The following is a 69,683-nucleotide window of genomic DNA, read 5'->3' as shown; positions in this document are numbered from 1 at the left end:
GGGAGACCCGGAAGAAGCTCCTGGCTCCTGGCTTCAGAATGGCCCAGCTCCGGCTGTTGTGACCATTTGAGGAGTGAACCAGCAAATGAAAGACTTCTCTCTGACTCTCTCTCTCTGCCTCTCTATAATTCTGCCTTTCAAATAAATCTTTTGAAAAAATGTTTAAAAAATTTACTGACAAAAACAAGCATGATGGCCAGCGCCACGGCTCACTAGGCTAATCCTCCGCCTGTGGCATCGGCACCCCGGGTTCTAGTCCCGGTCGGGGCGTCGGATTCTGTCCCAGTTGCTCCTCTTCCAGGCCAGCTCTCTGCTGTGGCCCAGGAGGGCAGTGGAGGATGGCCCAAGTGCTTGGGCCCTGCACCCACATGGGAGACCAGGAGGAAGTGCCTGGCTCCTGGCTTTGGATCGGCGCAGTGTGCCGGCCGCAACGCGTCGGCTGTAGCGGCAGCTTGGGGGGGGGGGGTGAACCAACGGAAAAGGAAGACCTTTCTCTCTGTCTCTCTCTCTCACTGTCTCACTCTGCCTGTCAAAAACAAAACAAAACAAAACAAAAAACCATGAGCCATTTTTGTCCCAAGAATGTTAGTTCTCAGGTAGTTAGTGGCTTTTACTGGCTGATATATTGGACCTTCTTTTTAAGATTATTTTATGCATTTATTTGAAAGGCAGAGTGACAAGAGAAGGGGTGAAACAGAGAAAGAAAGAGATCCTCCCCTTGCAGCCTCACTCCCCAGATGCCCACACAACCAGCATAGGTCAGGCCAAAGCCAGGAGCCAAGAACTCCATCGGGGGCTCCAGCTGGGTGGCAGGGACCTAAGTATTTGCGCCACCGCCTGCTGCCTCCCTGGATGTTTCGGCAGGGAGCTAGATCAGCTGGGACTCGAACTGGTGCTCTGACGGGGATGTGCGCTTGATCACTGAGCCACAAGACCCGCCCAGTACGCTGGATCCAGAGACTCACTTCCTGTTCCAGCTGGAGCTTTCCAAACCTTCACCCTAAGTCGTGATTCGTGGTGGACATTTTACAGACTGGGCAAACCCAGTGCAGAAGACACCTGAGACACGGGTGTCTCTCATCACACGCCTGCCCCATCACCCACCACTCCTGGTCACCTCCCAGGCCGGCCGCTTCCCATTGCAAAAGACCTCGACCTGCAGCGGCTCTCCAGCTGGTGAGAGCAGCGGCCTCGCCCACAGGGCTCGTGCGGACACACATTGCCAGCCCCTACGCCCGGAGTTCTGATTTCACATTTCTTTTTTTTTTTTTTTTTTTCAATTTTTTGACAGGCAGAGTGGACAGTGAGAGAGAGAGACAGAGAGAAAGGTCTTCCTTTGCCGTTGGTTCACCCTCCAATGGCCGCCGCGGCTGGCACGCTACGGCCGGTGCACCGCGCTGATCCCAAGGCAGGAGCCAGGTGGTCTCCCATGGGGTGCAAGGCCCAAGCACTTGGGCCATCCTCCACTGCACTCCCGGGCCACAGCAGAGAGCTGGCCTGGAAGAGGGGCAACCGGAACAGAATCCGGCACCCCGACATTTCTGACAAATCCCCAGGTGCAGCCGGGGCTGCTGTTCCCCGGACCACACTTTGAGAATCGCGGGGCTACAAGCTAGAAACCTGAAGGTACAGTGCCACCTAGTGGATGCTTCCTGGTAGTACCCTAGGCCAACTATCACTTTGATTCTAAGCGTACCCAAAAACTACGATTGTCTTTTGTGTGCTTGGGAAGCCATGACCGTATTCCAAGTTCCTTTAAAGAAATGAGATGTCACAGTATTTACAATAACACGGCAGTGATTTTGAATCAACTTAAACCAGAAACAGATTCTTTTCCACCAGAGGAAAACCACGTTAAATATCTAAAAAGAAGAAAAGCGCGGCTGGCTTTGTTCTCTGGCCACTCTCCCATCGCCAGATGCACACGCCCCTCCCGAGATACCACACGCACAGCCCGCCCTCGCACCGCCCTGGGGGCGCCACGCCGACCGGGAGCCGTGGGCAGCTTCTGCAGGAGAGGAACCCACAGGAGCCTGCCGTGACCGCTGCACACCCCGGCCGTGAGCGCGGCTCAGGCTTCTGTCCGTGGCAACCGTGTCATAGTGAGCACACGCCTGGGGCTGGTGTGGTGGTGCCAGATCCTGTCCCGGCTGCTCCACTCCGATCCAGCTCCCTGCTAAAGAAGAACAGCCAACGATGGCCCACATGTCCGGGACCCTGCTCCCCATGTGGGATACCCAGATGAAGTTCCTGGTTCGGCCTGGCCCAGCCCAGCCCAGGTCGTGTGGTCATCCAGGGAGTGAACCAGTGGATGGAAGGGATCTCTCTCTCGCTCTCTGTAACTCCGACTTTCAAAAACAAAATTTTAAATATTTAAAAAAATGAGTGACCACACATGGAAAAAGCAAAAGGCTCTTTTTTAAAAAAAAATATTTACTTTAAAATCTTTAAAAATTTTAGACAGACAGAGGGAGAGGTCTTCCATCCACTGGCTCATTCCCCAAATGGCCATAATGGCCAGAACTGGACCAATCCTAAGCCAGGAGCCAGGAACTTCTGAGTCTCCCATGTGGGTGCAGGGGCCCAAGGACTTGGGCCATCTTCCACTACTTTCCCAGGCCATAGCAGAGAGCTGGATTGGAAGTGGAGCAGCCGGGACTTGAACCGGCGCCCATATGGGCTGCTGACACTGCAGGAGGCGGCTTTACCCACTGCGCCACAGCACCAGCCCCCAAAATGCTTTCTTAAAGTTGAGATCTTCTGGGGCTGGCGCGGTGATGTAACGGGTTAAGCCGCCTCCTGCAGTGCCGGCATCCCACTCATATGGGCACCAGTTCAAGTCCCAGCTGCATCATTTCCCTGCTAATGCGCCTGGGAAAGCAGTGGAAGATGGCCCAAGTGCTCAGGTCCCTGCACCACGTGGGAGACCCATAAGAAGCTCCCAGCTCCTGGCTTCGGGCCTGGCCTGGCCCAGCCCTGGCCATTGCAGTCATTGAGGAATGAACCAGCAGGTGGAATATCTGTGTGTGTGTCTGTCTGTCTGTCCTTCCTCTCTCTGGCTTTCAAATAAATAAATATTAAAGAAAAAAAAAAAAAAAAAAAAACAGGCCGGTGCCGCGGCTCACTAGGCTAATCCTCCGCCTTGCGGCACCAGCACACCGGGTTCTAGTCCCGGTTGGGGCGCCAGATTCTGTCCCGGCTGCCCCTCTTCCAGGCCAGCTCTCTGCTGTGGCCCGGGAGTGCAGTGGAGGATGGCCCAGGTGCTTGGGCCCTGCACCCCATGGGAGACCAGGAGAAGCACCTGGCTCCTGGCTTCGGATTGGCGCAGTGTGCCGGCCGCAACGCGCCGGCCGCGGCGGCCATTGGAGGGTGAACCAACGGCAAAGGAAGACCTTTCTCTCTGTCTCTCTCTCTCACTGTCCACTCTGCCTGTCAAAAAAAAAAAAAAAGAAAGAAAAGAAAAGAAAAAGAAAGAAAATGAAAAAAAAAAAAGTTGAGCTCTTCTGCACCTCTTTGATTCTCGTCTCTCGGGTCATTTTTCCATTCACCCAGATGTGTCACCTGTGTCCAAGGCCTGGAAAAGCCCCGGTGTGTGACTCCACGTGGCACACAGAGCTCGGGGCCTCCCAGCGGGCAGGCTGCTGGGCTTCGGCGGCGTGGAGGTCAGGCTCCCGCTACAAAGGATGGCGCGGGAGCGGGAGGAAGTGACAGGGACCAGAGCGGTGTTTGGTGCCAGCGGTTTGTATTTGATCTCCAGATGCGAAGCAGCTGACAGATAATTAGTCTCACTCAGATCCGCACGGCTCCTGCGCCTCCCACACGTGCTGCAGCCATGCGAGTGTAAAAATGTGTCTGCCCGACTTGGCCTTTGATTGAGAATTCTCTGGAATGAACATACCCGGAAGGCCTGAGGACCCCGGAGCCCTGCCCGGGGGGCATCTGGGGAGAGGGTCTTGTCCCTCCCTGAGGCCCCGGGAGCAGCGAACACAGCGGCTTTCTCCATCCCAACAGCCGATCCCGCCCTAACCAAGCGGGAGAAACCGCTCAGCTTCGGGTCTCAGCGTCCGAGGCCGCCGAACCCCAGAGACGAGGGCCCCTGCAGGTGCGTTCTGTGGCCATTGTGGTCCCTTCGCCGCGAGCTACTGGCGGGAATGAGAACGGACCACAGAGCAGGACAGGAGCCCTGGCAGCCCAAGATGCCACAGGGCGAGGCGGACACAGGGGCTGCCTGCCCACTGCCTGGTCCCTCCTGCCTCCTCACTGGCACGGATGCTACAACACGGGCACCAGGACCCCGGCCGCAGCATCCACACAGACATGTATGCGTCCTGGCTCTCGGCCTCCACCTGGTGCCGCCCTGGCCATTGAAGCCCTGGGGGCAGCGAACCCGCAACGGGAAGATCTCTCTCTGTCACTCTGCCTTTCAAATCAATCAATATTGAGGGGATGGGGAGAGGAGGGAGGAGGAGGATTACCCTGTCACCTTCCTGTGGCTGCACGGTGCAGAAAATGGCTTTCCCGCCCCTCGGCCACATGGCTCGCTTGGGCCCATGGGAGGTTTCCTGGTTACTCGGGCAGGGTTTCGATGCGTGCGGCCCAGAACAAGATGCGTAGAGCAGCGTCTGAGGCCAAGTACCTGCAGCTGAGCAAACCGCAGCCAACCCACTGGCTGCGCCGACACAAGCAGGGGCCGGTGAAGCTCATGGCTTTGCGCGAACCCGTTCACGGCCAGGACAGCTTCCCGGGACCATTGCACCGCCAGGGGAGTCTCAGCCGTGGCCCTGCCACCATCGGTGCCAGCCCGTGGACGTCATGCCCAGTGCTGGGGCACAGAGCAGAGGCCAGAGGCCAGCACGCTGAGGCTGTCCACCCAGAGAGAAGGGCGACCTCGCCACACCACTGGGCAGTCACCCACCCCCATGGGCTCCTTCCTGTTCAAGTTCATGTTAGCCAGGTGCCTGTTCCTCACCCCTGTTGGCTTTCCTAAGAACGGCAGAAACTTCCCCAAAGCCTGCATCTGCCCATCTATCCCACCACCACCACCACCACGGCAGCCCCCAAAGGAGCGGGCTGTGTGTGTGTGCGTGTGTGTGCGTGTGTGTGCGTGTGTGCATACATGTGTGTGACATGTATGTGTGCATGTGTGTGCATGTCACAAATCCTGCTGCTACGCATCCATCAAGCCACCTGCTGCAACTTGGCCTGCAGGCAGCTTTTTAGAGCTGCCTGAGGGGGAAGCACTTTAACCAGCATCAAAGCTTTGCTCTTCTACCGGAAACTAACATTCACAATGGCCCCGCATCCGGACAGCTCTGCTGCAGCCCTGCTGGCCTCCGGACAGCTTCTCAGACACACGAGGCCCCGCCCCACCTGCGGGCCCCTGCCCAGGGCTGTGCCCCACCACTGCACCGCTGACGCCCTGAGCTCCCCGCTTCCGCTCAGGTCCTGCCTGCTCAGTGAGGTGGCCAGGGGCCATTTTACCTGAAATTGTATTTCCATGAAGCTGGAGGTGTGGCGTGGTGGGTGAAGCCGCCGCCTGTGATGCCAGTATCCCATACAGGTGCCAGCTGGTGTCCCGGCTGCTCCACTTCTGATCCAGCTCCCTGCTACTGACCTGGGAAAAGCAAAGGAAGCCGGCCCAAGTGTCTGAGCCTCTGCCACCTACAGGGGAGACCCGGATGAAGCTCCAGGCTCCTGCTTCCACCTGGCCCAGCCCTGGCTGTTGTAGCCATCTGGGGAATTGAACCAGCAGATGGGAGATTCTCTCTCTCTCTCTCTCTCTCTCTCTCTCTCTCTCTCTCTCTCAATAACTCTGACTTTCTAAATTAATTAATTTTAAAACTAAAATAAAGTTATATTTCAACTTTGTACACGTGTTGAAATACTGCCGTATACCCCATAAAAATGTAGCAGTATTACATGCTAATCAACAATTCTTTCAATAAAAAGGTTTTTTCAATCATAATAAAATAAAATTACACCCTGCCCCCAGAATTCCCAACCCCGTATCCTGTTCTAAGGTTTGGTTTGGCCTCTGGCAGCAGTAAGAGCCTCTGGCAGCTGTACTTGTCTTTTATTTGTTTCTCCTTGCTAGTATGTAGCGCCCGGTGGTGCATACAAGGGCCTGGCCCCGAGTCCTGGCTCCCACCCTCCCCCGCCCCGGGTCCAGCTTCCTGCCGCTGTGCACCCTGGGAGGCCGCGGCGATGGCTCCAGCGGCTGAGTCCCTGCGTCCCCGTGGGAGCCAGCACTGGCTCCAGCTCAGCCCCGGTCGTGGAGGGCATGTGGGGAGCGAGGCAGTGCATGGGAGTGTTTTCCTGCTCTCTCTCTCTCTCTCCCTCCCTCCCTCTCATAAACAAATAAAAACAAATCACTGCTTTGCTCCCCTCCTTGTCACAGCCGTGACACTCCCTGGCTGCGTTCCTGCAGAGGGAGCCGTCCCTCTGGAGAGGCCACCCTGGCTTCTCCGTCTTCTCCAGGGGCCCCCTGGAAACCGCACTGTTAGGAAACTGGCGCAGTTGTAGCCAGGTGGCCGCATGGCCCAGCTACCTGAGCCAGGCTCCACCCCCATCCTAATGGGATTCGCTGCTCCTGCTTCCCTGCCCGCCCTCAGGCAAAGTGTTTTTGTTTGTTTGGTTTTTGTTTTTTGTTTTTGACAGGCAGAGTGGACAGTGAGAGAGAGAGAGAGAGAGAAAGGTCTTCCTTTGCCGTTGGTTCACCCTCCAATGGCCGCCGCGGCCGGCGCAACGCGCTGATCCGAAGGCAGGAGCCAGGTGCTTCTCCTGGTCTCCCATGGGGTGCAGGGCCCAAGCACCTGGGCCATCCTCCACTGCACTCCCGGGCCACAGCAGAGAGCTGGCCTGGAAGAGGGGCAACCGGGACAGAATCCGGCGCCCTGAACGGGACTAGAACCCGGTGTGCCGGCGCCGCAAGGCGGAGGATTAGCCTAGTGAGCCGCAGCGCCGGCCCAGGCAAAGTTTTAAAAGGGCCTGTTCCTGAACACTCTTGACTCTTCTCTCTCGATTCGGTTCCTCTCTCTAGCCTCCTCCTCTGGGCTCTTGGCTCTTGGTTCTTCTCTCTTGGCTCTGCTCTCCTTTCTCCACTTCTCTGCTCTATCTTCTCTCCTTGCTAGCTCCTCTCCTCTCTGTTTCTCTCTTATATTCTCTTTCTCTCTTTTTCCTTCGCCACCCCTTCACTCCGGTCTGTAGGGTGTTCCCCAGTAAACCCTTTCCCTTACTCCGGTGTCCAGTGTGCTTTGCGACGGCTAACATTAAGATATAACACCACACCCCTGGGCATTTGCGAAAGTCACACCCCCTGCGTGTTAAACAGACCTTCCCAACACGATGCTACGCCCACTGACAGAAACCTGCGCAGCTTCGTTGAGATAGAATCCACTCACCGTAAAATTTGCCCTTTTACAGTGCACAGTTCAGTGGCTTTTAGCACTCCCAGGGTTATAATTCTAGAACAATCTTACCGCCCCGGAAGGAAACCCCGCTAACATTCACTCCCCATGAGCCCCTTCCCCCTCACGCAGCCCCCGGCAACCGCTCCTCCACCTGCTGGGTGACAGGTTTATCCTGAACATCTCACGAGCGGGATCACGCGGTATGTGTGGTCTCTGTTTTCCATTTCTTCTACTTGGCAAAACATTGTCAAGATTCAGCCACGGGGCCAGCGCTGTGGTGCAGCAGGTAAAGCCGCCGCCTGCAGTGCCGGCATCCCATGTGGACACCGGTTGGAGTCCCGGCTCTTCCACTTCCAATCCAGCTCTCTGCTGTGGCCTGGGAAAGCAGCAGCGATGGCCCCAGTCCTCGGGTCCCTGCGACCCACGTGGGCGACCTGGATGGAGCTCCCAGCACCTGCCTTCAGCCCAGCCCAGGCAATGTGCGGAGCTGTCGGTTAGAGAGCCGCCGGCTGCCCACGCCCGGCCTGGCAGGCCACACACAGCAGCAGGCCTGCTCCCGAACACTCTCAAACCACATCCAGGATCTCTCAGTTTTCCCTTGTTTGCTCCTCGTTGTGGAACGAGACAGGCTCAAACTTCGGTAAGTGATGTGAGGGTTAAGCTAGTCCCACACACAAACCCCGGACAGACAGACAGACAGTCACAAGAGAAAGCAGCATCACATGGCAGCCAGTTGGGGAGGGGACTAGCGGATTGAAGATCTCTCTCTCTCTCTCTCTGTCTCTCTCTCTCTCTGCCTCTCCTCCCCTCTCTGTGTAACTCTGACTTCCAAGTAAAATAAGTAAATCTTTAAAAATAAATAAATTAATGAATTAATTAAATAATTAAAAAGAGAGTTTCGAGGCTGGCGCTGTGGCATAGCAGGTAAAGCTGCTGCCTGCAGTGCTAGTGTCCCATATGGACGCCAGTTCAAGTCCCGGGTGCTCCACTTTCAACCCAGCTCTCTGCTATGGCCTGAGAAAGCAGTAGAAAATTGCCCAAGTCCTTGGGCCCCTGTGCCCACGTCAGAGACTCGGAAGAATCTCCTGGTTCTTGGCTTCAGCCTGGCCCAGCCCTGGCTGTTGCAGCCATTTGGGGAGTGAACCAGAGGATGGAAGATCTCTTTCTCTCTGTCTCTCCCTCTCTGTGGTTCTGACTTTCAAATAGATAAATAAATCTTTTTAAAAAATTAACGAGAGGTTCAAATTAGTCCTGGGCTTCCCCTACTTAAAAATTTCATAAACCAATAAATGTATATCTCCCATCCTCCCCCCATGGGAAGAAGAATTTTCTATAATAGTTATGAATTAATGTTACAACGAGAAAAGAAGCCTTTCTGTTTGTTTTTACGTCCCCTAAAAAAAAGCTGTTAGGTTGAAACATTGCAAGAATGATTTTGCAGCTATGCGCCTTGGGTGCCACAAGGGGGCGCGAAGCAGCGGCCGCGATCGCCTGGAGACGCTCGGGCGCCCTGGGCCGGGCCCCTCGCCCTTCTGCCTCCAGGCTCCGCCCCTGTCCGCCCGGGCCTCTAAGCCACAGGAGCGACTGTTAGAAGAATGGGGAATGTCCAGACAGGATTTCGTGGTATGCTTTAACGTCTGACGGGTGGGGGACGCCCTCCCGGCATCCCTGTGTGCATATCTGAGACTGGTAGGTGCTGTTTGCATCCTCAATGGACCGGTTCGGCTGAAGAAGCACACACCTCTTCCCCTCCACGCACACGCACCTGTGCGCAGGCACGCACACCTTTCAGCAGGAGAGATGTCAGCACTCCCAGCCGCTCCTTCTCCATCCAGCCCAGAGCGCTCTCAACAGCCTGTAGGATTTCCAAACCAGAAAACCGACAACAGAGGGGCAGTCATTTGGCCTCATGGTTAAGACACCCTTTAGGACACCTTCATCCCACACCAGAGTGCCTGGATCCGAGTCCCAGAGCTGATTCCAGCTCCCTAGGAGGCTGTGATTAGGGCCAGCACTGTGGCACAGCTGTGGCCTGCGGCAGCAGCATCCCATATGGGGGATGTGGAGCTGACTGTTCCACTTTCCATCCAGCTCCCTGCTAATGTGCCTGGGAAAGCAGCAGACGATGGCCCAAGTGCTTGGGCCCCTGCACCCATGTGGGAGTCCTGGAGGAAGCTCCTGGCTTAAGCCTGTCCCAGACCTGGCTGTTGTGGCCATTTGGAGAGTGAAACAGCAGATGGAAGATCTCTGTCTCTCCTTCTCTCTCTGTAGCTCTGCCTTCCAAATAAATAAATAAATCCTTTAAAAAGAATAATGCTGAGGTTATGCCTCAAGTAGTTAGGTCCCTGCCACCTGGATTGGGGTCCGGACTCCCAGCATTGGCCCAGCTCAGCCCAGGCCACTGCAGACGTCGGGGTAGTGAGTACGCAGATGGGAAGTATCTGAGGTTCTCTCTCTCTCTCTCTCTTTCTCTCCCTCTCAATCTATCTATAATTACTTTGATAATTTTTAACAAGACATAATTTTAAAAAATAATCCCATCCCTGGGAACAAGATTGTCCAAAATGTGAGCATTTGTTCGAGCTAGAGCCTAGCGTGGGGAGGAGACACTGTTTCTGCTGCTCTGGCCGTCAGAGCCACAAACCAGGTGGGACTCCTGGGGCTCCAATCCCGGCTCTGCCAGAGCCATCACCTCGCGCAAGCGGGATCCTGGCTCCAGGTGCTTTGGATCAGAGGAGCAGCCCAGGGAGAGCAGGAAATCAAACCTGCAGAAGCAATGCATCCTGGCAAAGAGCCCCAGGGAATGAGCCAGCGCGGGGCAGAGCCTGGCGGGGTGACCATGGCCGGCTGGCGCTGCTGGGAGCTCAGAGCCCCCCGCCCCGACTGCCCCCTCTCTTCAAAGCCTCCAACTGGCAGCAGACAACATCCTGCTGGCTCTTACAGCACGGCCAGGACTTTCAGGGATGGGGAGTGAGTCACATGGGAGTCCCACCTCCCTGGAAGATTCTGGAAAGCTTGATGTGGAGTGAGGAGAGGAGAGCAGAGCCAGTGTGGGAGATTCGCACTCGTTCCTGGTTGGTGGGTGCTGTTAGTGGCTCAGTGCCCACTGCGAGCCAGATGCCGGTCTCAGCACTCTGCACCTGCACAGTTCTCACTCAGTCCGAGCCAGGCATTAGTAACGCTTCCTAGAACTGGGGAAACTGAGGCACAAAGTGCATGGGTGATGTCACAGGCTGTTTCATATGGAAATACAGAAGATCCCAAGTAGCTAAAGCAATCTTATACAACAAAAGCAAAGCCAGAGGCATCACAATACCAGATTTCAAGACAAACTACAGGGCAGTTATAATCAAAACATCCTGGGACTGCTACAAAAACAGATAGATAGACCAATGGAACAGAATAGAAACATCAGAAATCAATCCAAGCATCTACAACCAACTTATCTTTGACAAAGGAGCTAAAATCAATACCTGGAGCAAGGACAGTCTCTTCAACAAATGGTGCTATGAAAACTGGATTTCCACTTGTAGAAATAAAAAGCAAGACCCCTACCTTACACCTCATACAAAAATCCACCCGAAACGGATCAGAGACCTAAATCTATGACCATATTCCATCAAATTATTAGAGAACATTGGAGAAACACTGCAATACATTGGCATAGGCAAAGAGTTCCTGGAAAAGACCCCAGAGGCACAGGCAATCAAAGCCAAAGTTGACAAATGGGATTACATCAAATTGAGAAGCTTCTGTACTGCAAAAGAAACACTCATCAAAGTGAAGAGGCAACCGACAGAATGGGACAAATTATTTGCAAACTATACAACTGATAAAGGATTAATAACCCAAATAGATAAAGAGATCAAGAAACTCAACAACAAAATAAGAAACAACCCAGTTAAGAAATGGGCAAAGGACTTAAACAGACATTTTTCAAAAGAGGAAATCAAAATGGCCAACAGACACATGAAAAAAATGTTCAGGATCACTAGCCATCAGGGAAATGCAAATCAAAACCACAGTGAGAGGCCGGTGCTGTGGCTCACTAGGCTAATCCTCCGCCTGCAGCACCAGCACCCCGGGTTCTAGTCCCGGTTGGGGTGCCGGTTCTGTCCTGGTTGCTCCTCTTCCAGTCCAGCTGGAAGTGGCCTGGGAAGGCAGTGGAGGATGGCCCAAGTGCTTGGACCCTGCACCACATGGGAGACCAGGAGGAAGTACCTGACTCCTGGCTTCGGATCAGTGCAGCACCGGCTGTAGCGGCCATTTGGGGGGTGAACCAATGGAAGGAAGATCTTTCTCTCTCTCTCTAACTCTGTCTCTCAAAAAAAAAAAAAAGAAAAGAAAAGAAAAAGAAACACACAGTGAGGTTTCACCTCACCCCAGTTAGAATGGCTATCATACAGAAATCTACAAGCAACAAATGCTCGCGGGGATGTGGGGAAAAAGGTACCCTAATTCACTCTTGGTGGGAATGTAAACTAGTCCAGCCACTGTGAAATACAGTATGGAGATATCGCAGAAATCTGAATATATACCTACCATATAACCCAGCCATCCCACTCCTGAGAATTTACCCAAGGGAAATGAAATCAGCATATGAAAAAGTTATCTGTACCCCATGTTGACTGCAGCTCAATTCACAATAGCTAAGATATGGAATCAACCCAAATGCCCACCAACTGAAGACTGGATAAAGAAATTATGGGATATGTACACCATGGAATACTACACAGCAGTTTAAAAAAATGAACTCTGGTCATTTGCAACAAAATGGATGAAACTGGAAAACATCATACTTAGGAAAACAAGCCAGTCCCAAAGGGACAAATACTATATGTTTTCCCTGACCTGTGATAACTAATAGAGCACCTAAAAGGCAATATGTAGAAAAGAAATTGACATTTTGAGAAGCAATGACTTTGAACTTGACTGTTGAGGAACAGGGTTTTGTTTTGTACTTTTTATACTATTTGTTGAACTCGTTACTTAACATAGTTAATCATATGTGTATGAAGTTAATTGAAAATTGATCTTAGTAAAAAATAAGAGTGGGAATAGGAGAGGGAGGAGGAAGAGAAGTGGGAGTGTGGGTGGGAGGTTGGGCATGGTGGAAAGAATCACTATGTTCCTAAAGTTGTAATTATGAAATGTATGAAGTTCATAACTGTAAAGCTGTATAGTTCTGCATACATTCCTATGGACTTACTTCTAAGGGTACAGTTTAAAAACTTGCCCTGGGACCCCAAATCCCCTTAAGCTGGCTGCTAAAAATAGCAAGTATTAAAGTGATCATATGGATAGGATTAAGTGTTAAAGTGTTATGTGATAACATAGATAGGATTAAGCATTACAGTGATCATATAAATAGGATTAGGTGTTTGGTAATAATTATAGAGAGAGTGGCTGGCACTGTGGTGTAGAGGGTAAAGCTGCTGCCTGCAGTGCCAGCATCCCATATGGGCACCAATTCGAGTCCTGGATGCTCCACCTCTAATCCAGCTCTCTGCTATGGCCTGGGAAAGCAGTGGAAGAGGGTCCAAGTCCTCACATGGAGACCTGGAAGAAACTTCTGGCTCCTGGCTTTGGATCTTCACAACTCCAGCCACTGCAGCCATCTGGGGCATAAACCAGCAGATGGAAGACACCTCTGTCTCTCTTTGTCTCTCTGCCTCTGCCTCTCTGTAACTCTGCCTTTCATGTAAATAAATCTTTTAAAAATAATAACTATAGAATTAAAAAAGAGTGAATGCTCCAATATAGGAAGCAGACACATAGAATGACAATTACTTTCAGTAACACTCTGACCTCAGAATCAGCCCTTAAGACATCCTGATCTGGCTGAAAAGCCCACGAGAACATTTCAAGCATGGAAAGCCAAAACACTATGACAAAAAAATGCCCTACATGAAGGACCTTGGTGGGTGAGACCCCAGTGGAAAGAAGTGGTCATCAAAGAAAAATGTACTTTTTTCTGAGGGGAGGAGAGAATTTCCACTTTGCTTATGGTCTTTTCTGAATATGATGCAATTTGTGAATTCAAAAGCCTAGCCAGCTCATTTCTAGAGTCTTAGGTGGTCACTGACATCATACATAAGAGTGTTAATTGTTAAATTAACAACAGGAGTCACTGTGCACTAACTTCCCATGGAGAACCTCTGTCCTCAAAGAGTTGTATTATGAGAGTTAACAGTAAAACTTGTTCTCAAGTTCTATTTATTCTTGTTCTCAAGATTGATTTCATTTTAGTGTATTAAGTGGAGGATATTCTTATGTACCATAAGTCTTAGTTATGCCTAAGTGTCCAACTCCATTGCTTGTTTTGTTAGATGCTTCTTTAAAGATAAAACTTGTTCTCAACGACTTACTTTCTTTTAATGTATTAAGCAGAGGATATTCTTATGTCTCAGAAGTTATAGTTATGTCTAAGAGCTCACGAAAGATGTATCATTCTTGGGTGTTTCTTTAAAGTTAATTAATTTTATAAAAAAAGTGAAATTAACTTTGAGATGCAATGACTGAACAGTCCTTGTCTCGACTGTTGAGGAACAGTTAATTTTTTATACTAATTGTTAAACTCTTTACTTAGTATAATCTTCTATGTATACAATTAACTGAAAATAGATCTTAGTCACAAAATAAGACCGGGAATAGGAGAGGGAGGAGGAAGAGGGGTGAGAGTGTGGGTGGGAGGGTATGGTGGGAAGAATCATTATATTCCTGAAGCTGCACTTATGAAACACATGAAGTTTGTATTCCTCAAATAAAAGGTTTCTTTGGGGAAAAAAAAAAAAAAAAAACCTGAAGAGCAAAAGAAAAAATTAAGTATCCATGCTGACGTCTACCCACAGTGCACCTCAAGGTCACCACACAATGGAAGAGGAGACGTTTCTCTGCAGAGAAGCCTTCCAGAGATAAATGAAGAAGGGATGGAGCTGGAATGTCACCACTTAGTGGCCCCTAATGGACGATGACTCCAGGAGATACCCAGCAGCTGCTTACAGCTCAGGAGGCAGGCCCACGTTAACTGACCTTCCAGTGCGTGGGGGACACTATATGAAGTGCTCATCCTCACTCTAATCACACCTGTAGGCCCAGCTATCAACTCTCAGGAAAGGCGAGGCACAAAGGAGCCAGTTAAGTGGTGCCATTGGCCCACAGAGAAAGCAAGCAGATGAATGCTTGCCAGGGCTGGGGCAGGGGCAAACGGAGCGTAATTGCTGAATGGGCAATAGATTTCTTTTTGGGTGGAGGGAAAGCTCTGGAATTATATTACTCTTCCTCTTTCAAATAAATTTTAAAACAGGGTTGGGGTATCTGGCACAGTGGTTGACACACCTTGGAACACTGCCCTCCCATATAAGGGTGCCTGGGATGGAGCCCCAGCTCTGCTTCTGATTCCAACTTGCTGCTAATGCACACCCTGGGAAGCAGCGGTGGGGGCTCAGGTAGTGGGTCCCTGCCACTCACTTGCAAGACCCAGGTTGGTTCTGGGCTCCCGACTGCAGCCTGACTTAGCCCTGGCTGCTGTGCATATATGAAGGGGGAACCAATGGAATAGATCTTTGTCTATGTCTCCCTCTGCCTTTGAAACAAATAAAAATTTAATTCTGGAATTAGGAGCCAACACCTGCCACGCCAGCACAGCATGAGCGCGAATTCCAGTCCTGGTGCTCCACTTCCAATCCAGCTCCCTGCTAGTGTGTCTGGGAAAGCTGCAGCAATGGCCCAAGGGCTTGGGCCACTGCTACGCATTTGAGAGACCCGGATGTAGTTACAGGCTCCTGGCTTTGGCTTGGCCCAGCCCTGACAGTTGTGGCCACTTGGGGGGTGAACCAGTTGATGGAAGCTCTTTCTCCTCTCTCTGGCACTCTGCCTTTCAAGTAAAATAAATATTCAAAGAAAAGAAAGAAAAGGAAATCCTGACACCTGTTACGACATGGATGACCCCTGAGGACACTATGCTAAGTGAAAGAAGCCAGATACAAAAGGACTGTACTGGGAGGTTTGGGGCTGGCATCGTGGGGCAGCACGTTAAGTCACCAGCGATGCCAGCAGCTCATACAGATGCTGCTCCACTTCCAATCCAGCTCCCTGCTACTGCACCTGGGAAAGCAGCAGCAGATGGCCCAAGTGCTTGGGCTCCTGCACCCAGGTGAGAAACCCGAAGTTCCTGGCTTCTGTCTAGTGAGCACCTGCTGTCATGGCCTTTTGGAGAGTGAACCAGGAGATGAACGATCTGTCTCCCCCTTTCTGTAAACTCTGCCTTTCAAACCAATAAATCTTAAAAAGAAAAAAGAAAAAAAAAATAGAAAAGGAAATAAGATTGGCTGTGAATTGATTCCTGAACATGGGCACCAGCTAGCTGGGACTCATTGCACTACTCTTCTTTTGACTATGGTTGAAATTTCTTACAATTAAGAAAATTTTCAGTGTGTATGGAAAGTCAACACGTCTGTGTGTTTGTGTGTACACACAGATAATTGTGGTTTAAGATTTATTTGAAAGGCAGTTGCAGAGAGGTCTTCTATCCACCAGTTCACTCCCCAAATGGCTGCAACGGCCGGAGCTGCGCTGATCCGAAGCCAGGAGCTTCTTCTAGGTCTCCCACAAACGTACAAGGACCCAAGGACTTGGGCCATCTTCAACTGCTTTCCCAGGCCATAGCAGAGAGCTGGATTTGAAGTGGAGCAGCCAGGACTCGAACCAGCACCCACACAGGATGCCAGATCTGCAGGCAGCAGCTTTACCTGCTATACCACAGTGCCGGCCCCAGACAGTTGTTTTAAATAACGTTGTAAGGATTCTATTCCAAAGCACTGTACTGCTTTTTTAGAAAGGTGATATTCACAGGATGGTCTTGCTTCTCCCTGAACCTGGCCGCGTGTGGCCACAGTGGAGACAGGAGCTGCCCTCCAGCAGCCAGTGTGGGTTCAAGGTCAGTGACTTGCTCCCCTGGTCCAACTCTGGATTCTGTCAAATTCCCAGTAACATTCATGGTATAGTGACTATTTTGTGAATATTGCCACCAATCTTTTTTTTAAAAAGATTTATTTATTTCAAAGAGTTATACAGAGAAAAAAGGAGAAGCAGAGAGAGAGAGGTCTTCCATCCGCTGGTTCACTCCCCAGTTCGCTTCAATGGCTGGAGCCGTGCCAATCCAAAGCCAGGAGCCAGGAGCTTCTTCTGGGTCTCCCAAGTGGCTGCAGGGGCCCAAGGACTTGGGTCATCTTCTACTGCTTTCCCAGGCCACAGCAGAGAGCTGGATTGGAAGTGGAGCAGCCCGGACTCGAACCGGCGCCCATATGGGATGCCGGCACTGCAGGCGGCGGCTTTACCCACTATGCCACAGCACTGGCCCCACCAGCAATCTTAAACCCAAAATGCTTCAGGGATTGAACAGTTTTATACATTTAAAATACATTTAAAAATATAATTAGGATTTATACAAAGTATATTTTTACAAAATAACTTCACTACAAGAAATACATCTTATATCCAAGCACAAAAATGTGGAAATATACATGGACATGTATGTTTAAGAAAAAACATTTATTTCTAAGTGCTGCGTGGGAAGGCAGAGACCAGGTTCTGGGTTCAAAGCAAACTCAATCTGGTGGCAGAGATTTTCACCTACTGTCAAGTTTATAAAAACAGTTCCTGAAGGGATTAAACAGCTGTTCCTCTTTCCAAATTCTGTTTAATTTCAGCCGTGTACTTCCCGTAGAACCTTTCGGCTTTCTTGTTGAATTTGGCATTTCTCTCGTTAATGTAGTCAATATCTGCATCGTCGTTGTAAGGACGTCTCCGGCTGTATTTGTCTCGCTTTTCAATTCTAGAGGAAGAACAACATAATTCACAAAATTCAAAACTGTCTCGATGCAGTACAGCTGAATAGTGAGGAACGGAGGCAGTACGTCTAGAACACGATGTTCTGGGATTAAAGCTGATGAACAGGATGCCCCTGGGTATGAATCGTGAAACTCGGCAAATGCAAACTCATCTTCAGAGCATCCTGCAACAGCACCACTGCAGTGCTGGGATCTGCACACCCAAGTGTCACCAGAGGTAACCATTACAGTAACCGTACCCACCGTAACAACCATGCCCGGCACGGAGCATGTAGGAGAACACACTGAACGGCCATTGTGCAGGGGCCAGTACGTGCCAGACCTGGCTCTCACTACACCTGCTAACCCCCATGTGTAGACTCACTCTGTTCTACCTAACACACACACACCCATCAGGGTTAAAAACGTGGACACAACTTCGGCACATTAACTAGAACATTCTTGCTTCTTCAAATCAAATAGTGGAATAACTGTTAAAGTCAAACCCCTAACAGTTTTCTCCAGACCCCTTCAATTCAACTTCTCCAGTGCTCTGTATCTCTGCTCCAAACCCCAGGGACTCCACCCACGCTTGCTGTGAGTCTTGAAAACCGCATTTCTGTCCGCTGTCACTCAGAGCACATCCTACGCCCACGGTGCCATCTGCGCGTGACCTCGCGGGCTGCCCCGCTGGTACTCACTGCTTTTCCAGGTCGGTGACCATCCTGTCGATCTCCTCCGCAGAGGGCACGTGTGTACCGTGCAGCAGACTGTTGGATGTCGGGAAAAACTCTTCTCCACTGGAATGACAGCAAAACAGCCTTCCGGTACCGCAACAAGCGCTCCACCCCACATTCACACAGACCCCGCTCACAGCGAGAGAGAACAGATACCAGACCCCACCTCAACGGTTTTTAAAAAAGGAAATACAGAACTAGAAAGGACTAAAGCAATCCACCCCCTCTAACACCCCTTCCCCACCCCACCCTTCCCCACTCCCACCCTTCTCCTCGCACCCCTTCCCCACCCCCACCCTTCCCCACTCCCACCCTTCTCCTCACACCCCTTCCCCACTCCCACCCTTCCCCACTCCCCCCCTTCTTTCCACTGGTGAACGAGCCAATAGCCAGAGGCCGCAGGCTCACCAAAGCCAAAAAAAATGAGGAACAAACTTGGGATTACACTTCTAAGCTCAGGTCTCCTCTCCTCAAAAGCGGGGATTTGCTACTACAGCCCACCACCTGCTGGTGGCAGGGTTTTTTTGTTTATTTGAAAGGTAGAGTGACAGAGAGTGAGAGACAGAGAGAGATCTCCTGCCCACTAGCTTACTCTCCAAGAGCCCTCCACACCTGGGGCTGGGCCAGGCCGAAGCCAGGGCTCCCACATGGGTGGCAGGAACTCAAGGCCGTGAGCCATCATCCGCTGCCTCCCGGGCACACGCAGGATGCTACACCGGAAATGCCCAGCAGGGGACTGAGACCACTCGGCTACGGGACACGGTGCTTTAACCCACTGCCCCACAACGCCCACCCCTCACCACCTGTGTCACTGGGACACAGTCACACCCACTCACTGGTCTCCTCTACGGCCGCCACCTTCACACTGAAGCAGCACAGGCGAGCAGTTACGACAGACACCAGACGGCCCACAACGCCCAAGATACTCACTCACTGTTCCTGCACATGAATTCAGCCAGGCCGCGCCGAAGCAGCCGGCCTCCTGCAACAGCGTCTATGGGACGATAATCTGGGCTGACCCCTCGCCCTGTCCTGGAATGCCCGGCCAGGAAGAACGAGGTGCTCAGCCTGAACTGCCGTGCGTGAATGGAGGCCCTCTTAGCTGAGGCTAGCCCAGACCTCACCACAGCTGAGGCTAGCCCAGACCTCACCACAGCTGAGGCTAGCCCAGACCTCACCACAGCTGAGGCTAGCCCAGACCTCACCATTAAAAAGAGGATGCGAGGGAGACAGACAGGCAGACAGACAACCCCCCAACACACAAACACATCCACACTGCCTTGGAATGGAAACTTAGCAACTTACTGCTTCTCTCTCAGTCTCTCATACGTCTCCATGTCAGGCTTGATCTGCTTGGTCAACCTGTGATACTGGCGTAGCTGGGCGGCAGCATAATCTAAAAATAAAATGAGACCCAGAGATAATGATTCCTTGTTGGTTACTACTTTTCTGAGGGAACTAAAACACCAACATTATTAAGAAACGCATGCATGAAGCACTATGCACAGCCTCTAGCCTAAAGATACTAATAAACATACTTGGATTAATTTTACCACAGAACATAAAGGATCCAATTGTCTGAAGTGCAGCCCTTTTTTTTTTTCACTCTGCCCAGTGAGAAATATTTGCATTTTTCATGGGTTCAGGCCTCTCAGAAAGTTTCTCACGAAAGAAGCTCGAGGTGCACATCGTCTCTCCACGCCAGCAACACTGAGCCACGCTCATCTCCCAGGCCAGCGCAATGCTCACGCTCAAACAGTGTCAAGCGTACCTGAAAATCCGAGATCCGGGTTTTTCCTCTTCTTTTTCCTCTCCCACCTCTCTGCATCCTCTGCGCTGATCTCCAGCAACTTCACTTTCTCATAGTCTTCCCCCCTGGCTGCACACTCCTACAAAGAGGAAAAGGAGCGGGCATTTGGCCTGGAGTTGAGACACCGGATCTCACATCAGAGCACCTGGGTGCGAGTCCCAGCTCCACTCCTGACTGCATCCCAGGAGGCAGCCGGCGAGCACGCACGTGGCCGGCTCCTGGCCACCACGCGGGAGACCTGGATGAGCTCCCAGCCCCAGCAGTTTCAGGCACTGGGGGAGTGAACCATGACAGGAGCCCTCTTTCTCTCTCTGCCTCTCTTTCTTTCTCAAGAAGAAACAGCTGATACCTACAATTATGTTACAAGTAATGATCTATTTTAAATCAAGAAATATCGAAAAGACATCAAGTAACATTTTTAAAATAATGACTCATATTTAAAGGAAACTTGGGAATCCACTAGGGTGTGTAGAAGGGAGCATATGAGAATTCTTTACCACATCTTTGTTAAAGATTTTTATTTATTAGTTTGATAGGAAAAGTTATATAGAGGCAGAGAGAGAGAGAGAGAGAGAGAGAGAGAGATCTTCCATTTGCTGGTTCACTCCCCAAATGGCCACAACAGCTGGAGCTGTGCCGATCTGAAGCCAGGAGCTTCTTCTGGGTCTCCCACACAGGTGCAGGGGCCTAAAGTACCTGGGCCATCGTCTACTGCTTTCTCAGGCCACAAGCAGAGAACCTGATTGGAAATGAAGCGGCCAGGACTCAAACCAGCACCCATATGGGATACCGGCACTGCAGGCGGCAGTTTTACCACTACGCCACGGCCCCAGCCCCCAGACCGTTGTAAATGTCCTGTATGCAGTAACTCATTTAATTCATAAGTAACTCATGTAACTACGATTATAATCCCTTTCTTACAGATGAGGAAATGGAGATACAAAGAGATTAAACAATTCACCCCGCGGGCTCTGTGGTGCTAAGCCCCAGCGTGGGACACCCGCATCTCTGGCTGCACTGGTGGCTCAAGTCCCTGCTCCTCCCTCCACTCCAGCTTTCTGCTGGCGCATCTTGGGAGGCAGCAGGTGCCGGCTCAAGTGCCTGGGCCCCATCACCCACGTGCGAGACCCGGACAGAGCTCCAGTCTCCCGGCTGCAGCCTGGTCCGGGCCTGGCTGTGAGGGCATGTGAGGAGTGAACAGCACATACCTCTAACTCTCTCTCTGCCTTTCAAGTAAATAAAAAAAAAAAAAACTTTTTTTAATGGCAGGTAGAGTTATAGACAGTGAGAGAGAGAGACAGAGAGAAAGGTCTTCCTTCCGTTGGTTCTCTCCCCAAATGACCACTATGGCCAGTGCTTCCTCCTGGTCTCCCATGCGGGTGCAGGGCCCAAGCACCTGGGCCATCCTCCACTGCCCTCCCAGGCCTCAGCAGAGAGCTGGACTGGCGGAGGAGCAACCGGGATAGACCCCGGCGCCCATATGGAATGCCGGCGCCGCAGGCAGAGCAGGCAGAGGGTTAACCAAGTGAGCCAGGGCGCCGGCCCTAGTAGATTAAAACCTTTCCTTAAAAATAAGCATTAAAAAAAACCCTCCCCTCAAAGCGTGCGAGCTACCAAAGGACAGAGCCAGGGTTCAATTCCCGCCGTTCACCGCCAGGGCCCGCGTCCGCGGCCCCCACGGCCCCCGGCCCATACAAGAGAAGGAAGAGACCCCGCCCACAGCGACAGGCTCCCAACCTTTTTCTTTTCTTCCTCCTGAAGCTCCCACTCCAAACGAGCCTTCTTGGCCTCCCAGTTTGCCGGTAACTTGAGTCTCTTATCTTCTTCCACAACCTCCTGGTGGTTTAACTTACGAGCTTCGTTCTAGAAGCGAAACACGGAGAGCAGAGGCTGAGCCTGCACACCGCCCGCTCTCGGGGCTCGCGGATCGCCTCCGAGATGGACAGCGACCCAGGGAAGCTTCCGCCCGCGTCCGGCCAACGCAGCCCACCGAGCAGAAACGCCGCTAGGAACACACGTGCAAACCCGAGACAGACAGACAAGGCAGATCGGGGTGCAAAGGGCCGGAGCGCCAAGGCGCACTCCCCAAAGTTGTCGGGGCGACTGCAGTGGCCGCCCGCGGGACGCTCCAGCGCGGCGCGGCGTCTTCCTCGTCCCCTAACAACACGCAAAGGGCCCGGGCAGGTGACGGTCCGAGCGGGCCCCCGGGACCACTCACCCGCTTCAGGTGCAGCTCCCGGAATTTGCGCAGTCTCTGTTCGCGCTTCTGGGCCGCCAGCTCCTCGGCCGCCGTCAGGGCCCCTTCCTCGGCGCTGTCCACCGGCACCTGCAGCGGAGAACTAGCTTCAGGCGGGGCCGGCTTGGCTTCCCCCGGGACAGCCCAGGCCGAGTCCTCGCGGATCCCGGCAGGACGGGTGGGGCCCTCCACCGGCGACCCGACTCCAGGGTCTGGCGCCTCCCTAGCCCGTCGCCCAGGCTTCGCCTCCACCTCCGCCTCCGGACTCTCCATCTCCTCCTGACTCCATTAACAAAACCTCCTAGGCACAGCGCTGGCACTCACCTTCTGGACTTCAGCCGCAGCCGCCATTACAACCTCTCTCTTCCCACTTCCGGCAACAACTCCGAAGACTTCCGTCAGCCTTTGGAAAGCCTCGTCAGACAAGCCCCGCCCCTTCCCGACAGCCTCGGGAATGCAGGGCCAATCGCTGCCCCTTCAAGCGGTGCGAGGTTTTCGATTGGGCAGGGCCGTGCGCAGCCGCAGAGGGCTAAGGAGGCCAGAACCGGAAGGGGAGGAGGAAGAAAGGGCGGGGCAAAGGCTCGGAAGAGGGTGGTCGGCTAAGAGCGGCCGAATGGAGCCTGGTGGGCAGTGGGTCCGCGCTGTTCTCGAGAGCAGAGAATGCTTTCCGTTCAGCACTGAGCCAGTGTCACCTCCTCCGAGAGGAGGCCCGGCTTCCCGGACCTCCCGCCGCGTGACACTTAACTCCTCGATAGTGTTAGGGATCCTTCCTGTGCGCTGATTTCCCGTTCCTGCATCAGCCGCCGCAGGGCAAGGCCCGTCCCGCCCTGGGCCAGCAGGCAGACGGGCTCCCATCCAGTCACAGGGCGAGGTCGCTTCGTCACAGAGAAATCCGGGGCGCCGACAACTCGGAGAGCTGTAGAGACGGGAAATACTCCCCAGCTAGTGCAGGCGAGACATTAAACATGCAGTTTGTGAATAATTAAATCCGAATCATGATGAAAGAACCTGTTGTGTGGTCGTCTTCGATACAGTCGCACAGCGATAAAAGGGCTCACGTATGAGGTGGTGCATTTCAGGTTTTTGGTTTTAAGATTTTTATTTATTTTTTTTTTTACAGGCAGAGTGGACAGTGAGAGAGAGAGACAGAGAGAAAGGTCTTCCTTTTGCCGTTGGTTCACCCTCCAGTGGCCGCCGCGGCCGGCGCACCGCGCTGATCTGAAGCCAGAAGCCAGGTGCTTCTCCTGGTCTCCCATGGGGTATAGGGCCAAGCACTTGGCCCATCCTCCACTGTACTCCCTGGCCACAGCAGAGAGCTGGCCTGGAAGAGGGGCAACCGGAACAGAATCTGGTGCCCCGACCAGGACTAGAACCCGGTGTGCCGGCGCCGCAGGGCGGAGGATTAGCCTAGTGAGCCGTGGCGCCGGCCTGGTTTTAAGATTTTTATTTATTTGAGAGGTAGAGTTACAGAGAGAGAGAGACGGAGAGAAAGGTCTTCCTTCCGCTGCTTCACTCCCCAAATGACCACAATGGCCAGAGCTGGTGGGGCTCCTGGCCTAGATTTTTTTTTTTTTTTAAGGTTTATCTTGTTGCGCGTGGCAGGTGCAGCAGCCAGCAACACCCTCCTCTTCTCCCAGGGGGTGGCCTGGCAGCCGTGTGTGCCCCCACTGCACTGTGTGAACCTGAATGCACATTAAATTCTCCAACTGCACCAAGAAAAAAAAAAAAAGATTGTTTATTTGAAAGGCCGAGTTATAGATAGGGACACACACAGAGCTAGCGAGCAAGCTTCTTTGGGCCTCCCACATGGGTGCAGGGGCCCAAGCACGTGGACCATCTTCCATTGTTTCTCGGGCCATGGCAGGGAGCTGATCAGAATCGTTGCAGCCGGGACTCCAGCAGTCACCCGTACGGGATGATGGCATTGCAGGCTGCGGCATTACCCACTGTGCCACAGCACCGGCCCCTGGACTAGGATTTTGAAAGTCTCCTCTCCCTACTTCCTCCCATCAACCCAGGTGAGCAGGATGACCCTAGAACTGGAGACAGGGAAGAGTATTTGTCTTCATACAGTGAGCTGGTCACTCATCCCAAACTGCACTGCTGCCCTTGGGTGTGGGACAGCCAACAAGGGAGCGGACGGAGCAGGAAGCAAGGGAAAGCCTGTGGCCAACAACTACTGAGGAAGAAGGACCTCAGAAGTGCCGAGAAGACCAAGGTGACACGCCGGGAACTCTTGAACGATGGGAAGGGAACAAGGGGCAAAGGAAGTCCTCACTGGGGCAGGAGGTCAGCAAGCAGCAGCTGCAACTGGACACAAGGGTACCGCACAATATAGGGAGAACAGTCAGCTGCAGGGCCAAAAAAACTAAACAACAGACGACCACACATTTAACTCACCTGAAATACTGTATAAAGAATAGACAGGAGCTATTTTTTTTTCCCAAAGATTTACTTATTTATCTGAAAGGCACAATTACAGAGAGAGGGAGAGATATCTTCCATCACTGGGTCACTCCCCAAATGGCCACGACAGCCGGAGCTGCGCCCATCAGGAGTCAGGAGCTTCTTCCAGGTCTCCCACACAGGTGCAGGGGCCCCAAGGGCCTGGGCCATCTTCTACTGCTTTCCCAGGCCATAGCAGAGAGCAGGATTGGAAGTGGAGCAGCAGGGACTCAAACTAGCACCCATATGGGATGCTGGCACTGCAGGCAGTGGTTTTACCGGCTACGCCACAGTGCCAGCCCCAGAATATAGAGTTTCGACAGAATGCACAGAAGCCAGATGCAATGTGAAGCTGTGATGTAATTAAGATGTCACCCTCTGCAGCCCATTGAGTCCCTGGACTGCTACCACCACTGAAGGAGAGGAAAGCAGAGACGCTGTCTGGAGAGGGCACGGCACCAGCCTCATATAAAGTGGCCTTGGTAAGAATCAATGCGACCTACATGGCAAAGCCCCTGCTTCTGATGGTCACCTTGCAGGAAACACAGACACCAAGGAGCACGTCAAAGCACGTGGCACAGAGGCAGCCAGCAAAACCCACTTTGGGAAACTATAGGACAGCTGCTTTTCCAGCCCCCACCCCCTTTCCCACACAGAAAAAAACATGGGGTTAAAAAAATGGGGAGAACCTATAGATTAAAAGAAGGCTTGGCAGATATAATGATTAATTATAACATATGGACCTTGTTTGAATAGTTCAAACTAAAAATAATGAACATTATGAGATCATCAGGAAAACGTGAGCACTGGTAGGGTATTTGATACAAAAGGATTATTTGGGCAGTGTGATGATGATACTGTGCTTATGTTTAAAGAGATTAAAATGTTTACAGAGGGGCTGCCACCGTGGCATAGCAGGTAAAGCCGCTATTGCGCCTGGAAAAGCAGTGGAGGGTGGCCCAAGTGCTTGGGCCCCTGCACCCATGTGGAAGACCCGGAAGCAGCTCCTGGCTCCTGGCTGGCCCTGCCCTGGCTGTTGCAGTCATTTAGGGAGTAAAACAGTGGATGGAAGACCTCTCCCCCTCTCTCTGTTAAGTCTGCATTTCAAATAAGATCTTTAAGAAACACATTTTAAAAGTATTTAGAGACGAAACACAGTTGAAAATCGATTTGTATTCTCGGCCTAATTCTACCACTAACTTTGTGACCTAAAAACTTTTGAACTTCATCAACCACAAGGGAGTTGGGTTTGTTCAGTGTTTTTCTTTAAATTATCCTTTAATATTACTATTTCAAATGCTTTTGCTTTTTTAACTTTTTAAAATCCATAATTCTTTCCATTTTTTTATAAATAATTATTTTATGGAGGTTGAGAGATTTGTGGAGGTTCTGGTTTTTTTCTAGAGTTTCAGTGTGGGCTTTGCTGGCTACATTCTGAAGGTGTCTCCTAACCCCATTGGAGACTGAGAAACTGTTAAAATGGGTTTCTCAAGACTATACTTTCAGGGATCATTTCTATAGTTCGCTACTAGAGAAGTTTCTCTGTTAACTGAAAAGTGATCCCTGTTAAATATAAGAGTGGGAATAAGAGAGGGAGGAGATGTACAATTTGGGACATGCTCAATCGGACTTGCCCCACATGGTGGAGTTAGAAACGTGCCAGGGGGTTCCAATACAATCCCATCAAGGTGGCATGTACCAATGCCATCTACTAGTCCAGTGATCAATTTCAGTTCACAATTGATCACACTGATAGGTCTAAGAGTCAAAGGGATCACACAAACAAGACTAGTGTCTGCTAATACTAACTGATAGAATCAAAAAGGGAGAGTACGATCCAACATGGCAAGTGGGATACACAGCAGACTCATAGAATGGCAGATGTCCTAAATAGCACTCTGGCCTCAGAATCAGCCCTTAAGGCATTTGGAACTGGCTCTGAAGAGCCCATGAGAGTATTTAGGCATGGAAAGCCAAGACACTCTGGAAAAAAAAAAAAAAGACCTAAATGAAAGATCTCTGTGAGTGAGATCCCAGTGGAAAGAACGGGGCCATCAAAGAAGGAGGTACCTTTCTCTGAAGGGAGGAGAGAACTTCCACTTTGACTATGACCCTGTCGGAATAAGATCGAAGTCAGCGAACTCAAAAGGCTTCCATAGCCTTGGCAACTCATGACTGGAGCCTAGGGAGATTACTGATGCCATAAGCAAGAGTGTCAAATTGTTAAATCAACAACAGGAGTCACTGTGTACTTACTTCTCATGTAGGATCTGTTCTTAATGTGTTATCCAATGTGAAGTAATGCTATAACTAGTACTGAAACAGTATTTTACACTTTGTGTTTCTGTGTGGGTGCAAACTGATGAAATCTTTACTTAATATATACTAAATCAATCTTCTGTATTATAAAGATAATGAAAAATGAATCTTGATGTGAATGGAATGGGAGAGGGAGCAGGAGATGGGAGGGGTGCCAGTGGTAGGGAAATTATGGGGGGGGAACCATTGTAATCCATAAACTGTACTTTGGAAATTTATATTTACTAAATAAAAAAAAATTTTTTTAATGGGTTTCTCAAGGTGTGAAGACCCCCTAGTGGCTGAAACTCACCTTCAGTGGACCCTCCAACGTCCTCTCAACCAGGTCTGCTCAGTGCAGCTCAGCTTTGGGAAGCCTTGTTTCCTCCCAGGCTAAGGGAACTGCTCAGGTCCCTTAATCCCAAACACTGCTCCTGCCACACTGCCACACTGTTCCCCGAAGGCAGGACAACCATGCCCAAAGGTTTAGGCAGTCGTTTGTCCCCACCTCACACCCCACCACACACACAGCATCCTCCAGTGGCTTCCCATCCCCCCCCCACACACACACACGCAGCATCCTCCAGTGGCTTCCATGCCTCTCGGGAGAAAATGCAAGCCCCTGCTTTGCCTGGCCCACAGGACACAGACAGGTAACATCTCTTTAGATTTTTTTGTCTATAGTAACAAATTTTGTGTCATGGTGGAATGAAGCTGAAAACTAAATCACAGGAAGTTATGCAGATAAAAGACTTAAGTTTCCTGCAACCCTAAGTTAGAAAAGCTCATTTGGAATGAAGATGACAGAAAACTCAATGCTGCCATTCTCACAGCTGTGGATTTAAATGTCTCATAGAGGCTGTCTACGGCAAGAAGGAAATACACAGTATGAGAACAGTGTGTGGAACATTCAGAACAGTGCCTGAGCACCCTTAGAGTAGCATAAGCATTGGCTAATAGGGCACAGGGCTAAGCTACGATGACAGAAGCTCTAGCAATAAATGATAAAGTTCAGTAATCTCACCGGCGCCGCGGCTCATTAGGCTAATCCTCCGCCTTGCGGCGCCGGCACACCGGGTTCTAGTCCCGGTCGGGGCACCGGATTCTGTCCCAGTTGCCCCTCTTCCAGGCCAGCTCTCTGCTGTGGCCCGGGACTGCAGTGCAGGATGACCCAAGTGCTTGGGCCCTGCACCCCATGGGAGACCAGGAGAAGCACCTGGCTCCTCAGATCAGCGCAGTGCACCAGCCGCAGTGCGCCGGCCGCACCGGCCATAGGAGGGTGAACCAACGGCAAAGGAAGACCTTCCTCTCTGTCTCTCTCTCTCACTGTCCACTCTATAAAAAAAAAAAAAAAAAAAAAAAAAAAATTCAGTAATCTCTCATTATGTTCCCTGGAGAACAGCCCAAGTTGGAGGGGTAGGTCTGTTCCATGCAAGTATTCAATTACTCTGCCATTCGCAAGTACATGACTGGCAGCTGCCAGGTAGTTACTAGGTACTAAGTAGTTACAAGTTCCACCCAGAAGGCGAGTGTACACTTGCAGCTACGGTCTAGAGTGCGAGAGCGAGCCTCAGCACTTCCACTTGTGTTCTGTTCAGAACTTCAGTCACCTGGTCGGACACAGTTCAAGGAAGGTGGGAAAACGGGCAGCCTTGAGCCCAGAAGGGAGGGGAGAAGGGACTTTAACACAATCTATCCACAACTATTTTTTAGTGTGTTACTTAGAAATGTACACAATTTTCTTTGAAAGTTGATCATAGTTGTTTTGTTTTCTATTTGAAAGGTAGAGATGTCAGCTGGTCTTCCATCCACTGGTTCACTCCCCAAAGGGCCACAACAGTCAGGGCTGGGCCAGGTGACAGGAGCTTCTTCTGGTCTCCCACCTGGGTGCAGGAGCCCAAGCACTTGAGCCAGCTTCCACTGCTTTCCCAGGTGCATTAGCAGGGACTGTATCAGAAATAAAACAGCTGAGCCTCGAACTGGCACCCATATGGGATACCAGAGCGGCAGGCGGCGGCTTTACCAGTGCCTGCACTGACCAATGTATAGTCTAAACAAGTCTCTAGGTCTCTGATTTAAAAGGAACCAAGGAATCATTAAGTGATAGAGCCAATGTTTTGTTCCCCCTTTTTAGGAATATCTAGCCAAAGACCATCAGACTAAGTTCCTGGTGATCCATGCAGAAGATCCAAGAGGAAGATGGGGGGTTGGGGGTTTGTGTGTGCCGATTTGTGCTTTTCAGACAAAATTGGCTTTTACTGGGCCTGGCATTATGGCACAAATTAAGCTGCTAACACCGGCATCCTGTTTGAGAACCAACTCCAGTCCTGGATGCTCCACTTCCAATCAAGCATTCTGCTCATGCACCCGGAAAAGCAGTGGATGGTCCAAGTCCATGGGCCCCTGCCACCCACCTGGAGAACCTGGAGGAAGCTCCTGGCTAGCTCCAGCTGTTGCAGCAGCCATTCAGGGAGTGAGCCAGAAGGTCTTAAAACTGTGCATTTCAAGTAGATGGATCTCTAAGCAAACTGGCTTTTACTTTACAGAATGGGCCTATTAATGCTGAATTTAGTAACAAGACTCATAGTGCTCCATCTCAATTACAATGCTGTCCAGTTATACCAGTATCACGGGTAGACCAAGCACATCAAAGCTGACATAGAAAAGGCTGAGAAACAGGGAGGCAATGTAACTTGATAGCCTACTCTGTTGCTAAAAGACTTGAAGAGTGCCGATTCTGGCTGCACTGAGCTAGGACGTAGCCTTGGTTGTAGGAGTAACTCGTGCTGACCTCACAGGGCTACTCTGCGGAGGCTGCTCTCACCAGCAGTGACATGGCACCCTCTCCCTACAGTAGTCACCAAGTGCTGGGCATCTGCACCAAGTGGGAGACCCGGACGGGACGAGGCTCCAGGCTCCAGCCTGGCTCAGCCCTGGCCATTACGGCCATCTGGAGAGTGAACCAGCAGATGGAAGGTCTCCCTAACTCTTTCAAAATAATACATAAACCTTTAAAAAAGCTTCCCTATACTTCTCTGTTAAATGAAGAATCATGAGAGGAGTTAAAATAATTAAATCAGTTTATTAACAAATATACAAAAGTTTATTTTCACCTTACAAATTTCACTCTGTATAGCTGGTATTATACAATATTTACAAGTGTATGTACAAAGCGCCCACCTGTATGTAACCTCTGGTCCATTCGAGTTCTCTATGAAGCAAGAGAAACCTAGAATGTTAATATTTGATTATTAAATGCTTCTATTTTTTGTGTGCAACAATTACTATAAATGGCTCAAAGGGATGGGATAATACTAAAAACAAATTTGCAATAAAGTGCAGTTTTGGGCGATCTTAGCCATTAGTCTTCTTCTAGACGGGTATCCACAGTCCATACGGGCTTTTCTTCTTATCTATCTTCGGTGACCCTGAAGATACTTCTTCAGCAGCAGCTTTAGCCAACTTGTGAACCGGCTTTGCTACAGAATTCTGCAAGAGAAGAAATTAAGTCAGCGTCTCAAAGATACATTTCATATATTTATTTTCACCAAATATATGAGATCTATCCATTGAGGAAACCAGAGATCAACCAAATCCGAAGCATGGGCTCACACCTGTGATCTGACTCAACGGGATGGTAAAGCCAAGAAAGCATGGAGAAGACACGCACGGTGCGACGGCTCTGAGGCTGCGCTTTCTGAGCCCTTATTGTAAGACATTCTCACTGACAAGTAGTCAGGGATTTCCTTTCAAAATGTTCCAACAACTTTAAAAGGGATTTAACAGCCAACGCTGAAACTGAGTCTGGGGGGTCAGACACAGGTGGACCCCCTGTAACGGTCACCTGTGAAGTGGTGCCAAGTTACAGGAAACCCTGTTTTCAGGAGCTTAGCAACTCCCAAATTCTCACAAAGATGAACCAAGAGCAAACCCTCTGCAGTGATCCTGAGCGGTCAGTTCTCGGATAACTTACGTTAGAGCTAAAAGCTATGTTTCTCTGCTGAGCAGACTTTTCACTGAGTTTCTTAGTTCCACCTTCTGTCAGCTCTTCCGATACCTACATAAACAAGAGGACAAGTATTTCTTAAAAACACATATTCTTAGTTTACAAGTACTGCATAAAAACCAACCCCAGTGTATATAAATTTACAATAAGACACACAAACCAACTCAGACCTAACACTGTACAGTTAACAGCCTCAACAGAGAACTCTGTTTTTCCCTTAGGGAAACTGATTTAATAGTAGGTGTTAGGCACAGCTCCTCATATTTTATTCAAACTCTAATAACTTTTAAGTCATACCAGAAAGTAACGAGTTTCAAGGAACTAAATCATCTGCCAGTTGAGAACTGAATCATCTGAACAAGTACTGAAGTTAAGATCCTGTCTACTGGGGGGCTGGTGCCGTGGTGCAGCAGGTTAAGCCACTGCCCGCACTGCCAGCATCCCATATGGGCACCAGTTTGAGTCCCTGCTGCTCCACTTCCGATCCAGCTCCCTGCTAATGTGCCTGGGAAAGCAGCAGATGCAGGCCCAAGGCCCTGGGCCTCTGCCACCCCCGTGGGGGACCTGAAGCTTCAAGACTTTGGCCTGGCCCAGCCCTGGTCATGAACCAGCACATGAAGATCTGTCTTAACTCTGACTTTCAAATAAATCTTACAAATAAACTAGATCTTGTCTACTAATACCAAACAAACTCACATCTGGATTCCAGTGATAGGCTCACTTAGTTGTAGTGTTTTTACTATATTTTTACTATATTAACTGGTTTTTATCCAATTCTATCTTAGGGCTTTGAAAGCCAATAATTTTAAAGCTTTTGATTTTACACAATTAACTCGGAAGTACAGTGCAATCTGCCAATGCACATCCTGCACATTTCTGGAGAATTATAATAAACTTATCTTCAAATGAAGCAGGCATCCTCTTCTGTAATCTCTCAAAACATCTGGAATATATTGCATACATTATGTAAGGGACATCTACAGCAGAGATGCCCCACCATTACAGAGTGTACCTTTGCTTAGTTTAAAAACTGTCTTGAGTACCATATGCAAATGCAGCCCCAGATTCTAGCATGCACATGGATCTACCAATAGGAAACTCGAGTTTTCAGTGTCTGAGGGAAACTCAGGTAAACCTCTGGTGCTTTAGCCATGTACCAATTACCAACAGATTTTCTTCATCAATGTCTGGAGAGCACATTCATGATTTCTATAAGACAGAAATAAAGCAGGTAAACTATACTGTATGCTGAATATAGATGTGCAGGAAAACAACGCTGCAAATGAAAGCTACAGACAAACACCCTGAAGGCTAGAGTTAAGACCGGAATTGTAAAAAACTTAATAAAAATCACCAATGTCCCAGCTACCATATATTGATGTTGTCGTGAAATGACTAACACCATGTCTACTGAAGGTAAAGCTCATTAACTTCCCATTCTCACAGGTGCGATCCTGTCTAGAAGGTCACGACTGCTAATTTTAGGGAATTATGTATGGGTAGACATCCCAAGAGAGACAGTCTAAGGTAAATCAAAACGGCTAATGAAACCCCTCTGGCAGCAGCTTTCTCAAGAGTCTGTTCGTGTAAACGAGAGTGCTTACCTCAGCCTTCGCGCCATCATCTGACACGGCCGCCCCACGGCTTGTTTCTCTGGCTACTAAAACCGCTCTGAGACTAGCCGGCAGCTCAAAGTTGGTCGTTCCTAAAGCTTTCGCTGCATTGGCTTTTGCTATTTCTAACAGCTCCATTCGATCTATTAAACAAACAAAAAGACACATTCATTATTATTAATCCTGTAGTTTTTCCCAAAAATGTGCTTGTTTTACTTAAAACAGCTATATCCAGATGTGTAAAAGCCGTGTTTATTTGCCACAGGCACAGTGAAACCCTAGTTTCAGTTCTTCTGACAACCACCTTGTTATTTTCTCTTCAAATAGTTATTTCTGAACCTAGGAGTTTTTAACAGACCTTTGATATCAACTTCTTGATCAATACTACTACTACTAAAGCCCACATTCACACTTCCGTAAGTTTGTTACCTAATTTTTTCCTATTCCACAATCCCACCTACCACATCAGAAGTCATGTTACAAAATACTAGACAATTCAACTTTGTTTACTACTGACACTTTAAAAAATGTGTTTTGGTATTACTCCAATTCAATAAATATTTAAGGGGCAGGTATCTGGGAACCAGTTTTAAAAAAATCCTTGGTACTTTCCTCCCCAATTCAACAGTTCATTTAAGGGATAGATATTTGGGGAGCAGCTAAAAAATGTTCTTTAAAGATCATTTATTTGAAAGGCACAGTTAGAGAGAGGAAGAGGGGGAGGGAGGTAGGGAGAGGTCGTCCATCTACTGGTTCACTCCCCAGATGTCTGCAACAGCCAGAGCTGAGCTGATCATAGCCGGGAGCTTCTTCCTGGTCTCCAATGCGGGTCCAAGGGCCAAAGGACTTGAGCCATCCTCTACCGCTTTCCCAGACCAAAGCAGAGAGCTGGGTTGGAGGCAGCACAGCCAAAACTCAAACCAGCGCCCATATGGGATGCCGGTACAACAAGCAGCAGCTTTACACACTATGCCACAGCAGCTAAAATTTTAAGCAGTTGGGACACCCCCATCACATGTCAGAGCACCCAAGTTCAAGTTCTTCCAGCTCCCTGCTGAGGAGGAAGCAGGAGGGGTCCCTGACACCCATGGAGGAGACTGGGTTCTGGGCTCCAGTCTGTGGCCCCGCCCCACCCTGGCTGTTGTAAGCATCTGGGCAGTGAGGCAGCAGATGGAAAAGTTGTCTGCCTGCAAAAATAAGAAAATTTCTGGTAGTTACTTTAGTAGCAACTTAGAATAGGTAAGCACATCATTCCCATTTAAAAGACTATGCCTGGGCCGGCGCTGTGGTGCAGCGGGACAACGCCCTGGCCTGCAGTGCTGGAATCCCATGTGGGCACTGGTTCGAGTCCCGGCTGCTCCACTTCCGACCCAGCTCTCTGCTATGGCCTGGGAAAGCAGAAGAAGATGGCCCAAGTCCTTGGGCCCCTGCACCTGCGTGGCAGACCAGAAGAAGCTCCTGGTTTGGATCGGTGCAGCTCCAGCCATTGTGGTAACTGGGGAGTGAATCATCGGATGAAGACCTCTCTCTGCCTCTCCTCTCTCTGTGTAACTCTTTCAAATAATAAAAACTTTCTTCTTTTTTAAAGAAAAAGACCAGGACGAGAGCAAACAGCCTGGAGAAAGCGTCTCCTCCACCCGAAGCATCAACCCCCACCGCATCCAAGGGCACCGCTCTCAGCCGCACTCCAGCCCGCGTGCTCCCTCCCCACCAGCACCCAGGCTTCCCCGCAGCACCGCGAGCGGCGGAGACCCCCAGACCCCGTCCCTCCCGGACCGACACCCACCTTTCTCGCTCAGCCGGAAGGGGGTCCTGCTGCGGGACCTCGTGCGGGACCGGGCCCGGCGCCGGCCGCGCTGCTCCGGGTACACCGTGCGCCCGAAGCCGTAGTGGCGGCGCCCGCGCGGCGACCTCCGGGAGCGCGAGCGGCTGCGGGAGCGGCCCCGCCGCGGAGACCCGGGGCGCCTGCGGGGCGATGCCCGGCGCCTGTCCCCGCGCCGGCGGCTGCGCGACCACGAGCGGCTGCGCGAGTAGGAGCGCGAGTAGCGCCGGTACTTCCGCTGGTGGCGCCTCCGGGAGCGGGACCGGGAGCGGGAGCGGCTCCGGCCCGGCGACGACGACCGGCTCGAGCGGCGGGAGGCCGGGCGAGAGCTGCCGGAGGACGAGCGGCTGGAGCGGCCCGAGCTGGCCGGCGAGCCCTTGTCCTGCGGCGAGCCGGGCCACAGCGCGCTCACGTAGCCGGACATCTCGCCCCCGCGGTCTGAAGAGCAGAGTCCTTCCCGGAAACTCAAGCCTGGCGGGGAACGAGAAACAGGAAAACAACTCAGCGCCCGGAAGTGGGGGCGGGGCCGGGCGCCCGCCCCGGAAGCAGCCGAGCCCCGAGGCCTCGCTAGGCCCCACGGCGCTACCGCGAAACGCCGCCCCCCCACCCGACGGAACTGCGGGAAACTTACGGCCGGCGGTCGCCGCCTCCCTCAGGGCCGGAAGAAAGGCTAAGGCCAGCCTTTCTTTCGAAGGTCGGGACGAAGCTGCGCTTTTAGCGCCTACTCCCAAAAACGCGGCAAACTACCACAGCGAAGTCCTGACGCCAACTGAGCCGGACGTCCCCCAGGCGCGACTAAAGTACCAGAAACCCGAGGCCGCGCATGCGCACAGACGTTAGCGCGGTGGGCGTGGCTCGCCTCTAACCCAACCGCCGCCTTCCCCTCCCTTTTTCCCGCCCACCGCCTCGCCTCCGAGATACGCATGCGTCAGCGCGTCCCGGGCACCGCGCCAGTATTTCAGGGTGTTGCGGAGGAATGTTCCTGGGTTGTTCTGATTTGAGGCCATTGTGGGCTCCATCAGGCTCGATCTAGACTTGGGGGCGCCGTGTGGCGCGGCGTGACGCCCAGGGCAGATGCGGGCCCGAGTGCCTGGCGGGGGATGGCACGAGGGGAGACCCTGCCGCCGGCTGCCGATGGCGGCACCCTCCGGGCGGCTGTAGGCCTGGGCTGTGCCCTGGACGCTCTCCTGGCCCCCGGCCCCCGGCCCCCGGGGCTGCAGGAGGCGGCGGCCGCGGCTAGACCCCGCGACATCACAGGGTTCATGCAAGTGCAGTGTTGTCTCTGAAAGTTTCACGTGTTAGCTGGTAGAGGTAACTCAGAGACAAAATGCAGGGACCCCATAATTGGCCTTTAAGGGGTTAGGTTGATGTGGGGGATTAAATAATGGCGATTTGCTTGTTTTCAGGATTATACAAATAGGGTACATTCCAGGTGTTACCGGTGAATGGCAGCGTTCTTCTCGCAAGAAAGAATTCAGGCCTGAGGCAGAGTAGTGGGAGGTAAAATAGCAAGGTTTATTAGGGAAGTGACATCCGTGAGAACGGATGGGCACCTCTCCAGACAATCAGAGAGAGTGCCCAGTCGCTCGGACTGGGGAAGAGCGAGGTTGCATGGTTGAGTGGAGAGAGTACAGGCGGGCGGCTCAGCAGAGGGCAGAGGGCTGAGCGCGCAGTTGAGGCCGGGGGATTTTAAGGCCATGGGTCTTGCTTCCCCACCTCTGCTCCTCTTGGAACAAAGGACTTTTTGGATATAAATAGAAAAACTCTAATCTGAGTTTTCCCCCTGAAGTTATCAGACAGGGGGAAGCCTGCCTGGGGTCGCCCGCCTGAGAGGAGCCTTAGAGGAAGGATGGTTATGGGGTAGAAGGGGCTGGGCTGCACCTGGAAGATTGTCAGGCAGAAGGGTCGGGGACCCCCACCAGGCAGGTTGTTGGGTAGAAGGAGCAGGGCAGGATGCAGGTACTGGGCTGCCCCTGGAAGGTTATCGGGATGACTTTGAGATGCATATGCTGGACCCAAATGTCTCCTTAGGCCTTTGTCACACACACACATAAGCTCATATCTGACTTCTGCCTAACACAGGCATTGTAATGAAACTTGAAAAATGTGAATCAACTGCTGGCTGAACTCGCTTCTGTGAGGAGAGCAAGTGTGTTTTTTTTTTTTTTTTTAAAAAAAAGATTGATTGATTGATTTGAAAGGGTTACAGAGAGAGAGAGAAAGTCTTCTCTCCACTGGTTCACTCCCCAGTTGGCTGCAAAGGCTGGAGCTGCGCTGATCAAAGCCAGAGCCAGGAGCTTCTTCCAGGTCTCCCATGCAGGTGCAGGGGCCCAAGGACTGGGGCCATCTTCCACTGCTTTCCCAGGCCATAGCAGAGAGCTGGGTCAGAAGAGAAGCAGCCGGGACTAGAACCGGCGCCCATATGGGATGCCAGAGTTGCAGATGGCAGCTTTACTGTAGCGCCGGCCCAGGGAATGTTTCTTTCTGAAATTCTTTCTTAAAGATTTATTTATTTATTAGAAAGAGTTGCACAGAGAAGAGGCAAAGAGAGGTCTTCCATCTGCTGGTTCACTCCCCAATTGGCTGCAATGGCCAGAGCTGTGCCAATCCAAAGCCAGGAGCTTCTTCCAGGTTGCCCACGCGGCTGCAGAGGCCCAGTGACTTGGGCCATCTTCTACTGTTTTCCCAGGCCATAGCAGAGAGCTGGATCAGAAGTGGAGCAGCCGGGACTCGAACTCGTGCTCATATGGGATGCCCACACTTCAGGCAGTGGCTTTATCCGCTACGCCACAGCGCCAGCCCCGCTGAATGTTCTTTTAAGTAAGCGAGATGGGTAGCTGGCTGCCAGGAACCTTGGCTGAAAGTCCTCTGTGTGAGTGGACTGACCGCATATTGAGCTTCAGGCTGAGGAGTGGTGTAAGAAGGATCACGTTAGGGGAAACCTAACAAAAACATTTTAAAAGACAGCTGCCTGTGGTAGAGTTGGAGGTGTTGGTGATGAGTAAAGGGGGATAGGAAGTATAGGAAGTCTGTGCTGGGAACCTGGTAGGAAGCGGCTCCGCCCCTGCGCGCGATGCTGCGTTTGCCGCTCATGCGCGGTCTGCCACAGTTAAGGTTTGCAAGGGATGCCAGTGCCATTATGTCTTCAATTGGTATCTCTAGAGTGTCGACTTCCCTCATGCAGAAGTCCAGCGTCAGCTGTGAGAGCACGGAACTCTGAACTTGGAGGCCAGTTTAAAAGGCAAAAACGACATCTTCGCAATCCCTCCCATCTGAGAATGTGACACTTAGACATGTCTAAATCTGTCTGGCGTGGCCACCTCTGGCGGGCCCACCAGAAGTGGCCACGCCCTGATCTCCCAGAACCTGTGGCTATCACCTGGACAGGGATCTGGAGGTGAGATTTTCCTGAAATAGCTGGTGGGTCCAAGCTAATCCCAGGAGACATTCAAAGCATAAGAAGAACTCAACACCTCTGAGGCCTCTGCCTTTTGATTAGACTTGTTGCTAGCATGATCAGAGCTGTGGAAGAGGGGCCGGCACTGTGGCACGGCAGGTTAAAGCCCGGGCCTGAACCACCGGCATCCCATATGGGCGCCGGTTCAAGTCCCAGCTGCTCCTCTATCTGATCCAACTCTGCTATGACCTGGGAAAGCAGTGGAGGATGGCCCAAGTCCTTGGGCCCCTGCACCCGCGTAGGACACCCGGAGGAAGCTCCTGGCTTCGGATCGGCCCAGCTCCGGCCATTGCGGCCATCTGGGGAGTGAACCAGCGGATGGAAGACCTCTCTCTGTCTCTACCTCTCTCCGTAACTCTTTCAAATAAAATAAATCTTTTAAAAAAAATAAAGCTGTGGTAGAAAGCTTTCCTAGGTCAGGAAAAGGGAGGCATCAGTCCTGGGAATGACACGAGGTTGTTATCTGCTTGCCTATGAATGCTCCAACTGCAACCCCTCTCTGCCTCTGGGTAACCATTTCAGGTTCTGCCTCCAGTGCAGAGCAATGTTAACCCTTGCCCGACAGCAGATGGCTCAGTATGTGGGTAAAAAATGTATAGCTTCCGCTAACTGCGTTCACTTGTGCAGTATTGTATCAATCCTGTGGCTGCCATGTTGTACTACAATATCCAATCAGATATATACAGGTAACCATATAAGGCCCACAAAGACGCTAAAACCATATATAAAGGAAAACCCTGCCTTGCTGGGGCTGAGGATTTTGGATAAGAAATTCCACCTGGGCCTTACGCCGCCATAATTAAAGCTACCTCCTGTTAAGAGGCCTTGGTGTCGTGTCTTGGTACATGAATCCTGCTACGCACCCTGTTGCCACTTCTGCAGTGTGGTGGACTATGTGCAGATATGTAGAGAGAGAAATGCAGGAGCTTAGGGCAGCTCCCAGCAAAGACCTCCGTCCTGCAACCTCACAGAACTGAAACTCAGCAACACCTGAATGAGCAGGCATTGGGATTCTCGCCGGGAGCCTCCCGAAAGGAAAGCGGCCCTACTTGACTTGCGCCCAGGAAGACTTCTCACCTACAGAACTGTAAGACAGGGGCTGGCATTGTGGCTTCATAGGTAAAGCCGCCGCCTGTATCCCATGTGGGCGCTCGCTCATGTCCCGGCTGCTCCACTTCCTATTCACATGCCTGCTGATGTGCCTGGGAAAGCAGTAGAGGATGGAGCCCTGCCACCCTCCTGGGAGACCCAGATGAGGCTCCAAGCTCTTGGCTTCAGCTTGGCCAGTCACAGCTGTTGCTGCCATTTAGGGAGTGAACCAGTCTTGAAAGATCTCTCCCTCTCCCCCTCTCCTCCTCTGGTAACTCTTTCAAATGAATATATCTTTTAAAAAAAGAACTGTAAGGTAATAAATTTGGTCTGTTTTAAGCCATTGTGGTTGGTTGTTACCACAGAAGGAAGAAAGTAGTGAAGTCAACCAAAACTTTGTAGCTTCTTCCACACAAAGCTTGCGTATATCTTGCTAGGTACAATTCTTAAGTATGTTCCTGGTGTTTGTAGGTGACCAGGGTCCTCTGTGCTGTGATGTGCTCACTTTGTCCCAGGCGTTTGAACAGCTAACACCCGAGGTCCCACACCCAGCATGAAAAGCTTTTCCCTTCCATGGGTAAATCCAACTTTTACATTTATTGGACATCTCCACATTGACCTTCTCTCTTGCATTGGGTCTGTTTATCATCCTGTGCTTTTTCCACTTCTTCTTTTCCCCCATTTTATTTTGCTAGCTTGATCAAGTATTCCTGCTTTCTCTGTCTCCCACTATGGAGTAAGAGTTTTTCAGGACTTCATCTTGCCATTCATGGTCATCTTTTATATCTCTACCAGACACACTTAAACCTGTTCCTTCCCTTCTATCCCTCCTATCCCTCCTTTCACAGATATTTATAGAACATTCATTGTATTAGACGCTGTTGGGTAGGTTAAGAAAATTCGCCATCCTTTCCTCCACCAAAATTAAATATTTTTGTTAATTTTAATTATCAAGCTGATTTTTTTAAACAGGGAAAGGATTCTAAATATGTATAAAGTGAATCTGATGTTAATCCATTGCTTACTTGTACCCAATTCTGTTTTCCGTTTACTTTGCTTAAACCTTAACTGAGATGACTGGAGTCAATAAATTTGTACTGTATTTTGCTTCAAAAAAAAAAAAAAGCTGTATAAAGTGAAAGGTAATGTGCTAGTCCATTCTCTGGAGGTGTGGCAGCCTCTACAAGAAGCTTCCGGCATCCTCTTGGTAACCAGTGCTAATGTTCCAGTAAGTGCTCTTTCACATCCTTTCTCCAGGATCTTTCAAATACACACGCTTATAGAATCCGGTGAGAATGGGCTCATTCTAAACAAACTGATTTGAAACATTTATAACCAATACCCTCTAAGATAAACCATGTAGATCTATCGTGTTTCTGTTTACCAACTGTTTAATGTTTCATAGTACAGAAGCCCCAGAAATTACTCTTTGTCCCATTATTTTTTATTCATGAACATGCATCGGTTTCCAGGTTTTCTGCTAAAAACTATGCTTTAAAACCATTGAAAGAGGTCGGAGTAGTTGCAGAACTCCTCCTGGTAATCCACCAGGCCAAGGTCAACAGAGCCGTGTACCAGGCACAACCTAGAACTGCTGGCTGCAGTAAAGACCCAGCACTCCTCAAAGAGTCACCGTCTGCAGGTCGGGGGTGGCTTGGCTCCTTCCCTCGGAGAGACAGGACCAGAGGGGCTCATCCAAAAGCATGAGAGCTGCAAAGAGGAAAAGGGGACCCTTGAGGGATTCCGGTATAGAAAACGTACTCGTTGATCTTCCATCAGAGATGAGTTGAGAAAAGACATCTGTGGTGTTAACGCTGCTTTGGAATCATTATTCACACATGAGTGCAGCACTCAAGACAGTTAACGCACAGATCAGTAGATATTCCTGTCTTCTGGGATGTCTCAAGGAATTCCTGCCACCTGCTCGCCATCGCCCTCCTGGGGGCTCACTCCTTCACTGCCTGCAATTACTGAGCCTCGATGGAGCTCAGCTGTTACTCCCACCGCTTGTCTTGGTTGATGGCTTCTTGGGTCGGTCGCTGTGGCATGGAAACACCAGGCTTGCAGTGGCGTACAGGAGGCACCCTTCCTTTCACACTTGGCACAGCTGCTTCTTGCATGAAGACGTCGCAAGTGAAGATGCTGTGCGTAACAGCACCAGGAAAGCTGATGCCTCTGACCCAGCTCAGCCCTCACGCAGAATCACGAATGCCCCAGCACTGTCATTTGGCTTCTGTGTCTGTGCAAGCCAGGGAAAGCAACCAGCATGCAAACATAGACGTGTGCCTGCGAGTATGGTGCCTGATGACCCCCATACAGCCGCCATTATTACCACTGGTGTCAGTAGAATGTAAGGACTGACCGGTGCCTCTGTGACTGGGAATGAGACAGTGTGTCCATGCCTGATGGCCACTTGTATTGCTTGTTTAAGGACTGCTGACTCTGCATAGCAATTCAACCATGCAGTGCACACCTTCGCTCACTAGGGTACTGTCTTGGTTGCGTTGCTATAACAAAATACCCAAGGTTGCGTAGCTTACAAAGAGGGGGTTGAGGCATGATTATTTTTTTAAGATTTATTTATTTGTGAGGATGAGTTACAGAGAGGGAGGGACAGAGAGGTCTTCCATGTGCTGGTTCACTTCCCGAATGGCCAAATGGCTGGAACTGGGCTGATCCAAAGCCAGAAGCTAGGTGCTTCTTCCAGGTCTCCCAGGGGCCAAGCACTTGGATCATCTTTCCCTGCTTTTCCAGGCCATTAGCAGGGAGCTGGATCGGAAGTGAAGTAGCTGAAACTCAAACTGGTGCCCGTATAGGATGCTGGCACTGCAGGCAGAGGCTTAACCTACTATGCCGCAGCACCGGCCCAGAGGAACCATTAGCTGTGGATGGGTGACGCTGAACAACTTTCCCGAGGAATTTGGCCTCAGGAACAGCAAATATAACAACAAGAATGTCAGCTGGCCCCCAGTAGAGAAAGGAGAAATAGTATGAAAAGGTAAACGACAGATGCCGAAAGACTTCCTTTCCAAGCTTCCACGTAGTGCCATCTACTCCAAATCCTGCTCTCCCACGACCTCTCACAGCCTCTACTTGAGTTAACAACTCAAGAATGACAGGCACTGCCTCCAGGGACTTGGCACGTGTCTGGCCCTTTTGTAAAGAACTATTTCATCCTCATCCCAGCAACAGATGCCCCTTCGTCAGGATGCAGTGCAGTGAAGCCATGTGTTTCACACAATGCAACAGATCTTCGAGCACCTTGCACCAGTGGAAGATGACACACCCCAGTCTGGCCAATGAATCCATGTGCTTTGGAAAAACAGCTCTGCCATTACCCCCTTGCTCATCAACCATTTCATCAACACCCTAAATAGTTTTTTTTTTTTCTAGAAGATTTTCTTCAGGATATTAAAGTGAGTGCTCATATGTTGGAGGTGCTTGTATTATTGGACCTAAATCTGATTTCTCTGGGATGCAGGCTGTATCTTCAATGAGTCCATCTGCTTGGACAGATCACTTGCTTTCCCCAAGGCGCTAGGCTGGCCTCTCACTCTGACCTCTTGGGCAGCCTGCCTTGGGACATTGTACTTTTGTAACACTGGCAACTTTGCTAGGGGCCAGAGTCACATGCTACTGTAAGTGCTTTTAGTGCTATATGATAAAGTCCCCATCGTGGGATCTCTAAGGTATGTGATTTTATTTTTAAGATTTATTTTATGTATTTATTTATTTGAAAGGCAGAGAGAAGGAGAGAGAGAAAGAGATCTTCCATCTACTGGTTCACTCTCCAAATAGCCATAACAACTGGGACTGGGCCAGGCAAAAGCCAGGAGCCTAGAATTCCATCCAGATCTCCCACATGGGTGGCAGGGCCCTAGTACTTGTGACATCTTCCAATGCATCCCCAGGTGCATTAGCAGGAAGCTGGATGGGAAGCGGAACAACATGGACTTGAATCTGCACCCATATGGGATGCCAGCATCACTGACGGCCATGCACTGGCCCCAGAGTCTGTGTGATTCCATATGTTGTTTTCCAAAGAGGTTGTCACAACAACAATGTACCTTTGTTTTCCCGTCATTTCCCCCATTGAAGAGTGCCCTAATTTCCTTGCCTCATACTTGCAGCATTTATCACAACCATAATTAAGCTTTAGTTCCCTTTGTGTGTTTTTCTTGCTAGAGTATGAGTTATTTAAGGACAGGAACTTGTTCTTCCTGTAGCCCAGCATTCCCGACAGAGCATAAACAGACACCTAAAACATCTACACTACAGAAATGCCTGCTCACCATAGAGTGATAAAATATGGCCATAAAGTACACAACCCAGTGTTTTTGTTTTGTTGGTTTTTTTTGTTTTGTTTTTGTTTTTGTTTTTGTTTTTGTTTTTGGACAGGCAGAGTGGACAGTGAGAGAGAGAGACAGAGAGAAAGGTCTTCCTTTTTCCATTGGTTCACCCCCCAATGGCCGCTTCCGCAGGCGCACTGCGGCCGGCACACTGCGCTGATCCGAAGCCAGGAGCCAGGCGCTTCCTCCTGGTCTCCCATGCGGGTGCAGGGCCCAAGCACTTGGGCCATCCTCCACTGCACTCCCAGGCCACAGCAGAGAGCTGGACTGGAAGAGGGGCAACCGGGACGGAATCCGGCGCTCTGACCAGGACTAGAACCCGGTGTGCCGGCGCCGCAGGAGGAGGATTAGTCTAGTGAGCCACAGCGCCGGCCAACCCGGTGATTTTTTTTTTTTAAATGAAGATTAATTTTATTTACTTGAAAAGCAGAGTGACAGAGAGGAAGACAGAAAGACATCTTCCATCCACTGGGTCACTCCCCAAATGACTGCATGGCCTGGAAGGCAAAAGCCAGGAGCCCGAAACTCCATTTGGGTCTCCCACGTGGGTGGCAGGGGCTCAAGCACTTGGGCCATTATCCGCTGCCTTCGAGGTGAATGAGCAGAGAGCTGATTCAGAAGTAGAGCAGCCAGGGCTCAAACCAGTGTTGATATGGGATGCAGGCATTGCAAGCAGCAGCTGGCTAGGACACAACACCGGCCCCCAGTTTCTCTACACTTTTCATAGTCATTTTAGAGTATATGAATTTACAGGAGTTTTGCTGCAAAGAGAAGTAAATAATTAATTAGACTGTTGGTTGAAATGGTAGTCATTTTTTTAAAAGCTGCATATATATTTTTCAAATATATTTAATTTGAAAGAGAGAGTGACAGAGAGAGGGAAAGACAGAGAGAGAGAGAGATCCTCCACCCACTGGTTCACTCCCAAAATGCCCACAATAGCCAGGTCTGGGCCAGGCTGAAGCCACAGACCAGGAACCAGGAACTCCATCTGGATTGCCCATGTGGTTGGCAGAGGCCCAAGAGGTTGGGCCATCTTCTGCTGCTTTCCCATGCACATTAACAGGGAACCGGACCAGAGCAGAGCAGCTGGGATGCAAACCAGCACTCTGATACGGAGTCCCACATTCCAAGCAGGCCGTAGCTTAACCTGCTGCACCACAACAGTCCCAAGCTTTTCTTTTTAAAGAGGGATATACTGTAGCATTTTATCCACTGATGGAAATAATCCGGGAGAAATGTTAAGACTGATGTGTTGAGAGAAGGGACAGCTGTGGGCCGTGTTCTTGAGTAGAAGAGAGAAAGGTGGGCGGAGAGGCCAAGTTGGGGACTGCCGTGGGAGCGCAGGTGTCCAGCAGGAGGTGTACCAGGGAGGAAGGCAGAGTGTGTGGCTACAGGCAGGAGGATGAACACTTGTGAAGACCTCTAGTAATCTGTCTTCCCCGTGAGATAAGCAGCTGAGATCCCGAGGGTCTGTGGAGGCAGAAGGTGCGACCCAGTCAGCGGGGGCAGAACTGACTGGACTGCAGCAGGACCGCCAGTCATCACTCAGAATCCACTGCAAGGGGCCAGCGCTGTGGCATAGCGGGTAAAGCTGCTGTCTGCAGTGCCGGCATCCCGTATGGGTGCTGGTTCAAGTCCCTGCTGTGCCACTTCCAATCCAGCTCTCTGCTATGGCCTGGAAAAGCAGTAGAGGATGGCCCAAATGCTTGGACCCTGCATCCACATGGGAGACCCGGAAGAAGCTCTTAGCTCCTGGCTTTGGGTCTGCCTAGCTCCGGCAGTTGTGGCCATTTGGGGAGTGAACCAGCGGATAGAAGACTCTCTCTCTAACTCTCCCTTTCAAATAAATAAATAAATCTTTAAAAAAAAAAATGAGAATCCACTGAAAGTTGGTGACCACGAATTTAAAAGGAGACTAGTCACTTTTTTTGTGACCTTACTATATTGGAGTGGATAAAGTGAGATAACACTGAATTTATGTTGCATGCAAGGAAGATATTTTTTCCATTTGCTATTTCTTAAAGATTTATTTATTTATTTGAAAGTCAGTTAGAGGCAGAGGCAGAGAGAGAGAGAGAGAAAGGTCTTTCATCCACTGGTTCACTCCCCAAATGGCCGCAATAGCCGGAGCTGGACCGATCTGAAGCCAGGAGCCAGGAGTTTCTTCTGGGTCTTCCACACAGGTGCAGAGGCCCAAGGACTTGGCCATCTTCTACTGCTTTTCCAGGCCACAGCAGAGAGCTGGATCAGAAGTAGAGCAACCAGGAGTCAGCCCCGTGCCCATATGGGATGCCAGTGCTGCAGGCAGCGGCTTTACCCACTATGCCACAGCACCAGCCCCTCCACTGGCTATTTATGTTAACTGAAAATGCCATGTTTGGGGCCAGCACTGTGGCGCGGCGGGTTAAAGCCCCAGCCTGCAGGGCCTGCATCCCATATGGGCAGCAGTTCGTGTCCCAGCTGCACCACTTCTGATCCAGCTCTCTGCTATGGCCTGGGAAAGCAGTACAAAGTGGCCCAATTCCTTGGGCCCCTGCACCCGTGTGGGAGACCCAGAAGCAGCTCCTGGCTCCTGGCTTCCGATCGGCGCAGCTCTGGCCGTTGTGGTCATTTGGGGAGAGAACAAGTGGAATGGAAGACCTCTCTCTCTGGCTCTACTTCTCTGTAATTCCTCTTTCAAAAATAATAAAATAATTCTTTATAAAAAACGCCATGTTTTGTGGAGCATATTAGTCTTCCTGGGATGCTCTATGGAGCTTTTTTCCCTTCGGCACTGCTCTTGCTGGCGGCAGCCTCCTCAGGACCGCTGCTCCTTACTCCTTGGTAGAGAATTTCCTCTTTTTCTTGGGGAACTTCCTGCTGCCCACCTCTTCCACACCATTCGCCATTTCCGAAGGTTTCTTCCTCTTGGGAGGGCTTACAAATGGCAGCTTCTTTTAAGGCGTGGTATTCATGCTATAGGGATTTCTTTCTAAAAGTCTGAATATGATTGGTTATCCCTTCGTTTATTCATTCAACAAGCATTTCCTAAGTATCTCTGCTTTCATTAGTTACAGGAAACACAAAACTAAATTAAATGTGATTCCCACAGGCTTCTGTATGTTACTTTGTTTTGAGAAGTGCCAGGGAGCTGATGTCATGGTGCAGTGGGTTAAGCTGCCACTGTTCCATATTGGATTGCTGTTTCAAGTCCTGGCTGCTCCACTTCTGATCTAGCTTCCAGCTAAGGTGCCTGAGGCGGCAGAAGACAGCTCAAGTATTTGGTCCCCTGCCACCCATGTGGGAGACCCTTGGCTTCAGCCTGGCTGTTGCAGCCATCTGGGGAGTGAACCAGCAGATGGAAGCTCTCTCTCCCTCTCTCTCTGTCTCTCCCCATCTCTGTCACTCTGCTTTTCAAATACATAAACCTCTTTTTTTTTAAAAAAAAAAAAAAAGAGGCAAATACACTTTTATATTAACAAATTCCTTTAGACAGTGTGTCCCTGTGTATCATCACATGAAAGTAGCACTATACTTAATAAGTTTATGTATTATAGGTGAGATCTTCCTGGTAGGGCCTCTGCCTTTGCAACAGGCAACACTGCTTTATCACCACTACATTGGTGTGTTTTGCAGAATCTTACTTTTCTTTAAAAATGATTTATTTATTTGAAAGATGAAGTTACAGAGAGAGGTAGAGACAGAGAGAGAGAGAGAGAGTCTTCCATCTGCTGGTTCACTTTCCAAATGGCCACAACAGCTGGAGCTGGGAAGATCCAAAGCCAGGAGCCAGGAGCTTCTTCCAGGTCTCTCACGTGGGTGCAGGAGCCTAAGCACTAGGGCCATCCTCTACTGCTTTCCCAGGTGCATTAGCAGGGAGCTGGATGGAAAGTGGAGCAGCAGGGACTTGAACTGGAGCCCATATGGGATGCTGGCACAGCATGACTCTCACTGTTCGGAAGACCACTTGATGCTGCGAAGAATTAACAGCTCTGTGATCCTCATGGTGCTTCTGCTTCAGACCCGTGCTGCGGCCAAAGGGAGAACCGTGCACTGTCCCGACTGCAGGACTCCCAACAGGTCAGCGCGTGGCGATGTTTGTTCACGTGCAGGCTGATGCCACAGCGCTGCGCTGACTGCACCTGCATCCCAGGACTGTGGTTTTCTGTTCTACTGCTCTGTCTCACTCTTGCCAAACGGGATGTGGAAAATGGATGGTTTTCTTCTGCAATTTCAGTGGACCAATGGTCAAAATCGACTAAGAAGAGCATAAACAATTTATCACTGAAGGTGGTGCACACTGTGTGTGTGTGGGGGGGGGGGGTTACTGTGGAGAATCTTGTCTTGGCAAAAATAGTATTTTCTTCAAAAATTCTGACAGACTAATGTTCTTCTTGTTTCCATGATGCTTGAAAAAATAAAAATGAGCACACTGTTAAATTAACACTATTCTACTAATATAAATTAGTTGTACAGAGGCCACTGCCTCTAGCCAGGGTCGGTTCTTGGTGAAGCCTCCCTTCCTGTGTCCTCTCACACTCCTGATGCCTCTTTCTCTTCCTTTTCTCTTTAAAGAGAACATTGTCTTCAGGCAGGCATTGGCGGAACTGTTACGATGCCCTTGGGCTGCTTGCATTCCACATTAGGGTGCCTGGTTTGAATTCTGGCTCCCCGATTCTGATGGGGCTTCCTGCCAAAGCACGTCCCGAGGCAGCAGGTGATGTCTCAGGACGCGGGTCCCTGCGGCTCCCATGGAGACCCAGACTCAGGGAGTTCTGGGCTCCTGCCTGCAGCCCGGCCAGCCTTGGAGGCTGCTGGCATTTGGGGAGTGATCCAGCAGATGAAGATCTCTTTCTCTGTGTCTGGCTTTCAAATAAAGTGAAAATAAATTTTTTAAAAAGAGAAATTCTATCTTTGAATTATTTATTATTTATTCAAAAAGCAGAGATGCAGAGGCAAATCGAGATCTTTCAATCACTGGTTCACTTCCCAAGAGCTCGCAACAGCCAGGGCCGGGCCAGGCCAGGCTGAATGCAGAAGCCAGGAAGGGTCACAGTCATTACAGATGATAACTTTGTGGTTGTTGTCCGGATGCGTGACCTTTCTGTGTCCACTGCCTTTCTTTCAGAGTTGCTGCCATCACACTTGGCTTTGATAGAGTGTGGTTTCCCTATTCCCCACACTACGAACTGCATCCCAATCAAGACATGTGTCTAGTGAGCACTCAACGTATTCCACAAGTCGGCCCATGAGGATACATCCATGGAGCAGCCATAACCCTGTCCTAGTGCCTCAGAGTCTGACTAGACTGTTGGAAACTCAGAAAATTTGCTACATACAAAGACATCCAGAGGGAGCAGTGTTGTGGAACATGACGACAGCTGAATGCGGTATTCTGTACAGGATCCTGAACAGGAAAAGGACATTAGTAAAAACAGGAAATCTGAATAGACTGGACCACAGCTAACGTCACCAACATTAGTTCATTAATTGTAATAAATGTACCACAGAAAATGAAAGATGCTAGCAAGAGGGGAAAATCAGGGTTGGTGCGGGGGCGGGGAAGGGGGAGTAGGTACAATGAAGGAACCCACTTTCCAGCTCCTCACCCACGGCTCCACAGGGCTCCAGTTTAGGCACATAGAAATATTAGGATCAGAGAAATACTGGTGAGAGAAAAGGCCCGTAAGACAACTTTAAATCTCTCATTCATCCTTTGATGCAACCACTCTTTTAAACAGTATCCTCAGTGACCTCCCAAAGACCATAAGTTCCTTTCTCAGTTTTCATTCTTTTCTTTTTTAAAAAGATTTATTCATTTTGTTTGAAAGTCAGAGTTAGAGAAATCTTCCATCTGTTGGTTCACTCCCCAAATAGCTGCAATGGCCAGGAGCTAAGAGCCAGGAGCTTCATCCGGGTCTCCCATGTTGAGTGCAGGGACCGAAGCACCTGGGACATCTTCCACTGCCTTTCCCAGGTGCGTCAGCAGGGAGCTGGATCGGAAGTGGAATAGCCGGGGGCTTTACCTGCCAGGCCACAATGCCAGCCCCTCATCCCCCCCCCCCCCCCCACCATGTCCTCCCTTCCTTGGCTACTGTGGCACTGAACTCACCTGGTTCTATGATCACACTTGTTTCATATATATATATAATTATTTTTTATTTGACAGGTAGAGCTATAGACAGTGAGAGAGAGAGAGACAGAGAGAAAGGTCTTCCTTCCGTTGGTTCACTCGCCAAACGGCCGGCGCTACACCGATCCAAAGCCAGGAGCCAGGTGCTTCCTCCCAGTCTCCCATGGGGTGCAGGGCCCAAGCACTTGGGCCATCCTCCACTGCCCTCCCGAGCCACAGCACAGAGCTGGACTGGAAGAGGAGCAACTGGGACTAGAACCCAGGGCTCATATGGGATGCCGGCGCTGCAGGCAGAGGATTAACCAAGTGAGCCACGGCGCCAGCCCCCCCACACTTCTTTCTTTGCTCCTCTGTTTACTTCCTAAAATGTAGGCAATGCTTAAGGTCTTGAGTCCTTTCTGATTGTCTCATCTACTTCAAGGATTTCTGTACAAAATGTCACAGAGACAGAGGATGAAGCTAAAGCAAGACCAGGTTTATTCAGAGTAAAATATAGAGTAAAGCCCAGGAGGGGCACACTCCCAGGGGAACGCACAGCAGGGCGAGGGCCCCCTCCCTCACAGATGAGCGGTTTCTACAGTACAAAGTGGCGGGAAGGGGCTTGGGGTCTGAGCTAAACCCTGGCTGCCAAGACAGAGGGAGAACTTGGGCTCCTTCTAAAGGTCCTGTGAGATCAGTGTGAGTGGGGAGGGGTCTGGGCTGAGCTGCTGAGCTGGGGGCAGAGAGCCTGGGAGGAGTGGGGGAGCCCAGGCTGATGGCTGCACTCCTCAGATAGTGCTGTGTCCAGCAGTCCACGCAGGGCGGGGCTGGCCAAGGCAGGGTGGGGCTGTGTTAGCAGGGCAGAGGACTAGGGGCCTGCTTGCTCTATGTAGGTGAGAGGTCAGCCTGATCTAAGGCTTTTTGTCTTTGCTACGTCACAAAAGATCCTTTATCTTTTAGCCCTCACCTATTCTCCAAGATCTAGACCGAGGCCTTGGTGTTCAGAGAATCCTACTTGTGCAAAACTAACTTCAGCATCTGTACATGTTCAGCGCCAGCACCATATCCATTCTGTCAAGACCCCATGGCTTCCTTAACACCGTGCAAAAAGCCCCTTCATGGGGTCTTCCTATTGCTACTCATATCCTGCCTCAGTGCACCCTAGTAGCTGATGCCAGAGTAACCCTAAGCTCAGCTGGGGTCACCTCTCTCCTAAGCAAGCAGACTTTAAGGAGGTTCCCACTGCTCACCACGTCCAACTAGACATGCACAAAGCCCTTTATGAGTGGATCTGACCTTTCTTTTTCTCTTGGCATCTCTATACTTCCCCAATTCGGTATTTTCACCTAATCCAAAGTCCTTCCTCCATTCTGTCTGTTAAGACCCAATTCTGTGTACAAGGCCCTCTTTACCCTTTCTGCCAAAACTTAATAATTTGATAGCTCTCTTTAGCCAAAAGTAATTGGTTGAGAGCAGTGGGGGAACTCAGAAAATCCACTTTTAAAAGAGGAACCAAGGGGGCCGGCACTGTGGGGCAGTAGGCTAAGCTTCCACTCTCTGTGCTGGCACCTCATATGGGAGCCAGTTTCTGTCCTGGCTGCTCTCTTCTGATCCAGCTCTCTGCTGTGGCCCTGGAAGGCAGTGGAGGATGGCCCAAGTGCTTGGGCCCCTGCACCCGCATAGGAGACCAGGAAGAAGCTCCTAGCTCCGGCTCTTGTGGCCATTTGGAAAGTGAACCAACAGATGGAAGACCTCTCCCTCCCTGTAACTCTGCCTCTCAGATAAATAATCTTTGAAAGAAAATAAATCAAAATTTCAGAGTTAGGACAACCTGGGAATCCCAACTGGAGAAAGCCAAAATAATTACCATAATACATAATATACATGTTATTTCAACAAAAAATGAAATATAGGTGTTCAGTTGAAAGTATATGTTATATTAACTCTGCCTGTCAAAAAAATAAAATAAAAAAAGAAAGTATATGTTGTATTATCTATTTTTTAAAGATTGATTTATTTGAAAGGCAGGTTACCGAAAGAGAGGGAGACAGACAGAGAGATCTTCCACCCACTGGTTCACTCCCCAGATGGCTGCAATGGCTGGGACTGGTCCCGGACAGTCAGAAGCCAGGAGCTTCATGTAGGTCTCCCAAGTCGGTGCAGAGGCCGCTGCTTTCCCAGGTGAATTACCAGGGAGCTGTACTGGAAGTGGAAGAGCCAGGACTCAAACCACTGCACCACCATGCCAGCTCCATTATTTACCTTTCACTTATATAAATACAATTATTTAAACAAAAGTAGTTAAAAGCAACAGCCAGCAATCATTAGACTAAACAAATAATGAGAAACACAGCAGCCGGTGGTGCTGTGGCGTAGCTGGTAAGGCCACTGCCTGCAGTGCCAGCATCTCATGTGGATGCCAGTTTGAGTTCTGGCTGCTCCTCTGCTGATCCAGCTCTCTGTTATGGCCTGGGAAAGCAGCAGACGGCCCAAGTGCTTGGGTCCCTGCACTCACATGGGAGACCCAAAAGAAGCTCCCGTCTTTGCTTTAAAAAACAATGAAAAATACCTAACAATTTTATGTATCCTTGTTTTCTAAAACAGCAGTTATTTTGTTTTTAAAAATTCTGTTGAGGGGCCAGCATAGTATTTATTTTGAAAGTCAGAGTCATAGAGAAAGAGGAAGAAACAGAGAGAAATCCTCCATCCTGGTTCACCCCTCAGTGGCAAAAGCCAGGGCTGGGCCAGGCTGAAGCCAAGAGCCAGGAACTTCATCCAGGTCTCCCATGTGGGTGGCAGGGGCCCAAGCACTTGGGCCATCCCCTGTTGCTTTTCCCAGGCCATTAGGAGGGAGCTGGATCAGAAATGGAACAGCGGAGACAGGAACTGGCGCCCATACAGGATGCCACCAGCACTGCAGGTATGCCACAACGCTGGCCCCTCCATAGCCTTCCCATGCAAAAATAAGACTTTTTAAAAGAACACATATACAACAGCATTCACTAAACAGATACTAGACTGTCTCACGACACAGCAGGATACATTCCCTGTTTTCTTTCCCAGTAGTGCTTGTCTGAACTGCCTGCAGCCTTATGCAGTGGTGAAACCCAATGGTCAAATGGGAAATTTCTTTTACTTCCAGCTGTGTTCCTTTCAAACCATGTTACAATGACCCCTGGCATCCGTCCAGGGCCGTGGCCTCAGCCTGAACAGCCTCTTCACAAAAACATTTGAGCGAGGAATTCTCAGAACTTTGTTGACTAGCAGCAGCAGGTTCTAAGATTCTCCAAAAATGTCTACCTTTTATCCACTGGCTTGCTTTGCTAGACCAGCTGCTTGTTGTTCTGGGGCTTTGCATCTGTAAATTCGCCATGGAGGCTACCCACGCCTAAACATCACCCACCATTGTTAAACATCCTGAAGCACACTGGATGTCGTCCTAAGTTAAACCTGTTTCTCGGGGCTGGTGCTGTAGCTTAGCGGGTAAAGTTGCCGCCTGCACTGCTGCCATCCCATATGGGTGCCGGTTCCAGTCCCACTTGCTGTCCCAGCTCTCTGCTATGGGCTGGGGAAGCAGTGGAAGATGCGCCAAGTCCTTGGGCCCCTGCACCTGCGTGGGAGACCCTAAAGAAGCTCCTGGCTCCTGGCGTCAGCTCAGCTCAGCTCTAGCCATTGGGACCATTTGGGGAGTGAACCCGCAGATGGAAGACCTCTCTCTCTGCCTCTGCATCTCTGTAACTCTGCCTTTCAAATAAATAAATCTTAAAAAAAAAAAAAAAACCCTCTCTTTCTCAAGAAAAGTCATTTTAAAACAGATAATCTCAACTTGTAAAATAGAAACTGGATTCCAAAAAAGCTATAATCCTGGCACGGAAGTTGCGGAATCCCTGTTTCGCTTGCTCGCCCTTTCCTGGGTCGATGAGTCCCTCCTTCACTGTGGGAGTGTCTGTCGCAGCCTGCGAGCCACCACACAGCTCAGGTGCGCCCAGTGCATCCTTCTCCCCGTCTGGCGTCCTCTCAGATCACCAAGCCGTTCTGGACAAAAAGCACACACATTTCCGTTGTACTGGGATTCACTGCTTCATTTTCCTCCTCAAAGGATTTGCAAACTAATAACATTTCTTTCCTACAGTATAAAAATGCCAGTTGATGCCAGGCCAACACTACCACCCTTCAATGAGAGCCATGTGCAGGCACCTGTCTATCACTTCTACCCAGTCCAAAATCTCATTAAGTGATGCCACATGTTTTGAGGAAACTGAAAAGTAACCAAAAACTCTCATTACGAAAGCCTCAGTATCACAGGGAGGCAACTCACACCCTTCCCGGCAGTCTTGTGTACAGGGCGTGCAGGACTCGACAGGCAAGATCTTTCCGTTTCGTTACTAAGAAGGCTACAGACCGAACAGAATTTGCTGACACTTACATTGCACTCTTCACCAAATATGCTGATAAGCCAAGTTGAGTTTGCATTTAGACAAGATGTCAACAACCTTTTATGTTTTCTGAGGTTTCACTAAAATCTTCATAGAAATCAAGAAGATGACTTGAAATTGTGTTTTTCACATCCAAGAGCCCCAGAGCTAAGGGGAAAACTCTACTGCCATGACTCAACGCGCCACCTGACGAACGGCCGAGAGCATGATCCCTGGTAAGAACCGGCAGCCCAGATGGACCCAGCTCATCTGCTACCCGCTTCCCCCTCTGCTTGCCCACAACACCGTTTGGTTGCAGCTTCTGAATTAGGAAACGAAACTTCACTGTTTCAGACAATCAAGGGAACTACAACATAATGCATGTTCGTTTGTGTGCTAACTCAGCAGCGGAGATTTTTTTTTTAAAGATCTTTTTATTTATTTGAAAGGCAGAGTCACAGAGACAGAAAGAATCTTCCATCTGCTGGTTCACTCCCCAGATGGTTGCAAAGACAGAGCTGGGCTGATCTGAAGCCAGGAGCTTCTTCCAGGTCTCCCACGAGGGGGCACGGGCCCATGTACTTGGGCCATCTTCCATTGCTTTCCCAGGCACCTTAGCAGGGAGTTGGATTGGAAGTGGAGCAGCCAGACTCAAAATGGTGTCCAGATGGGATGCTGCGATTTTTGACTGAGCATTGGTGTCTTTTGGGGAGACAGAAAATACTGAATTGATTCAAAAGTCCTCTGACTTGTGAGATTCAGCCTCCAAGTATGTCTTCACATTCCCCTCTCCACCGCGGCCAACCCAGATTCTCCTCTGCATGTTCTGCAGTTCGCTGTATTTGGGTAACTTACCTCCCCGAGCCAGCTGTATGCGTGCTTCCACCTGTCATTAAAATAGCACAGCTGCATAGCCTTCTTTTTCAGCAACTTCAGGGGCAAGGCTGCATGCTATTATTATTTTTTTTTTAAGATTTATTTATTTGAAAGGCAGAGTTACAGAGGCGGAGGCAGACAGAGAGAGAGAGAGGTCTTCCATCTGCTGGCTCACTCCCCAAATGGTCCCTACGGCCAGAGCTAGACCCATCCGAAGCCAGGGGCCAGGAGCTTCTTCTGGGTCTCCTACGCAGGTGCAGAGGCCCAAAGACTTGGGCCATCGTCCACTGCTTTCCCAGGCCATAACAGAGAGCTGGATCAGACGTGGAGCATCCGGGACTCAAACTGGCACCCATAGGGGATGCCAGCACTGCAGGCAGTGGCTTTACCTGCTACGTCACAGCATCGGACCTGGCTGCATGCTATTGTACTTGTTATTTTCATTATCTGAACTCTTAGAAAGGTAACAATAGACTAGCAGTAGCTCCTTAGAAACCGCACTGTTAACACCAGGATTAGACTTGAGCAGCACACACTTCAGAGCTGAAGTTGCTGAGAGGATGCAACAAGGGATGATGCCTCACCATGAGCCACAGTCATGGCGGCCAGGTTAGCTGCCACAGTCATGGCGGCCAGGTTAGCTGACAGAGGCAGACAATTGCCACATTCATTTTCCACTAAAAACGATGCTGTCTTTGGCCTCTTTTGTGGTGGTGGTGGGGGGCACCCCATGGGTTTTGTACTTTTGCCAGCCTTTCCCACGCATTACTGAAAAGCAAGTCTCTGCATTCGGGAAGGGTTTCCTGGAACATGCAGGGCCAGCGCCTGACAACCAGGACTGCCGGCTCACCAGAAACAAGGTCCAGGACTCTCCCATCTTCATGGTGACAGCCTGCCATTTTGACTATAGCAAATTAGATGTAGTCTTTCTGACAAGTAGTCTGTGATAAATGCAATAAATGGTTCACCGGATCTTTCTGACAATGGTTCTCAAGGGTTTTCGTTAGTTTTTAATATACCTGCAGTACATACCTCAAACTCAGCATTATTTGGTACAGCTGTTGCACAGTTTGTTTCTTTTTTATTTTTATTTTTTGACAGGCAGAGTTAGACAGTGAGAGAGAGAGACACACAGAGAGAAAGGTCTTCCTTCTTTTGGTTCCCCCCTCAAATGGCCACCACGGCTGGCGCGCTGCGCCAATCCAAAGCCAGGAGTCAGGTACTTCCTCCTGGTCTCCCATGCGGGTGCAGGGCCCAAGCACTTGGGCCATCCTCCTCTGCACTCCCGGGCCACAGCAGAGAGCTGGCCTGGAAGAGGAGCAACCGGGACAGAATCCGGTGCCCCGACCGGGACTAGAACCTGGTGTGCCGGCGCTGCAGGCGGAGGATTAGCCTAGTGAGCCACAGCTCCGGCCCCACAGTTTATTTCTTCAGCTACAGAACAGTTCTGAGATGAGCTGGCAAATCAGGGCTGGCTATTCCTAAAGTTTTAGCTGCACTGGCATTTCCTAACAGCTCCACTCTATCTACAAACAACAAGCACTCATTACTCCTGTGGCCTTCCCAATACTGAGAACAACAAACTAAGCACACACTTTGGTCTAGCAGCAATATAAAGACACCTACTCATGTTTCTAAAATATTGTAAAAAATCATGTTAAAGTTAAAAGCGGGGGGGGGGGGCAGTAAGAGACAGACACTGCACAGAGAAAGGCAAGTTGATACCTTTCCTCTCAGCTTTTAGCTTGTAGAAGCCGAAGTCAAGGTTTAGTGTGGCCGGTAGGCTAATAACTGGTCATCTCACAGACATGTACAGGTCTCGTTAAGAACCACCTGTGCTACATTCCTCCATCCTGAGACATTAAACTGTCACAGTCAGCTTTTAATCCTGAGCTAAGAATGATGTTCATTTCAAAATAGGTCACGGGGGCGGAGCTGCAGCATGGGGTAATGCTGCTGCCTGCAGCGCCAACATATGGGCGCTGGTTCAAGTCCCCGCTGCTCCACTTCCGATCCAGCTCCCTGCTAATGCACCTGGGAAAGCAGTGGAAGAGGGCCCAAGTGCTTGGGATTCTGCAAGCACTTGGGAGACCTGGCTCTGGCCAGGACCCTTGCAGCCATTTGGGGATAATAAGATAAATAAATAAATAATAAGATAGATAGGTCATGGACTGTACTGTACCGTTTTGCCTATTAATTAGCCTGCGAACGCCCCTCCAAAGTCCCGGGCTACCCAGATTTCACGCCTCAAAGGACACACAGGCACCTACTCCTAAACCATCGCTACACAAGGACGTAAGATGAACGTGTGGGCCTCTCAGCCACAGACGGCCCATTATTCCCACCTAAGTGAGAGGAGTCTGCTCCGCCCGCCGCGTCCTCTGGCTACAGCCCGGGCTCTCCCCGGCCAGACCGCGGAGGTCCCCTGGCGCAGCACCTGCCGCCGCAGAGACCGGAAGCGCCTCCGGGACGAGCGAGGCCGTCGGCAGAGCGCCTGCTTCCTGCGGCGGAGCTTCCAGAGCCGGCCCTTGACCTGCATTTTCTCCTCGGCTGGCCCCGGCGCACCCCCGGGCAACGATCGACTCGACCGACAGCTGCTGGAAGAGGGGCGAGCCCGGCCGCGAGCCCTTCATGCAGCCAAGAATTAGCTGCTTCCGGCTTCTCCTCCTCCTCTTCCAGGAGGGCGACTTCCTGAGAGCCCGGACGATCCCCCAGCAGGGGCTCTCCACACAGGTGCGCTTCCCCCGGGGGGTCTCCCTGGCCGCGTCTGGCGGTCCCCACGGGAGGAGGAGCTGCTTGCATCCAGCGGGAGGACGCGGGGTATGCGGATCAATACCCTACAATGCACTGACCCGTCCTCCATAAACAGAATTATCCGCCGCATCCGTCCGCAGCGCCCGGGGCAAAGGAAGGGGTCACCGTGCCGGGACCGGAGCCCACGAAGCTCCTGCCTCTGGAGACTGGGCAGGCGGTGCCGGGCTCCGAGAAAACAAACAAGACCAGAATCCCGAGTGTGCGGTGCTGGGGGGCCGCAAACCCGCACCCCGCACCTGTGCTGCGACCCACATGTGAGACAGCGGCGGACCAAGCCTCGCACTGCAGTTTGCCGCCTCACTTAAGGCGGCGTACAAAGGCCCAAGGAGCTCCTCCCTCTCGAAAGGTTAGAGCAAAGAGCGACTTCCTCCGCCGACTTTTACTTGGCGCCTTCAAAACCACCACATCCGACGCCCGCACAGCCCCCTCAAGAGCCACTGAAGCGCCCGAAGCCAGAGCCCCGAGCATGCGCGGGTTCAGTGGCTCGGTGGGCGTGGCTCCCTCGGGGCACCACAGCTTCCGGGCTCCTGTCCTTGCGCGTGCGCGACTGAGCCCGGCTGGGCGGGAGGCGGAGCTGCCACATCCGGGTGTCTGGAGGCCTCAGGCTGTTTTGTTTTCGTGGGAGAAGCCTGAGCAAAGTGAAGGGGCCGGGTGCGGCGCAACGCCTGGCTCCCGACCCCACAGCCCGGGCAGGGCTGGACGTAAGTGCCGGGCGGAGTTCGGGGGGAAGGCAGGCGCGGACTGTCTGGCTAGCTGATGCCGACACCCTCCGGGAAGCCGCCGGCGCGAGCTGTGCCTCCCTGGATCCTCGCTGGCCACTTCCTGCTGTCTGTCCGGAGGCTGGCGGCGGCGGGAGACGCCGACCGCGTCCAGACTCCGTCAGGGCAGGGGTCAGTGGGGACAGTGCCTGGGGACGACACACAGCCCCCGGAGACCGTCTCGCACCCCTGCTAGAGAGCCGAGACCCCGAGGGGGCGTGGGGTCCGGGGCCCGGGGCCTGCGGGGAGGGGTCGCAGCCGGGCGCGCCCGGAATCCGCGCCGAAAGCCCGGGGCTGGCTTTGCTCTACCTCCCGGGGAGGGCGGAGGGAGCAGCTGTTCCCCGTGGAACGTGTCCGAGCAAGCGCCGGTTCAGCTCCGCGAAGTGAGGCTGGCGCCGGGCTTCCCGGAGAGCGTCCGGGATGCGGACGACGCGTGACTCCGGGCACGGGGTCCGCCTCGCCGTGGGAGAGTGTGCTGCTTGGGTAGGAGCAGGCGCCACGTCGGGCCTTTTTCTTGTTTCGCAAACGCTCGGGGCCGGGTCCTCGCGGCGCAGCGTGGTCCTCGCGGCGCAGCGTGGTCCTCGCGGCCCAGCTTGGAAGGCTGTGTATGTAGTTCGATAAGAGTTGAGGTCGGCTATGGGAAATTAGATAGCGATTTGTTTGCTTGTTTGCATTAATGTTAACCGCAATGCTGTGCTTGCTTTTGCTGGAAACAGCTGCTGGAGTCAGAGATACTGAAATGGGTGTTTTTAGGAATGCCACCGAAAAGCTGGCTTGGCGAGGAAAACACAGTAACGCAGTGGAAGGAAATGGTGTGGGTTCAGTTCCTTAATCTGGGTGTGAAAGTGCCTCTTCTGTTGCCTGGACGGGACTAGGCAGGCGGGGACCAGGTTCTTGGAACCTCGGACTGAAGGAGGCGCAGACGAACAACAAGCCTGACAGCAGAGGTTTATTTTTATTCCTTTAAAATATTTATTTGAGAGGTGGAGTTACACACAGAGGGAGAGACACAGAGAGAGGTCTTCCATCCTCTGGTTCACTGCCCCAAATTGCCGTAATAGCCAGGACTGGGCCAGACCAAAGCCAGGAGTCTGGAACTCCATCGGTCTCCCACGCATGGGTGGCAGGTGCCCACACCCTGAGAACACTCTCTGCCGCTCTCCCAGACACGTCAGTGGGGAACCAGCTTGGAAGTGGAAGTGGAGCGCCTGGACGTTGAACCTGCACCCACACAGGCTGCCAGAGCTGCAGGCGAGGGCTTAACCCCTGTGCCACAGGCAGGCCCCGAAGTTGTTACTACAGGAAGGAAGGTACACTTTTTTTTTTTAAGATTTTTTTGTTTGTTTGTTTATTTTGAGAAGAGTTATAGACACAGGGAGAGACCGAGAGAAAGATCTTCCATCCACTGGTTCACTCCCCAGATGGCCGCAATGGCCAGTGCTGGGCTGATCTGAAGCCAGGAACCAAGAGCTTCTTCCAGGTCTCCCATGTGGGTACAGGGACCCGAGCACCTGGGCTATCTTCCACCGCTTTCCCAAGCCATAAGCAGATCGGAAGCGGAGCAGCTGGGACACAAACTGACACCCGTATGAGATGCCGGCGAGACAGGCTGAGGCTTAGCCTACTGTGTCACAACGCTGGCCCTGAAAGTATACTCTTGAGAGAGTAGAAGTCGGCCAGCGGATCCGAGCCCCGAGGCCTCTAAGGCATGGCTGGCTGCAGCTTTTACAGGGGTAGTTAGGTACTGGGTAAAGGCCCTTTGTGTGGGTTTCTGACCATTATCGTATTTGTACGTGCAGCTTTTCGCTTATTTGAGAGGCAGAGTTACAGAGAGAGACAGAAAGGTCTCTCATCTGCTGATTCACTCCCCAAATGGCCACAACAGCCAGAACTGGGCCGATCCGAAACCAGGAGCTTCTTCCAGGTCTCCCACGTGGGTGCAGGAGCCCACCTGCTTGGGCTGTCTTCTGCTGTTTCCCAGGCACATTAGCAGGGAGCTGGATTGGTAGAGAAGCAGCAGGGACACAAACCAGAGCCTATGGAACACCAGCGCGAAGGCAGAAGCTTAGCCTGCTGTGCCACAGCGCTGGCCTCAGTACCCGCAGCTTTTCAGTGAGGATTTTTTTTTTTTTTTTTTGACAGGCAGAGTTAGTGAGAGAGAGACAGAGAGAAAGGTCTTCCTTCCGTTGGTTCACCCCCCAAATGGCCGCCACGGCCGGTGTGCTCTTCAGTCCGAAGCCAGGAGCCAGGTACTTCTCCTGGTCTCCCATGGGGTGCAGGGCCCAAGCACTTGGGCCACCCTCCACTACACTCCCGGGCCACAGCAGAGAGCTGGACTGGAAGAGGAGCAAACGGGACTAGAACCCGCGGTACCGGTGCCGCAGGCAGAGTATTAGCCAAGTGAGCCACGGCACCAGCGTTAGTGAGGATTTTCTCAAACTTGCAAGTTTTGTCAAACTCTGACAAGCAGAACAGCAGGGTTGGTTTGGTTTCTCTCTTATCTCTTTAAAGATTTATTTATTTATTTGAAAGTCAGAATTACAGAGAGAAAGGAAGCAACAGAAAAAGAGAGAGATCTGCCATCCACTGGTTCACTCCCCGAATGGTCGCGACAGCCAGGGCTGGGCCAGACCAAAGCAAGGAGCCAGGAGCTTCTTTCAGGTCTCCTACTTGGAGCAGGGGCCCAGGCTCTTGGGTCATCTTTGGAGCTGGATTGGAAGTGGAGCAGCCAGGACTCAAACAGGTGCCCAGGTGAGAAGCCGGTGGCGCAGGCGGCTTTATCCGCTGTGCCGTAGCACTGACCCCCGTCTTACCTGTTGTTATTAGGTGTGACAGATTCTTCTTTACTAGTCAGCAAGAAACATTTTCAGTAATTGGATGCCCATTTTTATCCATATTACTGAAATATACCAAAGCCATCTTTTAAACTAAAAGAAAAACACTGAATGAATCCAGATTTTGTTTTCCAAAGGTGAAATGTGAAGATTTATCAAAAGCCAGGTCGAATAGTCTCAAGAAGTAGATGGAGCCAAACTAACGCGTTTGTGATACTTTCATTCAGCCGGCCTGAACCGTCCCTTCTTTCCAGGAGCGTCAGTCAGGACTGCAGGTGGTGGAGCAGCTCCAGCCGTGTGTGCGCCGTGGCCTGAAGGATGTCGGGATTCCTAGAAGGCATGAGGTGCTCCGAGTGCGTGGACTGGGGGGAGAAGCGCAACACCATCGCGTCCGTGGCCGCCGGGGTTCTTGTGAGTGCTGGCGGGCGGGACCCGGGGCCGTCCGTGTTTCCCAGTGTGGCCGTGGGTTTGGATTCTCTGGGATGTTTTCAAATGTGTGCTATTTGTTTTATCTTTGACCACACTGAGTTTATTTGAGTAATTGTTGATTTTCTTAGAAGCTTTATTTGGAAGAGTTACAGAAAGACAAATCTGTTGACTGGCTCACGCGCGATGGCCGCCACAGCCTTGCTGGCTGGGCCAGACCAGGAGCTTCATCCAGGCCTCCGAGTCGGGTGGAGGGGCCAGGCCGCTTCGGTGTCTCCTGCTTCCCCAGGCCACAGCAGGGCGGGTTTGTAGCGGGACTGAAGCAGCGCCACGTAGGGTGCCAGCATTGCAGGCAGCAGGTCACTGCTCTGTGCCAAGGCGCAGCCCCAATTGTTGTTTTTTTTTTAAAGATATATTTTATTTATTTGAAAGGCAGAGTGGTAGAGGGGGGAAAGAGAAAGAGAGCTCTTCCATCTGCTGATTCACTCCCCACACGCCTGCAACAGCCAGGGCTGGACCAGGCGGAAGCAAGGAGCCAGGAACTCCATCCGGGTCTTCAGTGTGGGGTCAGGGACCACCGCTCTTGGGCTGCTACCTGCTGCCTTGCAGGCCCGTCAGCAGGAAGCTGGATCAGAAGTGGAGGCGGCGCCCAGTCCCAGACAGCCTGGCGTGGGTGCAGGCACGCCGAGCAGCAGCTGACTGCTGTGCCACAGCGCCCACCCGCGATATTTGTGTCTCAGCATCTTACGGCATTGTGTGCTCTAAAGGGTACACTGTAAGTAAACAAATTAATAAAGTAAGTCTTTCCTCTTTGCCTGATTTCTGATGTTTTAAATTACGAGAAACATCCTGCGTTTTTCTAAATTAATGGCAAAATTTAATACCACTGTAGAAACTTAGTTTACAGATATTTTTTCAAAGCTTTAAATTTTTAAAAAAATTTTTTTCTATGAAGATGTCTTAAATCTATTGATTTAAGGGTTAAAAAAATAGTGAATAAGTTTTCATGCTGGCCAGTGATAGTATCATTAGTAGAGTATGGATCTGTGTGTAACCTGATGAGAGTAATTTGATTAGGCTAACATACTTATTTTAAAATACTTGTGAAAAGGCCAGCACCACTGCTCACTAGGCTAATCCTCCGCCTGCGACATCGGCACCCCTGGGTTCTAGTCCCAGTTGGGGCGCCGGATTCTGTCCCGGTTGCCCCTCTTCCAGTCCAGCTCTGCTGTGGCCCGGGAGTGCAGTGGAGGATGGCCCAGGTGCTTGGGCCCTGCACCCCCATGGGAGACCAGGAGAAGCACCCGGCTCCTGGCTTCAGATTGAAGAGCCCTCGGGCCGTAGCGGCCATTTGGGGAGTGAACCAACAGAAGGAAGACCTTTCTCTCTGTCTCTCTCTCTCACTGTCTAACTCTGCCTGTCAAAAAAAAAAAAAAATACTTGTGAGAAAATGGCATTTCCCATAACTAGGGCAGGGATATGAGTCCAAGCAGGAAACAGGTTACTTTGAAAACCTTCCGGGGCTGGCATTGTCATATAGCAGGTAAAGCCGCTGCCTGCGATGCCAACATCCCAAATGGGTGCCAGTGTGTGTCCTGGCTGTGCCACTTCCAATCCAGCTCCTTGCTAATGCGACTGGGAAAGCAGCAGGAGATAACCCAAGTGCTTGGGCCCCTGCACCCACGTGGGAGACCAAGAAGCAGCTCCTGGCTTCAGCTTGGCCCAGCCCTGGCCATTGCAGCCATCTGGGGAGTGGAAGATCTCTCCCTCTCTGTGTAACTCTGACCTTCAAATAAATAAATAAACCTTAAAAAAAAAAAAAAAGAAAAAAGCCTTCTATGCTACTTGTCATTTCAAAGTTTCTGCTCAAATGACAAAAATGTATGCAGTGTTGCTTTTTAATATATTATTTGCCTTCGTTATTGTCGAAAGCCAAGTTCAAGTAGCTGAGTTATAATCTGTTTAAACTGAATTTCAGATCACACCTGAACCGTCCCTAGACTGTGCTGAATGTGATCCCTCACGGGGCGAGCAGGGCTGCAGAGCTGTTTTCATCCACAGCACCAAGAGTTTAGCTGAAACTCTGCCTGCAATACGTTCCTCATATCAATCGGAGTAATTTTTTCTTCATGTTTTAAAAACTGAGAAGTTTGAGAGACAAGGAGAGAGCACTTCCATCCTCTGGTTCACTCCCTGAAATGCCTGCGTTGGCCAGGGCTGGGCCCCGGTGGACCTGGGAAACCACAGTCGAGGTCTCAGGTGATAGCAGGAACCCAGTTACCTGAACCTTCACCACTGCTCCCCCCATCCCCCCACCGGCTCTGCGTTAGACGGGAGCTGGAGCCAGAGACAAAGCCGGGTGTCAACCCAGGCGCTCCAGTGTGGCTCTCAGACATCTTAACCTCTGGGCCAAAGGTGCCCCTCACTTGATCTTCGTTTGTGATAATATCTTTCTGGATGATTGTTCCATGTCAGCAACGGGGCGCCTCTGTCTGTTTGAATGTGCAGTGTACTCCCAGTTCACAATATCAGGTTACTGACTTCCTTGTGATACTATGAAATAATGACTGGAGCAGGTTTAGGAAGGAAGTTCACGTGAATTACTGGGAGATTTAGTGCACCTGCTGTTAAGCCATGTGCAGTTTACATTCAAGACACTGCTGGAACAGTGTCTTGGAACTGCTTTTTTAAATGTATTTATTTTAAAGATTGATTTATTTGAAATGCAGAGTTACAGAGAGGCAGAAAGAGAAACAGACAGAGAGGAGGTCTTCCATTCGCTGCCTCACTCCCCAAATGGCCGCAATGGCTGGAGCTGAGCCGATCTGAAGATGGAGCTTCCTCCAGGTCTCCCACTCGGTGCAGGGACCCAAGGACTTGGGCCATCTGCTGCTGCTTTCCCAGGCCATAGAAGAGAGCTGGATCGGAAGTGGAGCAGCTGGGACTCAAACCAGCACCCATATGGGATGCTGGCACTGTATGTGGCGGCTTTACCCACTGTGCCACAGTGCCGGCCCCTACCTTGCTTTCTTTTTGGCCAACAAGACATGAAATTGCTAAAATTTCTCACTGGTATCCCTTTTTTTGTCTGTCTGTTGTTTGCGTTAGTTTTTTACAGGCTGGTGGATTATCATAGATGCAGCTGTTATTTACCCCACTATGGAGGACTTCAACCACTCATATCATGCCTGTGGCGTGATAGCAACCATCGCCTTCCTAATGTAAGTGTCACTGGTACCACGTAGAGAGATGCTCACCGACCAGAGTTGTCTTGCATGTAACTCATAGGCTTAACATGTTAGATGTTGTCAAGTCCGCACTGGCCATGACCTGAACGTCACATGACAGAGAGCACTTGCATAGAGCAGCACCCCCGTTCTTACTCCTTCTGCAGCTCCTCTCGCTGTCCCAGCTCTGCCCAGCTGGCCTCTCAGCTCTTTGCTTCAAGTGTTTATACATTTACATGTAGGCCAGAAACAGTGTCCTTTGCCTAAGAGATTACTCATTCATCCAGCCACTATTGGTAAAGCTTTATAATCCAGGCCCTGCTGTAGGTAGCAGGGAGTGAGTAGTTATTGGAGAAAATTCACACTTTATGGAATGTGGGTGCTAATGAATGAGGCAGGCAGTCGCGGAGGACTAAATGTACAGCATGTTAGATAACGGTAACTGCAGGTGGGAAAACAGCAAGGCAAAAGGGGAGATGAGATGTCAGCAGGAAGTGAGTGTAGACAGCTTTTTTTTTTTTTTTTTTAAGATTTATTTATGTTTTGGAAGGCAGAGTTACAGAGAGAGAGGTTTTCCACCTGCTGATTCACTCCTCAAATGACCACAACAGCCAGAGCTGGGCCAGAGCAAAACCAGGAGCCAGGAGCTTCTCCCAGGTCTCTCACATAGGTGTAGGGGCCCAAGCCCTCAGGCCATCTTCTGCTTTCCCAGGCACATTAGCAGGGAGCTGGATCAGAAGTGGAGCAGCCAGGACTTGAACTGGTGCCCATAAGGGATGCTGGCACCACAGGCAGCAGCTTAACCCATTATGCCACAGCGCTGGCCTCAAAGTATTGAAATCTTTAAACAGGAGGGTCTCCCTAAGAAGGTGGTTTTGAGTAGACTTGAAGAAAATGCGGAAGCTGAGCATGGAACAGCACGTGCAAATGTTCTGTGGCAAGGAGGGCAGTGTGGCTGGAGCAGGGTGATCAAGGAAAGTAGCCGACACGGCCTGGCGTGGTGGAGAGGGGCTGATGATACAGGGCCTGAGGCTGCTCCGAGGGCTTTGCTTTCACTGTGACTGTAAAGGAAACCATTGGAGAGTTTTGCGCAGACGAATGATGTGGCCTGACAGATTTTAACAGGCATATTTCTGCTGAAAATTAAAAAAAAAATTTTGAAAGGCAAACAAAATTCACTGCAAAATGAGATCAAGTTATAAGAGCAGTTTCAATACCACAACCCCATGATGCTTAAGATTTTCAAATTCATTTAGCAAATATTGTTGCACCTACCATGTGTTACTTAGGTTGTAGTATATGTTCATTTGATTCATCTTCATCATGCTTTTCATATTTAGTGTTTTTCTTGGAGTCTGTGGTTGCCCTTGTTTTGTTGATTGAAAGAATATGTATATTTTCCCTGGAATCTACTTCATTCTTCAATGCTGTTCTCATTTGGATAGTTGCTTACGCCTTGTTTTCCCTGGAACTTCTGGCATTTCTCTCTTTTGCATTTTCTCCCTCTTTTTTAAAAAATTGTATTCATTTAATTTTTTAAAGATTTATTTATTTATTTGAAAGAGTTACACAGAGAGAAGGAGAGGCAGAGAGAGAGAGAGAGAGGTCCTCCATCCACTGGTTCCCTCCCTAAATGGCCACAACAGCCAGAGCTGTGCCGATTTGAATCCAGAAGTCAGGAGCTTCTCCCAGGTCTCCTACATGGGTGCAGGGGCCCAAGGACTTGGACCATCTTCTACTGGCTATAGCAAAGAGCTAGATTGGAAGAGGAGCAGCTGGTACCCGAACTGGCGCCCACATGGGATGCTGGCGTTGCAGACAGCGGCCTTATCCGCTACGCCACAGCGCCAGCCCCTGCTTTCTCCCTCTGTCATCTTTAGTTCTTCCGAAGTTCTCGTATTCTTTATTGTATTATAACCTCCATTTTTCTGAGCTCTCCATCCGAGAAGCCCCTTTGTTTCAATGTAAAGTTGAAACTTTCCAGATAGTTCTTTCAATTAGTTAAACCATAAATAACTTGTTTACCCCTTGCCTAAAGATGGTTACATTTGGGGCCGGCCTGTGGCTTACTTGGTTAATCCTCCGCCTGCGGTGCCGGCATCCCATATGGGCTCCAGGTTCTAGTCCTGGTTGCTACTCTTCCAGTCCAGCTCTCTGCTGTGGCCCAGGAGTGCAGTGGAGGATGGCCCAGGTGCTTGGGCGCCTGCACCCGCATGGGAGACCAGGGGAAAGCACCTGGCTCCTGGCTTCGGATCAGCACAGCGCCAGTCGTAGGGGCCATTTGGGGGGGTGAACCAACGCAAGGAAGACCTTTCTCTCTGTCTCTCTCTCTCACTGTCTAACTCTACCAGTCAAAAAAAAAAAAAAAAAAAAGATGGTTACAGTTGCCAGGTGTGCTGTAGGCCAGGTAGGGCTTAGCAAACTACAGCCCCCACTGTTTTGTAAATTGGGACATAGCCACATCCTTTGGTTACATATTGCCCATGGCTGCTTACTTGTGAAGATGTGACAGAGCCTGTACGACCCACAGGCCTGAAATATTTACAGTGGGATCTTCAAGAAAAAGTTTGCTGAAGCCAGGAACCTAGAACTCAATCTGGGTCTCCTACAGGGTGACAAGGACCCCAGTATTTAAACCATCATCTGCTGTATCTCAGAGTGTGCGTGAGCGGGAAGCTAGATTGGATGCATGGGAACCAGGGCTTGAAGGAGGCGCTCCAGTATGGGATGTCACCTCTGTGACAACCAGCTGCCCCAAAAATACTTTGTGCTAAATTTACAAAATAATGGGGCCAGCGTTGTAGGACAGCAGGTGGGGCCACCGCCTGTGATGGCAGATGGCATCCGTATGAGCATTCGTTCCCGTCCGGCCGTCTGCTTCTGGTCCAGCTCACACACGCGCGTTCTCTCCTTCTCCCTCTCCCTCTCCCTCTCCCTCTGCCTCTCTCTCCCCTTTCCCCCACTTTGTAACAGCCTTTCAAATAAATAATCTTTTTTTAAAATGGAGGAGAATTTAAAGAACTATATAGAGGTTCTGGTTAAAAACCTCAGAAAAATGATTCTTTCGTCTCCTTCCCAAAACCTATTCAAAGTGAGAGGACACCGTGCAGTCGTGTGGGAGCAGCATTCCTCAGCAGGTGACGTCCTCTGTGTCCGGGATTCAGGTGACAGGCGGACGCCAGGAGCCGAGCTTAGCCTCTGCACGGAGAGGGCTGAGCCCTGGAGGCGCTGGCTGACAGAATCCCCGAGCTGCTGCAGACAGGGCCTGGAAACAGGGGTTAAAATCGGCTCTGTGTGCAGAAGGATGAGCCCCTTCCTCGTTTCTGCTCCCCTCCCCCACCTGTCTCCTCTTCATTCTGTCTCCAGCACGCATGGATGTTCTAAGTGGTGTTAGGCGCTTCTCTTCCTGTACTGACATGTTCAGTCCAGAAGCCAGAAGCTGAGGGCCGGGTGTGGTGGTCCGGGCTCGGCAGGGGCTGTTCTCCATGCAGAGCAGGTGGGGGTGTTGCAGTCGAAGCCCAGGGAGGCGGGTTGGTGAGAGGGGAACACCTTTACCTGGATGCTGAGTGCCTCTGCCCGAATTCTCGTTAATGACCTGGGGGCGAGCCCCGGGCAGCTTCATGCCAGGTGCACATCGCCATCGTGGCGTGCACACCGCGTCAGAGGCACTGGGAGCGCCTGTCGTTCCTGGGCTGTTTCTGCCGCAGATGCGTAACCAGCATCTAAGCCTGAGGAAATGTTAACTAAACCCAAACTGCACGGGGTTTGTAACTGTACACGTGTCATCAAAGTCACACGGGACCAGACAACTGCTGCAGAGAAGGACAGAAAGGCACAAGGGTGAAATGCATCCCAGGACTGTGCACGGGTCCTTCTGCTACTGAGGGCACTCGGGATTGGGACGGCTGGGGAGCTGGAGTGAGGGCTGCAGGGCCGACGGTGGCAGTGGTTGTGGCTGTGGGTGTGTATGAGAACAGGCTTGCGGTAAGAGATAGGAGCACACGTTGGCAGTCCTGGGGTGTCAGGCCAACCTTCAGGTGCCTCAGGAAGAATGTGTTCATACTGCAAGTTTTCTGTAAATTTGCGACTATGTGTAAAAATAGTAGTGTCGGAGAGCAAGCGGAGACATCTATCCCAGGTGTCTCCACCGTGAAGACAGAGGGGTGGGGGTGGGACACCGGACTCAGACGGGCTCGGTTGGCTCTCTGCGGGGAAGAAGGAGCATAAGAGCCACTGCCTAAGAACGTCTGGGTTTGTTTTAAATATGAAGCTTGTTTCTAAATGTATCTGTTAATCACAGAATAATTTGATTGTTATGGAGTCCACTGAAAATGATTGTATTTTGATCATTCAAAAACTTAGATTTACATTATATTAATAAATTCAGATTTCATATTGTGAAAAAATCAGAGTTCTTGTATTCAGCACATGTATTTAGTATCTGCTGTGTGCCAGGCTCTGTCCTAGACCCTGAGAATAAAAACGAGAAACGAGATGGACTCGACCCCGTCCTCACGAAGCTTGTGTTCTAGTGGTAGGCGCACACACACACACACCCTACACGGTCATAAATATAAAATGTTTATGTTTGTTATGACTTAGCTTGATATACTGTGGACATTGCCCCATGACATTTCCAATGTTTCCAAGGATATTCTAAAGAAAGCAGAGTTCTCTCCCAGCTTAGGGTGTTTCCTAAAGGTCATTGAAAGACCTTTTTTTTTTTTAATTGAAAACATGTTTTAAATGATTTATTTATTTGAAAGACAAAATTATAGAGAGAGGGAAAGAGAGAAGTTGATTATCCATCTGCTGGTTCACTCTCCAAAGGCTGCAACAGCTGGGAGTAGGCCAGGCAGATGCCAGGAGCCCGGAGCTTCCTCTAGGTCTCCCACATGGGTGCAGGGGCCCAAGCACTTGGGCCATCCTCCACTGCTTTCCCAGGTGCATTAGCAGGGAGCTGGATCGGAAGTGAAGCAGCCAGGACACAAACCCACACTCACATGGGATGCTCATGTTGCAGGCGACAGCCTAACCTGGCCTAACAGCGCCAGCCCTGGTGAAAGATTTCCTGTGGTTAGAACACATCAGGGATTGAAACTAGATTGTATCACTGGAATTTGTCCTTGATAAAATCT

At 50.7% G+C, this 69,683-nt stretch overlaps 3 protein-coding genes and 1 pseudogene across 6 annotated transcripts in view; 2 read left to right on the top strand and 2 right to left on the bottom strand.

Annotated features, from left to right (window-relative positions):
* Positions 1-16,443: 16,443 nt before the first annotated feature.
* SYF2 (SYF2 pre-mRNA splicing factor) lies at positions 16,444-22,834 on the bottom strand. Its single transcript, XM_002716013.5, has 7 exons — positions 22,347-22,834; positions 22,005-22,112; positions 21,524-21,649; positions 19,748-19,865; positions 19,282-19,372; positions 17,941-18,039; positions 16,444-17,244 (listed from the first exon to the last, which is right to left on the bottom strand). Exons 1-7 carry the CDS (start codon positions 22,371-22,373, stop codon positions 17,079-17,081), a joined length of 735 nt encoding a protein of 244 aa, XP_002716059.1. The 5' UTR covers positions 22,374-22,834; the 3' UTR covers positions 16,444-17,078.
* A 3,123-nt stretch (positions 22,835-25,957) lies between these two features.
* On the top strand, positions 25,958-26,063 carry LOC127493773 (small nucleolar RNA U3; annotated as a pseudogene).
* A 3,764-nt stretch (positions 26,064-29,827) lies between these two features.
* RSRP1 (arginine and serine rich protein 1) lies at positions 29,828-35,004 on the bottom strand. Its single transcript, XM_051856665.2, has 5 exons — positions 34,838-35,004; positions 34,171-34,677; positions 32,376-32,527; positions 30,739-30,822; positions 29,828-30,254 (listed from the first exon to the last, which is right to left on the bottom strand). Exons 2-5 carry the CDS (start codon positions 34,628-34,630, stop codon positions 30,138-30,140), a joined length of 813 nt encoding a protein of 270 aa, XP_051712625.2. The 5' UTR covers positions 34,631-34,677; positions 34,838-35,004; the 3' UTR covers positions 29,828-30,137.
* A 21,948-nt stretch (positions 35,005-56,952) lies between these two features.
* Positions 56,953-69,683, top strand: part of TMEM50A (transmembrane protein 50A) — a 20,741-nt gene continuing 8,010 nt past the window's right edge. The window contains exons 1-4 of one of the 4 annotated variants that reach the window (XM_051856663.2): positions 56,953-57,219; positions 57,356-57,646; positions 61,147-61,303; positions 64,427-64,539. In XM_051856663.2, coding sequence (XP_051712623.1) covers positions 61,211-61,303; positions 64,427-64,539 — 206 coding nt within the window. In that variant the 5' untranslated portion in view covers positions 56,953-57,219; positions 57,356-57,646; positions 61,147-61,210. Of the gene's footprint in view, positions 57,220-57,355; positions 57,647-57,821; positions 58,002-59,224; positions 59,369-61,146; positions 61,304-64,426; positions 64,540-69,683 lie in introns of those variants that run through there. The other 3 variants (XM_002715971.5, XM_070079066.1, XM_008265656.4) reach the window with 3 other exon arrangements.

Source organism: Oryctolagus cuniculus, chromosome 7, assembly GCF_964237555.1.
Source record: "Oryctolagus cuniculus chromosome 7, mOryCun1.1, whole genome shotgun sequence".
Taxonomy (NCBI): Eukaryota; Metazoa; Chordata; class Mammalia; order Lagomorpha; family Leporidae; genus Oryctolagus; species Oryctolagus cuniculus.
Note: the sequence above shows the minus strand (reverse complement) of the source record. Positions and strands in the feature narration are given on the sequence as shown.

Bases quoted from the DNA above. Each gene is read 5' to 3' on its own strand.
- SYF2 (XM_002716013.5), bottom strand. From the start codon at position 22,373: ATGGCGGCTGCGGCTGAAGTCCAGAAG. The intron at 21,650-22,004 runs GTGAGTGGTCCC...TTTCGCTTCTAG, and splicing joins GGGAGCTGCACCTGAAGCGG to AACGAAGCTCGTAAGTTAAA. The intron at 18,040-19,281 runs GTAAGTTGCTAA...CTGTCATTCCAG, and splicing joins GAGAGACTGAGAGAGAAGCA to TGGAGAAGAGTTTTTCCCGA.
- RSRP1 (XM_051856665.2), bottom strand. From the start codon at position 34,630: ATGTCCGGCTACGTGAGCGCGCTGTGGCCCGGCTCGCCGCAGGACAAG. The intron at 32,528-34,170 runs GTGGGTGTCGGT...TTTGTTTAATAG, and splicing joins CTTCCGGCTGAGCGAGAAAG to ATCGAATGGAGCTGTTAGAA. The intron at 30,823-32,375 runs GTAAGCACTCTC...TTGTTTATGTAG, and splicing joins ATGATGGCGCGAAGGCTGAG to GTATCGGAAGAGCTGACAGA.